Here is a 66,876-nt window from a genome sequence, read left to right on the forward strand (position 1 = left end):
TCTTTCTTTTTTTTTTTTTTAATATGGTTTCCTTTCTATACTCAATAACTCCTTCCTGTTTCAGGTAAGATAAATTGTGACTTCTTATTTATCAAACTTCTGGCGTATTTGCTTTAAAATCTGCTTTTCTTAATGAAAAAGAGTTGCTTCTTGAGAAGCATAAGAAGTGTGTGTATCACTGTTGTGATGGGGTTTTTTTGTTTTTGTTTTTGTTTTTGTTTTTTTTCCTAAATTCAGATGGTTCCAAATAGTTGTAGGATACAAAGTAGTAACAAACACAAACTGTGGATGATATCAAGGTGGTTTCCAGTAGGTTGTCGCACACAACAAAGTGGGGGGGGAAATGGAGCTCTCATTTTTGGAGATTTGTTTCTGAAAATGGGAGCCTTTTTTAGTGGTTAGAACCTGTTTCTGAGAGGTTGGTGAAGTAAAATTAAAGATTCTTTTCGCTTGATGTCACTTGAGTTCATGCACAAAAAATACATGATGAAGGAAATCATCTGTTCTGTGTGGTATTTGCTACCTAAATGAATAACATGTCATATGATCTTTCCCAAAGGGAAGCTGAAGAATCCAAAGCAGGTCATAAAATAAAATGAGAAATTACCATTACTGGTGTTCAGCTGACTTGTTCAGATCAAAGGCATTCCTTGTTATGAGATACATTTCACTCATTTATGACTGCTTTTTCTTTCTTCATCACCTCTGCAACAACTCTTACAACATATATCATACTATTTTATTCATGTGAGTTCAGTGTCAATAGCCCCAAACTGAAGGATTTTACAGTTTTGCTTTTTTTTTTGGTTGAAGTAGTACAAAATGTCAAAAATTAGAAGGAAGGTCACAGTGGAAAATACCAAGACCATATCCGATAGCACATCCCGAAGACCCAGTGTGTTTGAAAGGCTTGGACCCAGCACTGGAAGTACTGCAGAGGTGAGTTGTAAAAGTGTTCTTCTTTTCCTCCCCACCCCAGCATCTTCTTTTCCAGGATTTAGGTGGTGGGAAAGAGTAGCTCACAAGTACCAAATACTCAGATGTCACTGATGTTAGTAAAGGTGAAAAGAACTCCTTACCGCATGGATATTCAACATACTAATACTAGAATTTTCAAATAAAGTGTGTTGTCCCAGCTTCTGGAGAGGAGCAGTAGTACTGTACATATTAATAGTATTTCCACCACCCTAATTTTTTCTCTGCTAGGCCTGATGCTCATTGTTGATTATTTTTTTTTAAATTAGTTATATTACTGGTGGACAGAAATTACAGATAAATGGGAGTTAATGTGGAGTCATTTGTTTGTTCTGCCACACTCACGCCAATGGTATTTCCAGAAATGAGTGTGAAATTCACCCAGTGATGTCTGTCTCTTAGACACAGTGCCGTAACTGGCTGAAGACTGGCAACTGCCTCTATGGGAACACATGTAGATTCGTACATGGCCCTTCACCACGAGGTAAAGGCTATAGCAGCAGTTATAGAAGGTAAATCAAGAACTCACTTTGAATTCTTCACATGCTGTAGGAAAATAGCTTTTGCAACTATGTCTTCTGTTTTTCGTTTTGTGGGGTTTTTTTTGGTTTTAAAAAGTGAAATGCTGTGGTATGCCTAATGGTATGTTTTATCAATAACCAATTGCATTGTGAAGCTGCTCAAAACAATTAATTTGGCAACTTGCAGTGGGTTTTCCCAGGATTTTTGTGTGTATGTAGCTTTAAAAAACGAACGGAGTCCACTGGATGCAGATTAATTTCTTATATTACTTGGGAAGTTCAAGCACCTTAATACATTTTTTTTTGTGTGTAATGTCACTGCAGCTTCTGAGATGCCTTTCTGTCCTTTACTAAAATGCTGGTTTGCAACTACTTACAGCAGTACTCACATACTTGCAGCCCTTCTGCCTTCGCTATGTTGTTTGATGAGTAAGGTGTCTATCCTTCCTCTCCTGTTGTGAGAAAACACTTCTCTTCAGAACATAGTTTTGTGACTTTATGTGTCAGAAATATCCTATATCATAGGAGGAGATCCAAAAAGTTACTTCATTTTTCAGAAGACAGTTATGTGTCAGAAATATCCTATATCATAGGAGGAGATCCAAAAAGTTACTTCATTTTTCAGAAGACAGTATTTTTTATTATCTGCCTCTTCATATGTTACTATAATTTAAAAATGTTTTTTTTTCCAACTGTCCTTTGTGCGGCATAACGCCTTACTTAACTGAAACTGAATGTGGCAGTAAGTTTGTAATACTGTTGCTATAAAGGACAAAAAGTATAGTTTTAGTAGTACCTCTTTGTATGAAGGCTTCACATTTTACAAACAACTGTGCTTCAGTAATGTCAGTGTTACCTCTAGATTATGGATGGGCACACTGAAACATCAAAGCAACAACAGGAAGGTTGGCATGAGGTTAGGGTTCCGTTTCTGGTTCTTTTCCTATTCCTGCGGCATACTTTCTCAGGATGATCTTGACTTTGCTTATTTAATCATCCATTGCTTCTAAGGTGGTAGCAGCTGGGATACAAAGTGTATCACTGAGTTTAATGTTTCTTTTGGTATATAAAAGATTTTACTCTGTTCTGTACTGAATGTTCCAAATGGGGGAAAAGGAATGATTTACTGGTGGAGATTAAATTTTAAGATTATTAGAATGTCACTTTCTCCTTGCTTTCAATGTTTGGAACACTCAATGCTTAGTTCTGCTTGGTCATTTGAAGAAAAGTGACATTTCTTTTAATGATTAAAGCTCTGTTTCCGCTTCACTGTCACCACTGACATTTAAGAATAATGTTGATTTACATCTTTTTATTGCTAACTTTTGTTTACTAGGACTGTATGAAAAAGTCAAAGGACAAATCTTGCTGCATATTTTCCTGATATATTCAACATTTAATAAAGGTGTTCTTAAAAATAAAAAGGGGGAGGAAGCCCCTACCTACCCACTGCTCACCCTCCACCCCCCCAAACCAGACAAATGAAGTTTCTACTGATAGCTCTTGGCCAGGCACAGAAAAAGCTGGTTTATGTACATAACAAAATGTTGGCATTTTCACGCCATTTTTACGTTACAAAGGTTTTTATAAACGTTATCCAGGTGTTTTGAATGCAGTTTTACTGGCTTCTTGCAAGCCAAGCCAACGCTGCTTCCACATCAGTTCAGTTCAAGCAGTAATCTTGTTAAAGTGTCTGGGACAACATAATGGCAGCATGTCTACATGTGTTCAGCCAGGCTGGTGGTGAAGGCTTTTCGTCTGCTTTGCAAGCAGTGTGGTAGGGCCAAGCTCGTCTTGCTGCCTTTCTGTCTTGCCCCTTTAATTTCATACCTGTCTGAAATAAATCTCATTGTTAATGGTTTAACCTGACTGTAATGCCTCCCATAGTTCAGAACGTCACCAGACAGGAGGAAAACTTGGCTCTAAAGTGTGAAAAAGTCTCTTAAATCTAGTTTAATTATAACTCCCTTTCAGCATTAATACTGCTTCTCACAGCACAAATTTTGATCTTGCCTTTATAAAAATAAAGCCTAGCATATTTTTACATGTAAAGCTTTCCTGATGAGGGTATTAAGATCAGTGATAGGCCTGCCGGTCTTCCAGGCATCTAAGTAAGAAGCTAACAAGGAAAGAGCTGTGTGTAAATACGCTGTCCCACAAGGAATTTTGCTGTTTGACTCTGTTTGTAGGTTGTTGGTTAGGTGCTTGGCAGCTTCCTGCTGGTTCTCTTATACTATTGTCAGGATCTGTGCCATCGTAGCGTCCCTTTCTTAGCCTATCTGATCCTCTTCATTCTGGATCATTACACTGATTTAAAAACCAAACCATCAGTAATGTTAGGTAAGAACGTATGAATATTGCAAAGTTCAAATATTATTGTATGGGAAACTGAAAAATGGGACAATGTTTCATGAGCATTCAATTATAATGTGTACATTATACGCTGGTAGTTGTCACGGGCCTGTACATGCGTGTGTGCGCACAGATGCGCATACACACAGGTGTTCTCAGGCAGGTGTGTTGTAACGTGTGCCTGTTGCGAGGTGGTTGTTTCTGACACTGTAAGAGGTACAGAAGCAAATGAAGGCGCTGTTATGAATGTGCATTTCCTAACAGACGCTGGATAGGGAGAACTGAACTGTTGCAGGAAGTAATGCTGTTTAAAATCGCTTAACTGCACTGCTTAAAATTTGAAATGGTGAAATTCTGCATTTTACGCATTATTTAAAAGATGGGCCCAGCACAAAATACTGAGTCACTAAAGGGAAATTTTTCATTGAGTGGTTTTCTTCTTTCAGCATACAGGACTAATGCTGTGGAGCCTTTTGTGTGAAAGGCTCTACCAGTCTAGCCACATCATCTTTAACTGTAGAGGTAAAATTGTAGTTATGTGTTGAAATTCAGCAGTGTGCATTACTTGGAATAATTGAAGATTCCATTTGGAGGGGGAGCAGGGGGAAAGTTATGTAGAAAAGAAGCCATTGTGTAAAAATTAAAATTGTGGTACACTTGAAAGAAAAATCAGCTAGTCGACCAGCTTGTTTTTCTGTGCATTAAGCCAAAGTATCTGGAAACAGTCACAGATTCCTGAGTAATTATTTCTTAAAATTTGTCAAATTTTCAGTCTTACTTTATTAGATTTTTCGGAAGGTTATGATGGTTTTTGGGAAGGAGGGGTAGGATGGTCACCATGATTGCGCTCCAGTGTTCTCCTAAAGCTGAAGAATCCACCCCAAAACCAGCAAAACCACACAAAAAACCACCAACAAACCCCAACTCTGAAGCTATAGCTTTTTTCATTTCTGTGATTTCTTGATCACTTTTGTAATCTTTGTGAAAATATTATTCAAATTTACTTAGAATAAGTTTTTTCTTCCTTTCCATCCTGGAAAAGTTATTAATTGAGGGTTAAATAATTTGAATGCTTTTTCACTCCAGCATATAACTTTAAAATAAATAAATAAATAAATAAAAATAGCAGATGTCTTGGATGTCTGTCAAGAAAGTACATGAGCTGCATTCAGTAAGTTCTCCTGCTTTCTCCTTCAGCTACTGAGTTTTTTCCTGAAATTTCTCCTCTTGAGGAACAATGTTACTAGTATGTTATCTATAATCTTTTTGCCTTTTAAATTAATTTTCAGTTTCACGAATCCAAATCCTTTGTGACATAGCTGAAATATTATTAAAAATTAAGGCATTGAATTGCCACTTTTGTGTTGAAAGACAGTTTATTTGTTGAGGTAGCTGATGGTTGGAATGCTTCAGAGAGTTTTGGTAATGCAAAGGAGTTATCTTTCTAAGGTGGGGGAAGGGAAAAAACAGATACTGAGAATCATAACCTTTGCTAAAGCCAGACACTTTAAAGATGATATAATCATGCATGCAAAGGAGATAACTTGTTTATATTTGTATGCTGGATATTATTTGATCCTTCTTAGTGCTGAAAGAAGCAGTATGATACTGTTTTGTACCTTTTCTCTGAACTAGATTGACCTGTATTTACAACTTCATGAAGAATTAAATGCATTTAAAAATGAGAGCAGTCACTGGTCTTTTTTCTTCTTGGATCCTAAGACACTTAACCTTATGATGCAGTTTAAAGAATTAAATATAGATAACATTGCAAAAGAGGAAGTGGAAACCAATTACTGTTTTTCAAATATGCACAGGCTGGAAATGAAATCATATTAATTTAGATTTTTGTATGCATAAACTGTGAAAGCCAGTTTACCCTTTGTGTATTACGTGACAGAGGAAGGATGGGAGAAACAACACTTTCTAAATGGAAACCCTAATTCAGTCTGAAAACAAAACAAATGCAAATTTCATTATTCAAATATTATATATAACTCTTCTAATCACCTATGTCAGCATCAGTATCTCTTTATGATTCTTTAGCGTAAACTGATAGATCCAGTACTTTCATACAACCATTTCACAGAAGAATCTATAATTACAGCTAACAGCCACCACACAAGTTCCAAACTCAATATCAAACCAGATTTATATTAAAAGAAAATTTGTTTTCTTGAACTGAAAGATCATTTGAAGCAGCTTCTGTATCCTCTTTGCTTAGGAACTTATTTGAATTCAAGAGTTATTCTCTTTTAACCCATAAGGGATAAATGAACTTGAGAATCCATACTAAGAAGTGACAAAATTATACAGATGTCTTTGTGGTAGTGTAGGCTGTTCCCCCTCCCTTCCCACATCACAGTAATGCCTTTTACAGAAAATCTACCTTAAAGTTGCATGACTAGTAGACTTCACCTAATATTTTGTAATTAAATAATGAAATAATTATGTTACTGCAAGATGGAAAATGGAGGAGGCCTTTGAGAGTGAATTTCTGGTGCATGGTCTTGCAACAGTGTTTTTTTTGTGTGGCAGTCTCACTAGGGTCATGGGAGGATGATACCTAGGTCACGTTATCTCCACTTGCAGACTTCATCTGTATTCAGAGTTGCGCTTCTGTGTGACTATCATTGCTAGTCTACAGTAGTTTGACTCTGCATTTACTGTATTTTTTTAATATATATATAAAAAAATATATATTAAAATTGGTGCAGCTTAGAATATGTAGAAAGCTCAAGATATCTTGAAAGACTTGGTGGGAGTGATTGTGAAACACATTTGCATGATGGTCAGAAAAAGATGATTTGTTCTGGATAGGGTCACCTGAAGCTGATCTAGAGTAGTAACTGAGTCATGCCATGTGTACCTATATACATTTCTTCTTAGAGTCAAGTCTTCCTTAATGTTCTGAAAGAGTTGGGTTTTTAGAATGCTTAAGCTTATTAGAATGAAATATTTTTTTATTCATCCACTTTGCTTCTGGGCGGGAGGTTTAGATCTTTCTATATACACTAATAAAATAATTAAAAGACAGATTGTGTTCCTTTAAAAATAGTCCCATAGAACTGGTTATATTATGTTTCTGTATTATGCAGGTCGCCAGAAAGACCCACTGGAGATCTTCGGGAAAGAATGAAGAACAAACGTCAAGACGTTGAGGCAGAGCCACAGAAACGAAGTACAGAGGAATCGTCCTCTCCTGTTAGGGTAAGAATGGAGTTTGCAGAACTCCAGAATCCCTCAGTAGCGATTGGGCAGCGTGTCCTAGAAACCCGATCATGGCGACTTGCAATACTTAAAATATTTTTTAATGAACTGATCATTTTTGTACTTAGCATGTGGCATATTTTATTATAAAGTTTCTTAACAATTGTATTATTTTGCAATTTTATAGCACTTTCTGGTCTTTTGGCTCCCGAAGATTTTATAAATCTCGCAGACTAAAATATGTTCTAAATGCTGATAAACAGGTATTTAATAACAGTGCAGCCTCTTCGATTATTGCCAAGAAGGTGTATCAACTGTTGTTCCAAACATCCACTATTTTTCCCCCAACACTTACTCATATCCATTGTTTACATGCATCCTGACTCCAGTTGTTCATCCCAAATTTGCTTTTTATGAGACCATGCAGTTACTGTTGTGCTGGTTCACTTCGCCGCCTTCTTCACATACTCATCAGCCATCCCAACTGCTCACTTGGATTTTGCAAAAAATTCATTATCGTTCTCATTTTCTAGTCATGTTTCTGCAACCTATACCCCTCAAATATCAGAAGTTACTTATTTTTAAATTGTGTTACCTGTTCCTGATGTTACAGACAAACAGGGGCAGAGTTGGTAGTGTGACCGTGCACCAGTGTATTCTTGTGTCATGTTTTTTAAGACCATCTTCATATGAATAATGATTAAAAGTTATTATTTGTGAAAAATCAGTTTTGCTTCTGCAGATATTAACAGCATTCTTTTTTTATTTTTCCTCTTGGTCTGTTCCTACTTGCTGTGTAAAATGAATTTTTACGTCAGGTGTAAAGAAATCAACAGCAGCTGCTATCATTAAATTAACAGAAATGGCTTACCTTCCAATCATGTTTTCAGTTGCTGTTAATTTGTGTAAACTTTCAATCTTTTTACTCTTTTACTTGAATGTGTTTCTTTTATTTTCTAATAGTTTGAATAAACTGTTGAGTTATTGAGTACGTGGTTGGTGGGAAACGTTTTTTTTCCAACCGTTATTAAAAATTTACTGTAACTTCTTCTCTCCTGGTACAACTCTACTTTTGATGTGATTCTTACTTCTGGTTAGTTAAACCTGTTTTTATAGTGTTCTATTAATGTAATAATAAAATAACTTTAAACAACTAAACCCCAAGTGAAGTTGAACTGGAAGCAGGAATCAAAAGGAGTCGGAGAATTAGTGGGTCTGTTAAAGTACCAAAGAATTATTTACAGAATAAACACACTGCAGAGAAAAAAATGCTCTACTTCAATCTCATAAAACAGAAGGCTGAGGAAACCACTGAGCTTTTGTATTAGTTGCATTGAGGCAACTCTCAAAATATGGGATATCCAAAGAAAATATTCTGGAACAAATAGATGAAGAGGGACAGTCGTCAAGAGTTGTATTGCAAAGAACCAGGATATCTAAAAGATCAGAAGACTGAAGTGACTGAACTGCTGGCAAAAATCTTGCTCCATCATTAGAGCTACTGTTATGGTGGAGATCTAATATCTGACATTTCCATCTCTTATTAAAGCTTTTGAGATAACAGAGGAACTGAATAAGAAATTTTAACTTTGCTTTGAAATAACAAAAAATAGCTTGTTCCACAGAAAGTTTCATAATTGTGGGGTGTGGTGTGTGGTTTGGTTGTTTTTTTTTTTTTTAAAGAAAGAAGAAAAAAAAAAAAAAGGCAGCACTGTTCCTGCAGACAAAATTTGTACCTCACCAGTCTACTAGCCTGAAACTTTAATGGAGAGGAGTGGCTAAGAGAGAACTGTCTGATACAGGTGAAACCTTAAATAGATTCTTTTGAAACAAGGCTTTTGAGGCATATAGATAATCAAAGAATAGCAGGTATAATATTGTCAGGTTTAGAGGCCAGTTAAGGGGAACACTTTCATTTCGAATGATGAAGTTAAGATGATGCTATGGTGCTTCATCTAAAGAGCTATAACTTTTTAAGAATGTGGAAAAAATGTTGGACATCCCAAATATCAAACTGCAGAAGCTTGAAAAATTTCTTTAAAAACAGTAGTTGAGTTTATTAAAGTCTGAGGAATGCCATAGGCGTTGGGGAAAGATAGTTTTTGGCAGTACAATGGCAGATGAAACTTTGTGTTGGCAAGTGCAAGGTAATGCAAAATGAAGAAAGTATTTAAAACAAAAAATCATGAATGAATATTTTAAAAGTAACTGAATCCATTGAGTAGAAAAAGAAGTTATTGTGGACAGCTCAATGAAACCATCTGTTCAAAGTGCAGTCACAGTTGCAGAAGCAAACACTCAGATGTATAAAAATGGAACAGAAAATGATCAATATTATGCTGTAGAAATTCATGGACCAGTTTTGTTTGAAATGCTGTTTGGTGATCACCCTGTATGCAAGAAAATACAGTCAAAGGTCTTTCTGAAGTGGGCAAGGAGATGACAAAAAGACTGGGGAGAAGAAAGGACCTGTGGCAAATGCATGTAATGTATGGTTGAGAGAATGTAAATTAGATGCGTCATATTCATACTTTATCCTAGTAGAAAGAGTGGCAAATTTGAAAATGATGAGGGGAAATGCTATTTATGTTATATATGATAAGTCTACTTGATTGCCAGAAGATACAGTCAAAAACCTGAATAGGTTCTGCAAAAAATTGAGACAGTATAACTAGTATAAAGTCTTTTTAGAAGAAATGTCTTGTTCTTTAGAGGCACAAGATAACTAGTATAATCTGTGTGTATTTAGGAAGACACTTCCTATATGGGCAGCTTATAGGATATATCCCTTATTTATTTCTTCATATCTTGAACTGTTACTTTCGGAGACAATATGCTGCGTTATGTGGACAACTATATTGAACTCAGTTGTTTCTGTGTTTCTCAGATTTGTGTTCAGAATTATTTCAGCACTGTGTGTTAGCCTATCAGTTGTTATACAAATAATTAGATAAGGTTCCTGCTGTTACTGTATTTAGTTGGAAATTTTTATGTTGAATTTTTCTCCGTATTGTGAGAAGACAGTTACCTTGGAATATGTGAAGTATTACCTAAAGTATTACCTGGGAGGTGTGTGTGATTTGGGAGAAACAGTGGGAAGAACTTAATATACGTTTAGGAAAGGTTTTTGTAAGGCGTGTGTATCGCTTGTTTCATATCTGTGGTTTTTGTCTCTGTGGCTTTGGAATATCTCCACTGGAAATGGAAGTCACCATTGTCTTCCATTTCTGAAATGGAAACGATACCTGTTAATTTTAGGGAAACTTCAGATTCATTTTCTTCTATGTTTGTGTAGTGTCATAGTAGCTTACACTATAAAGGTGTTACACCTAGAGCAAAATACTACTATGCTTGCCCAAAAGATTCTAGCTGTAATACATGATAGCTTATTCTAGATTTAAAGGAATCTGTGCTTTTGAATTAGTTTATATTGCTGCTGCATGTTCTGGTGCTCATAAGGCTGAAAATGAAGCTTCTGCCTTGTAAGAATTGTAGGTTGTAAGAGTCTTATGAATATTCTCTCCACCAGTGTTGGCAAAATAACGCTTCTTGGCTAGAGGCATGTTTTGTAGACTGGGAGAGTCCTTTTGTGCTTGGCCAAACTCTTCTGCCTGTAGTGGGAAATTCATTCAAGTAGACATCAAGTCTTGTGCTGTAGAGTGCTGATCTTATCTTATGGGGTGTAGAACTTAAGTAGATGTTAAATTAAATAAAGTCTCACAGGATTCAGCCATAATGTTGTATTTTTTTTTTCATTTCTTAAGTAGTATTTCTCCTGAATGTCAACGTTAAACTGTAATAATCTATCCAACACATGTAAATAGTTTAACTGTGAGCACATTCCTGAAAATAGCATGGACAAAGTCTACTAAGTTGATTACTGTTAGGACAATCTACAATTTTTTTAATATTTTTTTTAGTAAATAAGTATATTATTATGGAAGTTTATTGTTTCTTGTCTAGTAAATGGCATTTTTCCATAGTCTGCAGAGAAATTGTTTACAAGTGTGACTGAAATGGATATAGCATCTTCAAGTACAAGTGAAAGACATGCTTTTGGCCTTTAGGAGCTTGACTTATTTTATTCTTGGCTTATAAAGGGAGAGATGAAAGAAACCTGTGTAAAGTGTAAGAACTATACTCCCCATAGTATGAGGGAATTAAATGTGTTGGAAGTGGAACAAGGACAATAAAAGGAATATGTTGAAGACTTTTCGATGAGAAAATTCAAATATGTGTTCTAAAGCATTACATGTGACATTCTGGATTTGTGTGCCCCAGAAAAATATATTAAATTTCTAAACTGGGATTTGTTTTTCAAGATGCAGTGTTACCAGAGTCTTTTTTCCCAGCAGCTAAACTGAGGTCATGTAGTGTACGAACGGGCTTGGATCAAGCTATCCTGACTTGTAAAATAGCATGCTTGCAAAAAATTATCTGTTCCCTTCCCCTATATTCAGTAATTCAATAAAATTCCTTTCATAGATGTTTTTGTTCTCAGTTCTTCTGTATGAAGTTTTTCTGTAGAAGTATGATTGTGCCATTACTGAATCTCTCTACGCAAAGGAGAAAATTCAGGCTGTTTCAAGATACTTGTGTTTGGTTGTAAGTTTGGGGATGTAGGCGAGGTACATACAGGTTGTGAGTATTTTTAACATGGGTTATTAAATTGATCTTGAAGCATTCTGACTTACCTGCTGACAAGTTATTTGAGGAGTTGGCTTTGAGAAGTTTTTTTAAAATCAGTATATAGAGGATGTCTTAACATGCCTATTTCAGTTTGCTAGTAACAAATAGTGTTGAATTAATAGAAACTAGTAGTTGTATTTAAGAAATTATGTTTATTGTTTGTTTATGTTGTAGGAATTAGTTGGAGTGTATAGCAGAAGTACACAGTTTAATAGAACAGATACAGCCTTCAAGGAGGGCAGTCTAGAAAAATTATGATACTTTAAGGAAAAAAAAGAGTGGTTGCAGGAGAGGCTTATTGACAAAGTTACAGATTTTGAGATCTCATCAGAGTAGCTTTCTTTATAGTAACTCGCTTTGGAGGATAGTACGATTCTTGCTGTTAGGCTGAAATGCCTTTAGTACATGTTGTGATGATGGCTTAGTTGATGTGGACTTGTCTGCACTTGATGTCAGCAACTAACATGACTTGAAAGGTTAGGATTCTGTGCATTGTTTTAGAGATCCTGTCATGAAATGGAAAAAACCCCCAAACTTTCTACAAGCTGCTTTGAATTAAACATGGCACAAATTAGTTCTTTAATGTGAAATTCCTTTGTGTTATATAGTGAAATTCCTTTGTGTTATGTAGTGACCGGTCAGTTTTTTCCAAACCTTCTAAGGCTTTGAATATGATATGCTGAATGCATCAGGATGAGAGGCTTGGTGATAACTGTGCATTGAAGCATCTGGTTTAGTTTGCTAGGTAAAATAAATGCAGTACTTGTTCTGTCATCACTTACATCATTAAACTAGAGATAAGAATTTAACATTGCTAGTGAATTAAAAGAAATAGTTGAATTTTACTCTCTTGGGAGCGACAGTGCACACTTGGGAGTGACTATCCACAATGGAGTGACTATCCACAATGTTATGTATTTCCTTGCTGTGTTTCTAAGGTGATGTTAAGGATCAAATTAAGTCAAGATCTAAGTCCCAATAAGTAATAGCTAGTGAAATGCTTGGGCATCTCCTTTTCTTAGCGTAAAACCAAAGATTCCTACATATCAACACTGAAGAATCCCCAAAAGACAAAAGAAGGCACTATGGGAGGTGAGAACAAAAGGGATATGGGACAGACTTTAATTATTTGCTCTTTCTGGTTTCCTATTTAATAAGTCAATCTGAGGTACTTCTAAGCTTGAATGTTCTTTTCTTGCAAATAGTGAAAAAACTTAGTCCTGTACTCCACTTGATCCCAGGTAGTTTATTTAGAGAATGTCAATTCAGCAGAGGCATTGATGCAACTATGCAGCTTTACTGCTGGAATTTAGCAGGGGGAGAAGAGCAGCAGAGGTTCAGTTGCCTTTTGAAATTATCTTCTTTCCTGTAAGAATGGTCTCTGGCTTCCTTAGGTGTCCACAGGACCATCTGCCACATGCAAAATGGGTGCTACTGCCATAGTTAGACTTGTCTAACAATTTGGGGCCAGTGAAAGTTCAAATATAAAGCTGTCAGCAAAACTTGATTCCGGTGTGTTGCTTCAGGTGTTTTTTCTCCTTCCTTCTGCCAGCTAAGGTCTCTGTTTTTTTTTATTCTATTACACTCGCCCCCCTTCTTCATCCTCTGGAGAGTTAAATGGTTCAGCTTCTGAGGCTCATCTGCCTTGGATATAAATATTCTTATTTACAGTTGAGAACTCTTACTCAAGCTGTTAAAATTACGCTTTTTAAATGTTCATAAACTTCTGGTCTTAAGAACCTGATCTGTTCTTTTGGTTCCTGTTTTAAACTTTGTTCTCTGGTATGTGTTTGATTCTTGCCCTGCTTTTAAACCTTCTAATTTTATGAATCCGTTCTTCTCTTTTACCCATCTGCTATTTGCATACTGATTATATGAAATTGCATTAGAACATGTTGCCTGTGGAGTCTCTGTTTATTTAAGAAGGTATTTGTTCAACAGGCTAGAGGGGAAAATGCTTTTTGTTCTATAAAAAAGAAACAGCCAAAATACCATGTAAAATATACCTGCTTCTTCAGGCGTCTTTTAAAATAAAATTGTTTACTCTAATGCAGTGTTTTTCCCTTTATAGAAAGAGTCTTCACGAGGAAGACATAGAGAAAAGGAAGATATCAAAATTACAAAGGAGAGAACACCAGAAAGTGAAGAGGAAAATGGGGATTGGGAAACAAACAGAGAAGGTAAGTGTAATTAAACCGATGGTCCCCCGACAGCTCAAAGAATTGCAACGTTACTGGGCTGTATGTGAAAAAGAATGCTTAAAGATTTGGTCTCTAAGCGGAATACTTCTGTGCGGTAGCCATTTATGTTTATTTTTGGAGGAGAGCAAAGCAGCAATCTGAATTGGACTGCTACGTCAGTAAACCCAACTTATTTTAAGAAAATGTGCTGCTTTTTTTTTTTTTCCTTGACTCCTCAGACAACAAGAAACTTAGCCATAGGCTGCTCTGTGGCTGAACCATTCATATTTAGGTCACTAGTTGAGTCCAAGTTAGATCCAAAGTAATTTTGAAACTGGTCAGCCTGAGGAGAGAGCATAACTCCTTCAGATTCAAAAGTCAGCAGGTTTTTGTTGCGTGATTTGTAATGGTGTGAACTGGCTCCATTAACAAGGCTCCATTAGCATGAGTGTAACAACAGCTGAAGATAGCAATTGATGAACTACTTATATTCCAGAAACACTTGGGAGAGTGGTAAGAGTCCTGCATTACCTTCTGTAGTCATTTTGTTTGGGTGGGATTTTTTGCTTAAAAGGTGATTTTGTGGTCCTTGTTAATAATACTAATCTGTTTAATATGCAGACAGTTGAGGAAAAGACTGTCTTTGTTTTCTCTCTTCTGAGTTTCACTTTTGTTGAGACCAAGTTTACCTGACATTGAAGTTATGGTAGCTTCTAATGAACCTGTGATGTTTGTGTAGTTTTGCAAGTGTCAGCGTTTCAGAAGTAGTTACAATATTGCAAGAGAAGATGTGAATCCTGATCCATTCTGTGTGAATTCAGATATAATGAATGTATTTGCAATACAGTATACTACAAGTTGTTTGTGGAATGGAGCTCTTCTGTAAATTTCAGTAACTAGGTCACTTTTCTATAGTTTGTGCTAGAAGTGTTGCAAATATTGTTTTGCTGTGTCTTATGCACAATACATGAATAGAAAAGTAGCCATAATATATTTTCACTCCTTTCTGAATTCTGTTTTCGATGTGATTTAAGAAACCTTGACCTATGACTGGTATGCATGGAAGTAGAATCTAAGTCAAAATGTTTGGAACATAAAACCCTGAAGTTCTATATAAATATGTAGTATGAATGTCTTAAGTCTTAGACACTGAGGCTTTGAGCTTAAGAATGATTGGTTTTATTTTTGCGGTTTTTTTTTTTTTTCAAAGTCTTGTTGATCATAGTTACATGAATGAAGTAGAATTACTGTCTGTTAAGTTCTAGGGAGTGCTATATAAGCAGACAGATGGACTGGGAAAGAGCCTGTGCTGTTAGGAACTGCACCCCTTTATGAGCTGTTCCCATGCATTCATGACGCATGAAGGGAATTTGTAGACTGAGTTTAGTTATTGCAAAACCTTTTATGTAGTTCCTGTGTGTAGGGAGGGGAGTGAAACCTAATGACTTTCTAATGAGGTAATCTTTTCTCTACCTAATGACTTTCTAATGAAGTAATCTTTTTCTCTGACAGTTATATTCCTAAAGTGCTTTTTGAGCATTAGACTTAAATAGCCATAAACAAAGTAAGAACTGTAAACAGAGTGAGTAAAACTGCTTTGATTTTCAGTAAGATTTCAGTTGCAAGGCTTAAAGTGTATGATATTGACTAGCCATGATGTAATGAAACAGTGAGAGGAACAGCACCTTTTCTGATGTGAAAACCAAACAGCAATGTTTTACAAACAGAAATAAACTCTTGAAGTGTGCATTTGTCCAGTGAAAGAGATCGTACAAACTTCTTATTTTATTTTAAAATCAATTTATAGATGTAATTAAGTAAGTCTGTCAATTGATTTGTGGGATACTGTATTAAATAAAATCCTCTAGTATCATGCATCACTATTTAAATCCATTGTATGTGAGATTTTTGCAATTAAGTAGTGCTCTACATATTTTTGGACTTTGTGAAGACACACTCTTTTAATTTTTTGGTATTTAAATATAAAAACTTGGTTTACTGGGTTTCCTTTGCTACCATAGCTCAATAATTGATGCTAGTCTCTGAAAGAAGTTAAGGTGTATTTTTAATGAAGTTTAAGAATTTAACCGCAGGTTATGTGGAACTAGTGAGTTATTTCAGGTTTATACACGTAATTGGGGAAGAGATTTGTCTTAGCTTCATTCATCCATTCATGTAGTGCTTAAAAGTCATGGAAATATTTATGCTTGGCATCCAGTATGCTGAATATTGTTATTTATTTCATATGTAATTGTTTACTAATTTTTTTTTTTTTTTAAATAAAGACTCTGATAATGGAGATGTTAATTATGATTATGATCATGAGCTGTCTTTGGAAATGAAGCGCCAAAAGATTCAGAGAGAACTCATGAAGTTGGAACAGGAAAACATGGAGAAACGAGAGGAAATAGTCATCAAAAAAGAGGTTTGTATTACATAAATTTGAAATTAAAAAAAAAAAGTCATCAGCCACCTCATAGGCTTCTAATTGTTTCCTGGAAGACTTGAGCTTCCTGGGCTACAAATGCACAGTCGTGTTACATAGTAGTAAATAACTGGCATGTGTATAACTTAGTATGTGACTTGGATATTAGTTATGAGTATCTGGTCAATCATCCAGCACCGTAACCAAGTATTCTGCTTTATGAAGTCAGCTGTTGAATGAGTAGGTTTTAATGCATTTGAACCATATAAGACTAATAAGGTCTCTATTAGAGAAGACATGTAGAAGAAAACACAAGGCATTTGCCAGGCTCCTTTTCCAACATGTCTTGTAGTAACAAAGTAGAATGACAGAGGCAAAGCTGTTAAGTGTTAGAAACCTTAAAATTTTGTGGAAGATTAAAAAAAGAGAAAAAGCCTGAAAGGAGATCTTTGTTTTTCAGACAAACTTGAGTGCTCTCTGGGGACATACTGATTTTAAACTTCTAGTTACAGTTTTTGTAATGTGTTACAGAGCGCATCATCTTCTTTTCCCCCACTGTTTTCCTGTCATCTTCCTTTTATGGTGTTCTTTGAAAACAATGTGCTTAGTTTATTTGAGGTAGATGCGTACGTGGTTAAGATCTCAGATTTAGACTGAATTTACATACCTCACACCTATGTCGGCATACAGGTAAGCTTTTGAGCATCAATATCTTATTGTTTAATATATTCCTTTCCTCAAGATTTCTCCAGAGGTGGTTAGATCTAAATTATCACCGTCACCAAGAAAGTCTAGCAAATCTCCAAAACGAAGATCCAGTCCCAAATCATCATCTTCAGCTAGTAAGAAAGAGAAGAAAGCATCTACTGTATCTTCCCCACTTTTGGATCAGCAGAGGTCAGTATGTGAGTGTATCTTGTGAGAAAGTGAGAACAGAGAATGATGCTGATTTTTATTACTGGGGTTTTCATAATTAATATTATTCTTGGAACAGGTTGCCTAAGGAAGTTGTGGATGCTCCATCTCTGGAAGTGTTCAAGAACAGGTTGGATGGAGCCTTGAGCAACCTGGTCTAGTGGGTGGTGTCCCTGCCATGGCAGGGGGGTTGGAACTGGATGATCTTTGAGGTCCCTGCCAACCCAAACCGTTCTATGATTCTATGATAATACGGCTTTTCATTTTCGTTGCTTTCAAGACTTTTGATTATATAACTTTAGGGGAAGGTCACTAAATTGTGCACTGTGAATCATCTTTTGCAGAAAATTGTTACATGCATATAGTTGTCAGTTGATTCACTTCATGATTTACAAGCAGGTCTTTCCTCTTTGAATGTCCAGAATTTCTGGGTGGTGAAGAGGAAATACGAGCCATTAAAGAGTGGGAAGCAGTTTTATTTGAGGAGACACAGCCTGTGAAGTAGCTCCTCTAGACTGAAGTGAAATGTTTAGAATTTGACCAACTGCACATTCTGTTGGTATTGCATGTTGCTGTTCAGGAAATAATGTTGGATTTTCAAGGCAGGAGATTTCTCAGGAGGGGAAAAGAAGTGGCGGTTGTTGGGGGGAGGGGAAAAAAATTAAGGCAAGGTATGTGAAGAATCACAGGAAGTTCAAACTGGGTGCCTTGCCACAAAAAGTCAAATCTCTAAACCTGTTTCTAAGTTCTTGCTGGATCACTGTTTGAATCCCTGTTTGCGACTTTTAGATAGGAAAGAAATTACAGCAGTGTAAACAAACACATCTGTATTTGCTAAGCAAAACTCCCCTTTAAAATAGGGACAAAAGAATGTTATTTCTGCTACAAGAACGTACAGCACGGGCTAATATGCTACTGACATTCAGTGTGAAGTGATCTCTGGTTTATAGGGTTTATCTCAGTGGTAGTTTGTGTGGAAGAATATATACTCTTTCGTATTGTGAGATGCATATTCAAAAATACTTGGGTGCTTTACCCTGCATCAGGTAGTTAACATTAAATCAAAGACGTGAGTTGTTCAGATTACTTTGTGAATGTGACTGGTATTGCATTGCAGAAATGGGAGTCTAAACAGACAAGATAGAGTTCTGTTTCTCTGATGTGTGCAGTTCATACAAGGGCATTTTAGCTTTGAAAACTGGTTTTGTCTGAGTGGGAGCAATTCGTATTTTTGTTCACTTGCTTCAGAAATAAAGGTTATAAATGGAAGAGCTCAATGTGAATTTTTACCATCTGCATTCACCCTTCAGTCAAGTACAGTTATTGAAAGCTGCTTGCTAATGGAGTGGTGAATCCTACCCTAAAAGCTTCAAGGCCCTTTACGTTATAACTTTCTTGCCAACATCTGAGAAATCCTTCATTTTTCTGCCCCTCCCCTGTTAATTTATGTCTAGGAGTTCTAAAAGTAACCAGAGTAAAAAGAAAGGTCCTCGTACCCCTAGTCCTCCTCCTCCAGTACAAGAGGAAACTCCCCTGGGAAAGAAACACAAAGAAAAACATAAAGCAAAAGAGCGTTCAGAAGAAAAGGCAAGGGAGGTGAAAGAGAGAGGGCGTGACTTTGAAAGGCACAAGGAGAAAAAAGAGAAGCAGAGGTAAGTTATGTTGCATTATTAGCTTTTAACATTAATGTAACCTTGCTTTTAAAGTTATGTTTTATAGAACACTGAATAATAAGGGATTTAGTCCTGCTTTGCCAGCAGCCTTTTCAGTACTTATTAAATATTTTAAGAGCGTTATATAGATGGATTGATAGACTATAACTAACAGATTGGTAGTTTTAATTACATAACTTTGTAAGTTTGTAAAATGCCCTTTTGAAAGAGTCATTACTTTTCAGGAAGTTGGACCTTCACCAATGGAGCAATTCATTTGCCAAAAGCTTTGTCAAAGTCATGCACTTGTCCCCTTGCCTGCTCTGAAATCTTAGAGGACTAATACCTTTCTAAATTGTCAGTGACACGTTTAAACTCTCCCTAATCTTCAGTAGGTTAAAAGTATTTCTGAAGTAGAGGCAGACTACTGCGATTTTAAAATTACTTCACTTTTGCATATATCTATAGCTGTATCTATCAAATAGTGGACTAATATGACTATTCCCAATATTTTCTGAAGCGTGGGTGTCCATTTAAGTTGAAAAATACAACGTCTGCATTTTTAAGTTCTGTATTCCCTTATGAAAATAGGGTACATGTTTGTAAGTGTTTACTTTGTAACCAGCATGGGGAAGTCTAAGGAGTGGAAGATGAGTGAACTGTGTATTTTTAATTGATTAAATAAATTACACTGTTCTTACTTTCAAATATATTATTTCCCTCATGCTTGCACACTCCATTACTGGAAGGAGGTCATAGGCAGTAGAAAACATTCTAGGTAGTGCTGTAAGGATCAAGAGAGTAGTTGGCTTGTCGTTGTACTGTATTCAGGTATTGCTGTGAGGACTACACCCTTTTATTTCAATGTTAGATTTTTGTCTTTTTTTTTCCTAAATAATAAAAATTAAGAAATAGTATCAGATCTTCATGATGTACCCTGATTGAAATAGTTGAAGGTTCTGACATATCTCGTTCATTCACTTGAAACTGTGATTAGTGTTTGAATATATCTGAGCTTGAGGCTTCTCAAATAAAGTTCTGACATTACAGAAATTTTTAAATAAGGTAGCAAGATAATTCTCCACTGATAGAAATTCTGTTTCACCGCCGCATGAAATATTAGGTAGAACTACAAGAATACATTTTTGGTTTTACCATATTCATTGTATTTTACTGTCCAGTGATTGGCAGGAAATTTAGTGCATATCTTGCATTTTTGAGTTTTGCTAGCTTAATTCATATCTGAAATTATAGACGGAACAAATGATTCTATAAGATAGTTCTTGATCTTGTAAGCACAGTTTCTGTCTTGGGAGTTGTTTATAATTTCTTAGAAATTTACTAATGTTGTATTGTGCCTATTAAACAAGCTGCTGTCGTTTCCCAGGGATCCCTCTGAAAGCTCCCATAGACAGAAGCGTTCTCCTAGTCCTGCAGATCATTCTGGCAGTAATTCTTCCCCTTCCAGGGAGTACTCACCACCTGCTGCAAGGCGAAGACAAACCTCCCGAGCTCCAGCCAAGTCAACCACCCACAAACATAACTTCTCGCCCTCTCGCAGGTGGGAGGTCAATTGCATGGATTTTATTTCCGTGAATAGTTCTAGTTTAGAAACTTCCTCTGGTTTGATTATTTGTTTCTGTGTGTCTGTTGTGGGTATGTGTGTGTCTCAAACATTTGAGCTCTGAGACTTTTTTTTTTTTCCAAGTTACTACATTGAGAGCACCTGTCATGTCAAGAACACCAGTGATGGTGTGGGCTTCCATTATCAGTTCCTCTCAAATGTTTTGGCTTTAGGTGGAACTTCAAAAGTCTGATATGAGACATAGTCAGTCTGTGGTCCTTTGGGAACTTTTTTTTCCTTCCTCACCTTCCCTCTTCTGAAAAAAAGTAGAAAATGTGAGAAGTCTTCTGTCTTGGAGATGGGGAAGGAACAGAGTTTCTTTGTTCTAGAACGGATAGGGTGCTACACAGATCCTGTCTCTACATGTCTCTCCTGGAAACCAAGCACTGGCTAAACAGTGCAATATGAGGGCAATTTCGAAGACCCTTCTTGCAGGAAACTTCAGGGAAGAGATCATCCTGCTAGTTCTAGGGGCCTTAGAAAAAGTCTTTTACCACCCGTTAAAAATAAGGGAGGAGGCTTCTTATTTGGGTCTGAAGGAGTCTGTAAGCTTAGGTTTAGAGTGGCAGTGCTAAATACTACTGCAGTGCTACGTTTATGTAATGGAGAGGGAGGCATACTCGTTTTCTGCACTTCTGTTGAAGGGTGGGGGGAAGACAGCAGATGTCAAATATATCTGCATGCTGATAAAACATGCAAAATAAAACCCGTCGATTCAGCAATTGTAGGAGTCATAAGCAAGCTCTTTTCCTGCTGTGGTGAGTGTCTCAGTTCAGCAGGAACAACACTATATTGTTTTAAGCTAGAAGTCACTGATGGACATTTTCTTTAAATTGAATTGTTTATAGGGAAGGCAGTAGAGCAGCCCATTCTCCCTGCAGCTGGCAGTAGTAAGGAGACTGAAAAATGCCTTTACAGTCCTCTTTTTCCCTGTTTTTTCTAACCTACTGCAGTATTTCGTTTGTCACTGCCTGCTTGGGGGTCCTGTGCAGATGTATCAGGTGTTGTGCAAGGCAATGTTAAGCAGGGAAGATAAATGGGCCTCTGCTAGAAGGAGTGAAGGATATTTGAAATGTCTTGTTTGTCTCCAAACTGTTGATAGCTTTCCATGAAAGCCAATTTTGGTAACCCCATGTTTTGTAATAATGGTTTAATGGTGAAAAGTAAATGTAGTCTTATTTTAAAGAATTAAGTCATGAAATTATATGGGATTCTGTCAGTCATTTCTGACCCTGACAGAATTTTACTTTGAGTGCCTTGGAAATTCTACTAGTAATTCCAGGCCATCTGTTTCATTTGAATGTGACAATGTGTACAAATTGTCATCTTAAAGGCATGCAGGTTACTTCTTTCCTCAGGATTAGCCATTGATCAGACCTTCCTTCTTGTGATGCAAAGCTGCAGCCAACATAAGTATATATCTATGGAGACAGAGAAACAGTTTCTTCTTTCCAGTCGTCCATGCGGAATGTTTACCTGTAGCATGCACAAGGGGACCTTGAGGCTTTTTAATTTGCCAGACAAAAAAGCCTAGACCTAAGTATGCTGGAAGTCAGACTGTATGTAGAAGTTACAGGCATCCCTAAGTCACATCAGGAGCACATCAGCTGGATCCTATGCACTTTTAGGTCTTCAGACAAGGAGATACAGAATGTTAGTGTATTGTTGAGGTGTCCAAATATTCTGTGGCATTGACCATCATAAACACATCTCAGTGGGATGGTCTCTAGGTCTGGCAATATCTGAGCGTACCAGCTTACAGACACAGTATGAATTGAATGAAAAAAGCAGATGCAGACTGTTCTTCAGTGTCCTAGTTAAGCGTGTTCCAAAGGCTGATTTCATTTATTTTGCTGTCTCGCCTCTTTCGTTCTGCCACTTTTCTGGTGGAGATGAAGTGGCTCAGTTCAAGTATTGTTTCTGCCTGTCCTGCAAAAATTTTGTTTGTTTGCTCTCAATTGACAAGTCTGAAGTGCCTCAACAATCAAGTCAGGATGCTTCCGTTAGTGAATGTATCTGGTTCTGTAGTGAAATCTGGCTGTAAAACCACCATCTTTGTGATATTGGTCCTATGGTAATTGGCATATTACTCCATGGGGCTCTGAAGGAGGTTTTCTTGAGTCGCTGACATTGACTAGAAGGAAGGATGAAATGCTGATATTAATAGAAGATTCCGACCATGCTGTCTTTTATCCAAAAAGGACTTCCTTACAGACTTCAGTTCCTACCTCAGGTTGCCAGTGATTTCACTTTGCGTTCTGTTCCCAAAGCTTTGCTCCTTGGAAGCCAAATCATTGCTCTGTGTTCTTGACATGAGGAGAATCTTTTTACCTGTGGAGTCTGGGTCTTTAAGAAGCCTTAGTATCACGGTTTGAGGCTGGGCCGGCCACTAACGAATGACAGACGCTCTCTACTAACCCCTCTCCCCTCCCAAAAGGGAAAAGGAAAGAGAACAAGGGAGAGAGACTTTACGGTTTGGAAAAGAAAACTAAAACAGCTTTAATGGAACAATAACAATAAAAGAAAAGATAATAATAAGAATAAGGAAAAAATGAAATATATACAATATGTACAAATATACACAAAACCAATACCGAACCCAGCTCCCCCCACCCTGATGACAATATGTCACCACTACACTGCAGGGCTGGCACTGGGGCAGTCCCAGGCTGGACTCGGCAGCAGACAGGGATGGGATACAGGAGCTGGACTCAGGCACTGGATTCAGGGATGCACGGATTGGGATCGACGATAGAAGAGCAGACAGAGTCCTCCTCAGATGTCGGCCATCGAAGAAGAGAGGAAGAGACCAAGAGAGCAAGACCCTCGTGATCTCTCAGCTTTATACTGAATATGACGTATATGGGATGGAATACTCTGTTGGTCAGGTTTAGGTCACCTGTCCAGTTCTCTCCTCCCTGCAGGTGCGACCTTTTACACGCTTGTGACCCTTTTCACTTGCAGCACCCCAACAAGATTTAGCAGTGACCTTGGTCGCTATAAGAACAAGTATAAGCAAGGGCCTCTCTGCATACCATTCCTTGGTACGAACTATAAACACCAGGCCTTATCACTGCTAGGAGCAGTCACTGTCTGGAAAAACATGCTGCTGTTTCAGAAAGTGCCGTTAGTTAGAGGGGACTTAACTGAAAAGTTAAAGCACTAAAACAGAATTAGTTCTGATTTAGCCCAAACCGGGACACTTAGCCTGGAGATCTGCTGCTGAGTAGCGTTGGCTGGGCAACTGTCGTTTCAGCTCTTGGATAGTCATGACAGGCTGTAAGCCTGCTAACCTGAATTATTCCAGAGCTCATTCTCTTCAGAGCCCAACTGACATTAGCTGTCTCACTGAAAAGAATTTCTTGTGACATTTGCAAGACATTCAGCAAAAACTGTGTTACCTATATGTCTTTTCCAACTGCTGGGCCATTGCAGAAGATTACAGGGAGGCACTGCTGTCTTTGGTAAAGTAGTCCCTCGTTTGTGAGTCACCTGAAACTGAGAGCTTCATCTGTACAATCTGGATGTTTTTTTGAAGTCACCAACACTGTATATGGACAATTAAAAGTGGACACTAAATTACTGAAATTAAGTAGGATTTTTCAAAGATGTCTTCTGACTCCTGCTCTTCTCTTTAGAGCTTCTGGAATTTTGCAAAGTGTAAGAGAGTTGGGAATAAAGGGCAATGCACATTTCATGAGAAAAGGTACTCGCAAGTTGCTTTGATGCTGATAAGGGAAAAAAACCACTACGTAGCTCAAAGGTTTGAAGTGTGTATTTGTCCACATTAGACAGTGCATGGGATAATGTATTATGAGGAAATTTGTGTAAATGATCTTTAGTTAAGTGATGGGATTTCGAAGATGAGACACTTTGTATACTTTTATCTTATTCTGTTAGATATGAGTTTTCCCTGTTTGTGTAAACATTGGTGTTTGCTAAAATTTTAAGTAGCTAGGCATATGTCTTTTTAGGGTCCAGGCCTAAATCGTTTAAAGATCAATGCTTACAATAAAAGAAACAAGTCAAAAGTTCACAAGAAGGAGACACTGTTGCTTTCTAAAAAAACTGAATGCAGTTGGAAACAAAAGAAGAAAAATTCCCTTAGGTAACAGTGTGTGAAAGTTATCTGCCTAATTTTACCATGAACTGCAAAAAGCATTTTATGTTGAAGAAAACAATTGTTCTTGGTTTGGAGGTGGTGGGGAAGTTCCTGACTACTCTCTCCCTTCCACCAAAAAAGCATTCCGGTAGCTGTGTAATATAATTTTGATTGTGCAACTTGTTCTTTGATATTAAATAAACTAACCATTTAAAGATAAGCCTACTTTGAAAGGATTTCCTTGGTACCCTTGAGGGAAGACCTAGTTTGGTGTTTTGTAGAAACAGCACTTATTTTCAGCAGACAGAAGGTAGAGAGAATGCAAAAATTATTTTAATCGCTTTCTTTTATTTTTCTTTGTAGGGTATGGTAAGAACCTTTCAAATCAAGTTATTAGATGTGTGCCTATTCTAACTTTTCCTTGCAGGTCTGCTTCCCCATCAGGTCAGCGTCATTCTCCCATGTCCTCCAGACATCACTCCTCTTCATCACAGTCAGGCTCCTCTGTTCAAAGACATTCTCCTTCCCCACACCGCAAAAGAACTCCTTCTCCATCTTATCAAAGGACAGCTTCCCCACCTGCAAGGCGATCGTCTTCTCCCTATCCACCCCACTCTTCCTCGTCTCCTCAGAGGAAGCGAAGCCCTTCGAGACACCGATCTCCTGGAAGAGAAAAGGGAAGACATGATCGTGATCGGACTTCACAGTCTCATGATAGACGCCACGAAAGGCGAGATGGTATGAATAAAAAAATAACACTTAAGAATAATTTTTATTTGCTTGCAAATTGCATTTTGGAACTTGATTTTCAAGTTGTAACGCTGTCTGCACCTATCCCAATGGCTAAGGGGTGAAAAAAATACTGGCTGTATTATCATTCCTGTGCTGGTGGTGCTGCTGCTTTCAGGGACTGTGTGATGGAGTATTCCTGATAGGATTGCTTATATAGGCTCAGCTGATTTTAAAGATCCTGTAGGCATCTGTCTAGGTGTTTCTTCTATAATGGAGTGATGGTGTCAGTAGGCAAGTGATCTCTTGGTATCAGGCATATACTAGTGGATCAGCTGAGTGACAGCAGGATACTTGTAACTATTACTTCTTTCTTTGAGGTGCCCACATCCTAATCCAGTCATCGCTGATTGCTCTGTCTATTGTCTTTTTAATTGACATTGTGAGGTGTGTGCAAAGAAACAGTCGTTCCCTCTGGAAATCTGGAAAGCTGGTTGAGCAGTTTGTGATGGGCAAACATGCTGTTTCTCTCAAGAGACAGATTACAAAGAGTACATATGTCAGCTTTTTTTTTAGGCTGGCTGTAAACTTAGCTTCCTGTAGCAGTAACATTATAAATATGTAATCTAAAAAGAAAAAGACTTTAGCAGGGCATTGAGATCTTAAAATGAAGTGGTCTAAATATAGGACAAATTTCCTGAAAATATGTGTGTGTGGAGAGAAAAAAAAAAAGGAATCTATGATTGGAGGAGAAATGATCCTACCTTAAAATTACTTAAGTGTGCTCGCTCTCTAGTATGGTTGAAATTTATTATACTTACTGTCTTTTGAACAGGTAAATATTTGTAAAGTACAGGTTCAACTTCACAAAAAGATCTTTAAAGCTTACTGAATATATAGGTAGATACCTAACATGATCTTCTCCTACTCAGATATTAATTTTGATTTTCTGTGAGTGTTTCAGAAGTATATTTTGATTGTGTTATTTTAGCGTTACTCGTGTGCTAAATTTTTGCTTGCTCTGATTTAGCTAGGTATTGAACATTCTTTTAAACATTTTACAGAAACTAGAGGGAAACGGGAAAAAGAAAGAGAAACAAGAGATGATCGTGATTATGACCAGGAGCAGAGTACCTCCAGAGATCATAGAGATGACAGAGAGTCTCGTGATGGAAGAGATCGGAGGGAGACAAGAGACAACAGAGATCGGAGGGAGACAAGGGAATCCAGAGACACTCGAGACTCCAGAGATACGAGGGATTATAGCAGAGATACAAAAGATAGTCGTGATCAAAGAGACTCGCGCTCCACACGGGATTCCCATGACTACAGAGACAGAGAGAGTCGTGATGCCCATAAAAAGGATGACCAGTATCAGGAGGACTCGCGCAGCTATGGAAGGTCGCATGGCAGAGAGGAGAGCTCTCGTGCTGAAACAAGGAATGACTCCAGAAGTGACTCCAGAAATGAGAGCAGAAGCGATAGAACTGGCAGAAGCCGAGGCAGAGGTCCAGAACTATCTGACAAGGGTATTGCATGATTTAAAAAATTAATAAGGGTCCCTATTGTTGGAGATTGAATATTGACATTCATACTATCTTGTTTGATATTTGATATGGAAATGCTGCCAAATAGTTCATGCTTTTAAAGCTATGCTGAATTCTGTTGTAGTTAAATTAGAGCAGTTGCTTAAATTTACAACACTTCTGTGTTCTCCGTTCGTTAAAGTGCCAAAACATTGGGATTCTACCATCCTGTTTTAAAACAAACCCTAACCCTTACACCACTCTATTTAATGTTTCTGCAACCCTAGGTTTTCCCATAGGCTACAAACACAAGAGGCTGATGCATAGTGGAAGATTTGTAGGGGGCAGTGTGTCTCATACTGGGCAGCACGTTTTTTCTGTTCTCTCAAAAGCAATTGCATATGTTAAGTACTTGAAAACCATCTTTCACACACACCCACCTCTCCCCGCCCCCCACCCCTTCTTGATTGATTAAAAAAAAAAAAAAAAAAAGTGGGATTTTAATCTTTGGCGGTATATTGGAAGCCTGATGCACTTTGTAGAACACTTATTGCCTTTTAACCATCTATAGTAAATATATTTTGGCTTTCTCAGGCTTATTATGATGTTTTCATTAGGGAAATGCCACACAGTTTTTACAGGAAAAATGATCTCTACTTTCTCTGCTTATTCCTGCTGCACTGTCTATTAAGATTGCATCCTACTCAGAACAAATGTGAACTGGCATTTGGACTGTTACATTTCTGGTGAGGAGACCTCATGAACCAGGGGATGGTGATTTAGAAAGGCTTGAATTTGTAGTTTGAAAATAACTTTACAATTAAAACATGTGAAATTTGAGTTGTTGGTTAAGTAGAGTTTGACAATACAGTTTCTGTTTCCATGGACAGTTGATTCAGGTTTATTAAAAGTTACTGCTTTAGTTGGTATAAAATATCAGTGGATTTCCTTACATGGGGAAACTCATCTTTTATATTGATACATTTCTATTAGGAAGTCGGGGGACTAGAGGATCTCAGGTTGATGGTCACAGCAGTAGTGGAAACTACCATGACAGCTGGGAATCAAGGAGTAGCTACCCTGATCGGGATCGCTATGACAGTCGAGAACAAGCAAGGGATTCCTCTTTTGAAAGAAGACACGGTGAACGGGACAGGCGTGACAACAGAGAAAGAGGTATTTAATGTGTATTTTTACACATACATTTGTAGTCAAATGTATGTATGAATGTGTGTGTTTCTCTCTCCCTCCTTTTCTTCCTTGTTCCAACCCCACACCATTAATTAGTAACTCACTTGACACCACATATTGATACTAGTCCTATCCTTGATATGTTAACTTGTGTAGTAAGGTCTCTCATTGGCAGTGTATGCCTGAATGCTGTGGCCTTTCTCTCTCCCTATGGCTAGATTTTGGCACCTTCTGTTTTTATTCATCCAAGTAGTCTTCGAACAACCTAAACTTCTTCAAGAGATTTTATTGTACAACTTGAATGTAAAATGTCTTTTTCTTCCCGTTTGCCTCCTCCTCCACTTCATGTGCATCCATGTGTAAGCTTAGAGTCATGATTGCATTTCATTACTAGTTCTGCTTGTCTGTACAGAAACGTTGTACTTTTGCACTGTAAACTATTTGAGTGTGTTTTGGGGAAGGCATGACTGCTAGAGTGACTTAGTTGTGGACTACTGACTGCTAAAGTAAGTGACAGTTTAAATTTATGATTAATTCAAAAATCTATTGCCTGGGAAATTTAATACTGATGAATGTTTTGCTGTGGCCAATAACAATTGGCTGGTAAGTGTTGGTACAGGTACCAATGATCATGGAAAAAGTATGCAAGACTGTTCTTTTAGACATAGCATGCAAGATGTCACACTTCTGAACCTGAAAGAGTACTATGTTGTCTCTAAGGAACCTAGTACGAGTATTTTCACTCTGGAAAATATTTGTGTTGCTTGTCAATTAAGAGAACAGGAGGAGTTAGGGAGTTAAAACAGCATGGAAATGAAAGGAGCAGCTACAAAGAATAAGTGTAAAATTACAGGGGGTTTTCTTTCTATCTTGAGTTTTGATTTGGAGGTGACAGGTATGTTCTAGCTGTTGTTTAACTTCAGGTTTTCAAATCCTTTGTTTTGTTTTGTATCCTACTTTGAGAATTGTTTTTAGCCCACTGAAATGTATCTGTTGCTTGTTCTACTCTGCTTTATATTCTCTCTCGACTTCAAGGCAGGATTTCAACAAACCTAATCTCTGTGCTTCCTTTTTCTTGTCAGCTGAAATTGCAGTCTGAATGGGTCCTGGGGCTGGCTTTTGCATTCTAGCTTACATCGCTTCCACCTCCCCACCCTCAATAAATCCTAGATATATTATTATGTAATTTGTGCTCTTCATATCATACTGAGTTCTTAATTTATTAAGAATTCAAAACAAAACAAACCAAACAAAAACAGAAGAAAAAAAACTTGGAAGTAAAAACATATCATCACAACAAAATAAATTTCTAGAAGGGAAGTTGCTTTGAATGGCTTGTGTTTCCCTTTGGGACGAAAAAGACCTTGAATGGAGATAAGGTTTGTTGTTTTCCTCCTTAAAAAATTTATATCGCTTTTTGTAGTAGTAAATCGTCCTCAGAGTTACAATTCAATACATAATTTCCATAAGTAGACCTTAACATTTCTCATTCAGAGAAGAATCAAGATGGATTTTGGTTGGTACTTAGTTCTGTGATATGTAAGGAATTAATTTAGTGTGATTTTAAAATGAGAGCTTGCAATTTGGGCTGCCCTTATTTGACTAAGGCAAATACGTAGGCATTCCAACCAACCACTGGAACAGCATTTCAAAAAATGAAGTCACGTGAGAAGTGCTGACTATCCATGTTTAATTGTCTAATGCACTTCCAGCATCTTGATTCACATAAGACTTCATTGTGGGTGTTTTGTCACCAAAACTGATGTAACAAATATGAGCTACAGAACTTCTGTATAAACTTTAATACTTAGCATGTGCAGTAAATCATAATGTAACGTTATAGACACCATGAAAAAAGTGTCAAACCTGTTCATGGAAGCAATTGCATGGATTGATGATTTACCTTTTAAAAAGAATAATTGTTACATCCATGGCAGAAATGTCACTCAAGTTTGCTTTTGATTTTACCTGGTAACAGGGGAGCATTAAGTCATTGTTAATTCACTTGGAGATGAAAATTGATTAAACTGATGGAAATGCACGTTTTATTGATTTAGTCCTGTTCAAACTCTGCCTGTTTGCCCCTGGTGGACATTGTCTCAATTTACAGCGAAGCGCACTTTCAGCCTCAGAGTAATGGACTGTAAAATGCCAACCTCTGTTCATGCCATTTTTTGCTCTTTTGTGTAGTGATATTAACATATATTGTGGAAAACTAGTGTTATTGATTTGTTGTGGTTCAAATACTACTAACATCAACATAGAAATTGTTATGAAGTGGTCAACATTTACAAAATATTCAAAAAATATCCAGAATATGATTAACAAAATCCAGCTAAGTCTGTGGAGAGGAAATACTATTAAATCAGTCAGGTTTCACTGTCCTTCTGGATCAGTCATTTTCTACATTAGTTTAGTTTTCTCCCTGGCTCTAATGCACTGTCTGAACAATGAAGAACTCAGCTGCTAAAACTGTAAGACTCTGCAGTGAGTACATATGAAAACTTCTAGCAGTTCTGCTTCCCGTATCTCATCCTTGCCTCTCTCTTTCTTGTGGATTTGGTTGTGTATTTCTGTGCTGGGATCTCTTCTTCTGTGATGAGGCAGGCCGGTATTTCTTTTTTTGCAGTAACTTCTAGTATGTATTATAAATATCATGAGTGCTTGTAAAGCCCATGACTCTTAACAACAGGTTTAGAAAGTGAATTTTTTTTACAGAAGTCTTAACATTTCATATGTGTGTCATTCAGAGCTTTTCAAGATCTTATACCAGATTTTGAATTATTGAGTAATGTGATAGTAATAGTTAGGCTGTGAGGTGTATAATTATCTTTTGAAGCCATTCAGAAAAATCTGGTAGAAAATAAAGTTTTTGTAGTAACTTCTGGTTGGAATAAGGAAGGCCCGCTCCCTAAATATTTTTAAAAATCTTTCAAAATTATTGTTGCTTTTTGCCTTCTTCCTCCCCGAAGAGAATTTCCAAGTTTCTGCAGGGAGTTGCTTTCCATTTAATGCAAACTAATATCTAGATTGTCAAAACAAAAGCTCTTGGGTTTTTATTAGTATAGTGGAAGCGGTGTTATGTCTCTTTAGCACTTGGTAATCAAACCTGCTTCTCTTCACAGATCAGAGAGCAAGCTCACCGGTGCGACATCAAGGACGAAGTGATGACCTCGAGCGGGATGAAAGAAGAGAAGAGCGAAGGGTAGATCGGTCTGATGATAGGAGAGATGAAAGGGCCCGGGAGAGAGAGCGAGAAAGGGAGAGGGACCGAGAGAGGGAAAGAGAAAGGGACCGGGAAAGAGAAAGGGAAAAGGAAAGAGAGTTGGAACGAGATCGTGCTCGGGAACGGGAGAGAGAGAGAGAGAGGGACAAAGACAGGGACCGTGAGCGGGACCGCGACAGGGACCACGACAGGGAAAGGGAACGAGAACGGGAGAGGGAGAAGGAGAGAGAGCGAGAGCGGGAGGAACGGGAAAGGGAGCGAGAGCGAGAAAGAGATCGAGAGCGGGAACGAGAAAGGGAGAGAGGTCGAGACAGGGATAAAGAGAGAGACCGCCAGAGAGACTGGGATGACAAAGAAAAGGGAAGGGAAGACCGTAGGGATAAGAGAGAAGATATCCGAGAAGAAAGAAGTTCAAGAGATGTCCATGAGGAAAGAAAATCCAAGTAAGTGGATATGAATGTTACTTCAGTTAAAGAAAAAAAGAAAAAGGCAGTCCTTTGCTGTGCTCAGTAAATTAGTGAGCAGGGCAGTATCATAAGGAAGAAGATGTCCTGTTCATGCAGAGGCCCGGTCCGAAGCCATGTCTCCCCTGCATATGTATGGCACATGGTGGTGGCCCCAGATCAGTACTGTGCTGGTGAAGTTAATCCAATGCTTTGTTAGTGCAGAATCATGGAACTACTCAGGAGCTAGCAGTTGAGTCAGACGATGTCATTTTCCCTTCTAAGTATACTTGCGTGGCCTTGCCTTTAATAATGCAGGCATTCTTGGAAACACAATAGCAGACTGTGGTACCTTTTGAAGCCTGGAAAGTCAGATAGCAGCTAACTAGGTCAGGGTTCATGACTTTATTCGTTAAATTTCTGTGGAACATGCATTACCCTTTGCACTACTAAATATTCAGTACTGGAAGGCTACCAGAGAAGGTGTGAACAATATTCTGAGTAAATGTGTCGTGCTTTCCTTTAAGTGTGTAGCACTGATTTGCCTTTTCTCTTTTTCTTCATTTGGTACAATAAAATTGTAATTGTTTCATCAATAATAAGCAAACCAGTCTTGCCCTGAATGGCTGCTTTGCTTGGAAATAATTAGTAGCTTTTGTGTGAGGGAATTGTGGGTTCCTATAAATCATCTAGTACAGGCTCTCCCCTATCCCACTGTGGTGAGGAGCAAGCAAGCAAGCCTCTAGGTGGGGGTTTAGCTGCCAGCTGGGGTTAACTCACTGCAAGGGTCATTGCCACAGGGAAAAATTGATCTTAATAGTTTTTCATAAGCTTTTGTTAAGAAGGTAGTTGTCTTAAGTGTTTGAGTTTTGGTTTAAGGTACCTTACAGTATGGTCAGAAAACTGGTTATACTTGCAGTTTTGGAATAACAGCATAGAAAATGACAAAACTTCCTGGCAGCCTTAGGTGCATTGTCTTCTCTGTGAGGTGCTTAGACTTCAGGGATTGTATTGATGATAAACTCAATTAATGAATGTTTTCTTTAAAGAATCCTGAAGAAATCAGACTGTACGTGTTTCTTCTGCAGGAAGCGTCACAGAAATGAAAGCAGTCCAAGTCCTCGTCAGTCACCCAAACGTCGCCGTGAGCACTCTCCTGATAGTGATGCTTACAACAGTGGAGATGATAAAAGTAAGTAGGCGTGGGCTGTCTCTTCAGCTGGATCCAGCTTACCCTCTGCCTGTGGAAAATATCTCGCAAACTTAAATACAAAAAATGTGGGGAAAGGTTTTGTAAGTGTCCTCCTGCCCTTATTTTTATGAACAACGCCATTTTTCTTAATATATATATATGTCTTCTATCTTCATTTTGTCACTGTGTTATTTCTGCCAGATGATAGTGACTTCCAGATGTTAACAGAATGGAAATAGTCTGTTGCTGCTGCAGCAGCAGTAGAGAACTTAAGAAATGTAACTGAAATAATTGATTATGTGTTTTAATTGAAATTTTTTGGCACGTATGAGGTAGTAAATGCTCACATGTCCTCCCTCCTAAACAATACAAGTACATCCTTTTTCCCATTTTGTAGATGAAAAGCACAGACTTCTGAGCCAGGTTGTGCGGCCACAAGAATCCCGGTCACTGAGTCCCTCTCATGTTACAGAAGAGCGGCAGTGTCGCTGGAAAGACGAAGAGCGAAAATCGGACAGAAAGGAAAGTTCCCGGCGTTATGAAGAACCAGAGTTTAAAGAGAGGGTTTCTTCAGCAGATAAGCAAAGAGAGCAACCAGACGCTTCGGAAGGCTCCCGGTCCAGGGTTCAGGAAAGTCTTGGACACCGTCCCTCTGAAGAAAGAGATGCTTCTGATAGAATGCATGATGACAGCAAGAAGAAGTCCAAGGTGCAGAAAAAGGCCACAAAAAAGAAGAAAGATGATGACAGTGGGGTGGAAAGGTATGCTAACGAATCAACAACTGAGGAAAGCCAGGTCTTTTCACCCAAAAAAGGTCAAAAAAAGAAAAATGTAGAGAAAAAGCGGAAGAGATCCAAGGGTGATTCTGAAGTTTCTGATGAAGAAATTGTTCCACATCATAAAAAGAAGAAAGGCCCAAGAACTCCCCCTGTAACAAAAGAAGAATTAGTTGAAGCACCACCTGAGAAATCAGTGGCAGAAGTCCCCCCAAAAAGAGAAGATACAACATTTAGTGACTGGTCAGATGAAGATGTTCCTGAACGCGGTGACATTGTTGTTCCAGAAAGAAGCACTGAAGATTCCCATAGAAGAAGCCACAGGACAAGGGGAGAAAAGGTGGAAGCCCCTCATGTTACTATAGAGGATGGACCACACCGTAAACCTGTGGATCAGAAGCGCAGCAGCAGCCTTGGTAGCAATCGGAGCCATGCCTCAAGCAGACTTAGATCCCCTTCCAATGAGTCGGCTCATCGCAGTGGAGATGACCAGACCGGACGGAAGAGAATCCTGCACAGTAGCTCTAGAGACAGGGATAGAGACAGGGACAGGGAGAGGGAGAAGAAAAGCTTAGAAATCACTGGGGAACGGAAGTCCAGAATTGATCAGCTGAAACGAGGGGAACCCAGTCGCAGCACATCCTCAGGTAATAAGATACGCTTTAGTGAGACTGACAAAGTGCAAAGGTACAAATCCCAAATCATTCCTGCATGGCTGTGTACTCTTTTTCATTTGTAATTAGCGTGAAGGGAGAGGGAGGTGCTCTCTGCCATTCATTGTAAAACTAGAGTGAATTAAGATTACTGCAAATGTTGCCATATTTGAAAAGCTGATCCTCAGCAGGCAGGATTACCACTTCATTTACACCAAAACATTCAGTCAGATTCAGTTCGTGCTGTCTGGGGAATAAAGTAATTTGCAGGACAAAAAAAAAAAAACTCATAGAAAGAGAAAATGCTTGTGCTAACAGAACACTGAGGTAGTTTTATTATTTAAATAATGTTCTTTATGAAAGTTCATTATTAACATTCATTTTGATATGGAAATTCTGAAATCTGTGCAAAATGAAATTGTCTCTTCTCTCTGGGAGGGAGATCCATTATTATCTCAGGAGCTTTTTTGACTGAGGTGTATTTGTCATGATTCCTGTTAGGCATATTTTCAGTGCATATGGGGATCATCTTTGTAGCAAATCAAAATAATCACAATTGACTTGTTTTATTTGTGTAGATGCTGTAAAAAAAAAAAAAGGGGGGGGTTTAAAATGTTTTAGAATTTGAACAGCATCAGTAGGAAAATACCTTCCTCCTAAAGCACTTTGACTGTCTGTTCTCCTCATGATTACATGCCTGAAATGCTAGCCAAGGCATTCTAGTTTAGAAGATGTGTTTTGAAAATTCTGAATTTTGAGATGATCTTGCCCCCCACATCGCCCCCCCCCCCCTTGCCTAAATTCCTGAGTTAAAATTATGCACCTTCATTTTGGCTTCTGTTGTAGTAGAAAGCAGCTCCTAAAAGTCTTTTTTGGGAGTGGGAGAAATGCCTTATGTTTTTAAGTAAAGTTAAATCTATAGGCAATCTGAAGGCATTATTAATTTGAAGGTGATGCTTTTGAGAAGCACGTTTTCATACCTGAATCTTTAAAATGCTTTGATCTAGTAAAATTGTATTACATTTACATGCTGTACACGCATATATTTAAAATATTTTATTCAGATCGTCAGGATTCAAGAAGCCACAGTTCAAGAAGAAGTTCTCCTGAATCAGATCGTCAGGTCCATTCCAGATCTGGGTCCTTCGATAGCAGGGAAAGGCTTCAGGAGCGAGATCGACATGAACATGATCGAGAACGAGAGAGAGACCGGAGAGAGGGAAGACAGAGAGACTGGGACCGAGATGTTGACAAAGACTGGCCGAGAAGCAGGGAGCGAGAGAGACTCAGAGAACGAGAGAGGGAGAGGGAGAAAAGACGGGAGCTGGACCGAGAGAGAGACAGACAACTGCCTGATACTGTTGAAAGAGAGAGAGACAGAACTCTTGACATCTCCTCTCAAAAAGAATCAACAAAACACAGTGAAACAAAACTGGACAGAGATCACGAAAAGGAATTTGACGGTGCTTGTCGGGATTCAGTGGCTTCAGAGAAGGAACGAACTGACAAAGATTTAGGACCTTTACAAGGTTTTGAAGATGGAAATGAGGCCGAAAAGGTAGAGAGTTTAGAAGGTGAGATATTCTGGGTAAGAACCTGGACTGACATGTATTTTATTTGTTCCCTTTGAGCATGGTGCTGAACAGAGCTATATTAGAATAATTTCTTACTGAAAGGCTTATTTGCTCCAGCTTCTCTGCTGTGGAAGCAGACACAATAAGAGAGAAATCTGATGAGCATCTTCCCTAGTGTTAAGTGTGTTAGTGTTATTTGTTCATTTCTAAAGAAGTCTTCAGGCAAAGAAACATAAATGATCTGAGGTATGATTTCGCCAAGGTGTAATATTTCTGAATAGGCAGTTTACTAAAGCATAACGCCGACATTTGATTGCCTTATTATGTCATTATGAGATTTTAGTTTGGAAGTGACAGGTAATGAGTGGAAAAAAAAAAATAAAAAAAGGTTTTGACTTGGAGCTGTTCTTTGGGGTGTCTTTCTGCAAAGCCCAATTATCATAGAAATGATTGTCTGATTAGTAGGTGAAACATACGTATGGCTTGGCACAACAGTCCAAAAATTGCTTTCCTGAGGTAGTCTTATTAAATGCAACTTGAATTTGTTGGCCTTAATGGTACTGGGGAAAAATGTGCTTAGGGTTAATAAATAAAGTGAGTAAGGGGCAAACGCTGACAAACTCTTAAAAAGAGTGTGTCACGTGGATTAGGCAGCTTGAGCTTTGCGTGGATAAGGGAGTAGTGATGAGAAGCACTTATTGAGTGGTTTTTGAGAAGTACTTTTAGAGAAGTACTTTTAACCTATATCAGCAACCTAAAAGAAACAGAGTCTAAATTCAGAGTAACTGGTGTACATTACGGTTATGTTCGGTAAGTTGGGGGTTTTTTGGTGATTACAGGACTTTTCTTCTCTAAAATCTGTTGAAAGGAAAAAAGGCATTGTAGGATTTGGAATTTTTGGGATGCTAAGGCCTGAAGTCCATAGTCTTCAGGAGCAGACACGTCTTATCGTATTCAGATTATTAGTAAGAATTATCTGTAGTGTTCATTGTTAATTTGGGCAGTTAAGTCAAATGTTGTCTGGAGAGGATGATGAGGAATATTTATTACTTATTATATCTCCTAACTGATTATGCGCAAAGTGGTCCTTAGGGTGGACTAGTACAATTGAGAAAATTCCGTTTAAGGAGATTATCTGTGGAGTGGAAGCACTTGTCAAAGATAGTATTTCGAGTAAGCACGGGAAAGTCTGCTCTGTCTTGCTGTAATGGACAGAATTCAGCAGTATTTTTTTTTTTTTTTTTTAAGATAGAGGGAAGAATGGTCCAGTAAATCTGAGAGTACAATGTGGTAACTTCAGAAAAGAGTAGGTGAAAAGCTGTTCCTAGATACGTTATCTGTTTCCAAGAGGGCATCTATAACTAAACAGACTGTGGTTGTTAAATGTGTTCTTAGGTCTAGCCTTTCAGCACACTTCTTGTAAGTGTATTCCTTTGCGTATTTTTCAAAGATTATGTTCTAATTTCTCTGAAAATGATCATCTGTAGGAAGTCACAGTATATTTGGGATTATTTTTTTAGAAGAATAAATAAATGTCTTTTGTAAAATATTAGATGGCATTCCATTTTATTAAAGCATAGTATATATAGCATATTTATGATTTTCTAAGGTTTAGTGTACTTCATTGTCTTTCATTACTTTATTACTCCTGTTTACGTTGCTCCTTTTAGCTGATGTGTTTAGTGTGTGATGTTTTTAATGCAGAATTAATATAAAAGTACATTTCTGCAAAAAAGCAGTAAAGGTAGTGCGACAGGATTAAAAACTATACATTCTCTAACTTTGATTTGAAATTAAAAATTGAGAAAGTAATTTTTTTTTGTGTTGAGAACTATGGATTATTATTTTTGCTTCATATAGTAATTTTTTTTAATGGTTCATCTGTGCTGTCCAAGCATGGTTATGGTGAGCTAGTGTATCTGGTAGATCAGTGTGGAGGCAGAAGGTGGATCACACACACAGTGAATATTTAAAATCGTAAGACACAAAATGAAATCTAGGACAGGTCACTTTATTTTCCTTTTAAAAAGGAAAAACTTTTTAGAAAACTAAATACAATTTCCAAATCTGATGATGTTAAGGAGTTACCTGGTATTTACTTGGACAAATTGGTATAGTATGTTGTTGTAACAAAATGTGTGAGGATATGATTACTAAATTTATTTTCATGTCTTGAACCTTAATGTGTTTGCTGTAGGAGTGGGCTTAAATAATGCCCAAGATGCTATATGCTTCCTCCAAAGCACTGCCAGGTGGTCTGAAAAGTTAGCTGACGCTCTGCTAGTGTGTCTTTTACTTGCTTTTTACATGCTGACTTTTAGGTTAGTTGAAGTGACTTTTTTTTTTTCTTCCCCCTCTGTAGCAAAGCCAAGCAGAAAAAAAAAATTGGGGGCAACTCAAAACTGAGGCAGTTTTCCTTCTGGCTAAGGGAGGTGGAAGATATTGGCAGAGTCATGCACAGGGGAGGACCCCTGTAAATTCTGTCTAGTTTGTATGGCACATCTCATTGCAAGTACTGTGGTGGAGAACCCTAAGAAAGCCCGAGTTGTGAGTGACAGGGTTTTTGAATACTTGAATCAGATCTTTCAGTCTTGGAGGTGAGCAAATACCTTCAGGTGTTGTTTTCATAAACTGCAGAATGCAGTGTTTGAGTGTCGTGTGTTTACAGGTTTTAAGGAACATGTTTACACCTACAGCACAGATATTTGTATGTGCACGTAGCAGGTGGATGGGTAGGAGTGTAACAACAACTGAAGAAGTTTGGCATGGCTTTCCAAAAGCTCCTCTTGTGACTTCCACAAAGAATCTAAAACTCATGAATAATTGCTTCAGTCAGGGTATCTTGCAGCTTCTTGTATTTTGGGGATCTCTTTCTCTTGTAGAGAGAGCCTTTGGAGTGAATCCTGAGTTTAGATTCATGTGCAAAAGCATCTGGAAGACTTTGTGGCATTAACTTAGATTTGTATTATTAACTACATATCAGATATCAATCAGTATGTGTCTTCTGAATATGACCTTCTGTGTGCAATTTGACTGATACTGCACCAAAAAAAAGAGACTGAGATACGTAAAATTCAAACTGCTGCATTATGTATGGGAGAAGTAACTTTTGTCTTTCAATGAGTTAATACCCCTTTTCATGTTGAATGTACTTGCCCCCCAAAACTGTTTAGTTTGGTGAGCCTCTTTGTTTTCAGGCTGGTTAAAGCGTGTTTAGAAAACAAGAATAATTGCTTTAAAGCTACAGTATGTATCTGTCTGTGTAGGAGGAGAGGATGAAGCAAAGATTGATGATGTACAGTCACTGGGATCTGGTGCTGGAGAATACGAGCCAATCAGTGATGACGAACTGGATGAAATTCTGGCAGGTGATGCTGAGAAGCGGGAGGATCAACAGGAGGATGAGAAGATGCCTGGTAAAAGTATAGCAAAACCCCTTTATGATTATTTGAATATAAAGATTAGATCAGTTTGCATTTAATGCTATTGTGATGCTGACAGCATTTCTGAATTAGGAATGCAGTTTGTATGCTCGTCAGTATTTCTCATTTATTCTGTAATAGGCAGGTGAGCCTGAGAAGTCTAGAGGTAAGTGAAGTGTACCAGGAGCTGCATTGTGAGGTAATATTTATCTTGTTTTATATAGCTAGAACGGTAAGCTTTTTGGTGTTATAAACATGTTTTCATTTATCCCATTTGCCTTTGATAATTTTTTGGATCTGATATTTTTATGAACAGATTTTTATCCATGCTTGAATGCTTCCCAAATGCACTAGGAAGCATGGAACCGTGTACTTGTTATAAGTTCAGTTGGGTCATCTGGGCTGTATGATCAGTGTTTGTATTTTCTGTGACAAATGTACTAGGCAAACACAGCTGTGTGTTTTTTCAATAAATAGTATAGCTCCCCTTTGAAAAAAACATCCAGCATCCAGATTTGAAATACTAGCTTCTTAAACATTTAATTTCGATCTGTCATGGCGCATTTAGTTGTACTGTGACTTTTGTGAATGCGTAAGTGATATGTCCAAATCTGCTGGCTAAACAGGGTCCGAGCAGCCTTCCACAAAGGGGTTGCAATAAAAATGAAACAGAATATTAGGAGAGGGTTTTTTTAATCCAAGAAGCTTTGTGTTTGTATTCCCCTTTTTTCCACCAATCTAAGTGAGTTTTGACATTCTTACCTGAAGTCTCCAAGGATCTGAAACCTGCAGAACAATGTTCATCTGGTATATATTGCTTTTAGGAGACGGGGATGTACACAGCATGTGAAGTTAATCAGCTGTGGTAAGGGATGGTGATGAGATAACTCATTCTCTGTCAATGTTTTTGCAGATCCTGTGGATGTTATAGATGTAGATTGGTCCAGTCTTATGCCAAAGCAGCCAAAAGAACCACGTGAGCCTGGGGCTGCGCTCTTAAAATTCACACCCGGTGCCGTTATGTTGAGAGTTGGCATTTCCAAGCGATTGGCAGGACCAGAACTCTTCACCAAAATTAAAGAGACTTGCCAGAAAGTGTTAGAAAAACCTAAAGGTAATTGTTTCTGTAGGGATTAAACTGTCTTTTGTACTTTTATGCTCCTTGTGCGATGTACATTAGTTCATTATTATGGGTTTCAACACCATAGAAAGTGTATAATGGGTGTTGTGTGAAAATTACAGGAATGTAATACAACTGCATATCAATCAAATCTGTGTTGTAATTCCAGCAGTGGTGAGGAGGTCTTGAATAATAGCCTAAACAAAATTTTTCATCCTAGTGGAATGTTCTTTTTGTGAGACCATTCATGCTTTCCTAGCCTAAAGTGTGTCAGCAGTTTTTTGGAGAGCTGAATATCTTCTGCAGTGAATTAGCAGTAATGTTGCAAGAAAGAAATAAGATTTCTTCTTTTCTCTGAAGCATCGCTTCATGTCCTCTGTATTTTCCTTGTGAGGATCCTCTTCAGAATGCATAGATAGGACTTTTTGGATCAGAATGAAGGAGCTAAGTGAAATTTGTGTATTATGTCTTTTCTAGAAGTGGGAAATTAAATAATACACAGGTCTGGCACGTATGTGGCATAAGACATGCCTGATAGATGGGATGGGCCTGACCTGTACCCATGCTGTTTACTACACATCTGTAGGTGTAAGCAAGGCTTTTGCATGAGAGAGGATACTGGTTTTTCTCTTTGGCATCCCAGGAACCAGTTGAGCTGCTTGCAACAGCTTCCATGGTAGAATTGGGGTTTTTTGACTATGAAACATTTGCTTTCTATAAGTTCTCTGTGCAAATTATTCCAGGATCTAAATGTGAGAACATTATGGCTTATAAGTAATATTATCTGCAGAGCCCTTGTTTTTAGGGATTAGCAGATATTTCTGAATTTTTTTTTTTTTTTTTTTACTCTGTAAATTCTGGTTCTTAATTTGAAACAATACTTTTTAGTTCTTTGCAACATTATTCTTTATGCAGTTGTCTTGTTAACCTCACAGTCTCAGATAAGTGGAGAGGAAGAAAAAAAACCTGACTTGCTTCTCCCAGCCCTATTAATCTCCATGAATGTCACTGTCTGCTCGAGCCTTTTAAATTGTATAACTGTTAATCATGGGCTGTTGCTACTGCTTCTACTATTTTCTTTTTTTTAAAGTCAAATTAAATGCAAACATTTTAAATGCATCATAGTATAATTTGAGGTGTGTACTTGTTAATAGTAAGTACTCTAAATGTCCCACTGCAATATTTGCAGCTCTTTCTATGCAGTATTAGCTTTCTCCTAGCTTAAAAAAAATCAGCTCTTATGCTTAAGAATTCGCATAACTGATGTAATTGATACTATATTGAGTCTTCCTGAGTTTGCAAACTCTGATATAGTAAAGGTATGAACTATGTCTCTCTCCCTGCAGCTTTAATTTCACTGTATACTTCCAGGTTTCTTACCAGCAATTCCTTGCAACAGGAAATGCAGTGCAGAGTCACTCCGCCTGGCTATTTAAAACGGTACCCGAAATAACCTCAGCAGTCCTTGTGTGCTTCTCTAGAAATAAACAGAAAGTCCATAGTGATAATAGGAGGCTCTCCAGAACTGCCTCTGGGCTCTCTTAAGTGTACTCAGATTTAGCAGAACTTTGCTCTGGAGAGGAAGGGGGCTTGGAGTGCCTCTGTGATTTCCCGTTGCTGTGCGCAGACTCTCACACATCAAAGTTGCTACATGTGGAACTGCCCATAGGCTTTCAAGTGTCTGCATTTCCTCTGTCATCTGCTAGGTGAAGGTTCCTCGCATAGCGATTACTCAGCCACAGCACGTGTATTCTAAACAAAGGCATATGCAACTGTTTCCTCTAAGGATATGCACGTGCTTACTTGCCAGATATGCTCAGCATCTGGCACCTAGGCAGACTCTGCAAGCTGTCAGTGTAACCTTTGAAGTGGCCTTTTTGTGTCTTGTCACTTAATTGTGGGGTTGATTGTCCATTGAGATTGTCTTGATAACTTCAGCGCAGTTCTCTGTAAGCTGCCCTTGTTTTCATGTAATTTTTTTGTTTCTTTTCACCTTGTTTAAAAACAGTCTTATTCAGCTTCATCCAAATTCTCTGAGTGGTTTAAAAATGCATCTTTGTTCTCTTCTGTGTGAGTACTGCCAAACTGCTGTAGCAGTCTTTGCTTTTAGCTGCTATATTTTCCCCAGATTTGCTGGTGTCTCGAATGAGGTGTTAGATTCTCTGCTAAACACCTAGTATTTTAGTATGTAGAGGTGACTGGACTGGACTTGGCTACATACCTGGCCATTTTTTCCCCCCCAATAATATCATAATCTTTCTATTTATTGTAAAAGGATTATAAATCAGTGAGCTGCAGTCCAGCCATGTGCACTTTTTTTGTCTTTGTCTGCATTTCGTAGAAACAGACTTGTCGCAGAACAAGACTCACCTCAGGATACGTCTTTTCTTAAAGCGGTTAAAGTGTTGTAGCTGTACCCTGTTTCTTCTGATAAATGCATTAAAGGACTAGTCCTGCTGCTTTGAGTACTATTAACATTGCTTTAGATGCACTGGGAGGAGAGGGGATGGTTTGTTAGCATCTCTTAACTTGTTCTCCAGGTTCACCCACCATGGATAAAAGAATCATTGTACGTGGTCATATTTCACTTCTGCGTAGCCATGCAAACCTGTGTTGGCACTGAGTTACCTGATGTCTTGCAGAGAAGAGAAATTTAGACCACTTTCTGATTAGTGCTAGTAGTAAACACCTTTCGTCACACATGTCTGACCATAAATGATACTCCCTCTTATGTCCCAGAGCTGTCACTTCGTTTTTAGGCCTCTCAGTGATTGCTGTCTCAATATTGCTTTCCAGAGCTGAAGCTACAAGGGTACTCGTCCTTCTCTTCAAATGGTGAACGATTTATTCGGGTTTTTTTTTTTTGATATAAACTGCAATATCCTTTTTTTTTCCAAACCTCGATATTGTTTAGAAGGCAGAAATACAAATAGTAAAACTTTAAGGAATTTCACATTACTGCATATTGCCGTTCAAAAATACCCTGTATATCTTGATCTCTGCAAATATCAATTCTTTCTAGATGCAGAAAACCTTTTTGAACATGAACTGGGGGCCTTGAACATGGCTGCACTTCTACGAAAAGAAGAGCGAGCCGGTCTTCTCAGTAATCTGGGTCCTTGCTGTAAAGCGCTGTGCTTTCGAAGGGATTCTGCAATTCGTAAGCAGTTAATGAAGAATGAAAAGGCAAGTGGTTCGTTTACAGCGCTTGGTCAAAATGTGGAAACACAGATTCCACTATGCAAAGCATTCCTGTAGAGAGATAATTTTTCTGTTGTTTGTTCTGAAGTACACCTAGTCCTTTAAATAATGGAGAACAGACTTTGTTTAAAAAAGGTTATAGGGTGTTTATTTTTTACTTAGGGTGAGAGCTTAATTTAAGATTGAGACTAGAGGTAGGTGCTGTTTCTCATTTGGGGGTTTAAATTCTGGAGATGAATTTTCTATATTTAGAGAATACATACTAAAAATAATTGGTTAAAATACAATTTCAAAGGCAGTTGTTGAATAATTCTCCTGCTTGAGACTCCATGTACTTTTATTAGAATTACAACATTCTGTTCTTCCAAGTTAAAATGGAAAGAAAAAATCCTTTAGCCATATTTTGCTCTACAGTAGTTTTTATGATCTTGCATGCCAATAGAAAAATCATTAATTCTCAGTCTTTTCTAGTGAATATGTGTGATTAAACCTCTAATTACTGAGAGTACTTGAGGTTAATTTCTCAGCTTGCACGTTAAAAGCCACTGTTTTCAGTTATTTCTTTTATTATTTTTCACTCTTAATTTCAACAGGGTGCAACAAAACAAACTTACACGAATTCTGCAGCAATGGACAGCGACTTGTTACGGTTGAGTCTACGGTTATTCAAACGAAAGACTGTGTGCCAAGTTCCTGGGCAGGAAAAGACCGAGGACAGTAAAATTCCACAACCGGCTATACAGCCAGAAGTGTGTGTGTCTTGAGCGAATGACCGCGGTGGCACTTTTTAGTTGATTTCCCACTACCGATGTTGGTATTGTTGTTTAGGACTGGTTGGTTGGAAAGCAGCTGTAGAAGATGAAAGAAAATACTCCATTTGTACACAGATAAGAATTATTGGGTTTGGATGTGAATAAAAGGGGTAAAAACATGAAGACTTCTGTGTGAAGTTCTCTGTAAGTTTTGCAACATTGAATCTTACGCTGTAACATAAACCTATTTTATGGTGCATCAAGTGTGATAATGTGAAGATGTCTGGTTTTAGCAGTTTATAACACCACCTGATATTAAATGGAAAAAAAACTGTCTGCGTATCTTTTTCCTCATTATGAGTGGTTTTATCCACCACCACCCTGGTCCCTCAGTACATGTCTGGAGTTTCTTAAATGGCTTGCTTCCTGGGAGTCTCTCTACCTCTACTTTCCAAATCCCTTTCTGATCACAGCCAGATCCTCTGGATCTGGATTTGGACAAAACTCTAGCTCTTTCTCATCTTTAGCGTGGGTTTCCTCTGTTAATTTCTGGACACAAGAATCTAGTCACTTAAAGCTGCCCCTCTTGTTGATGAAAAGAAGTAAGAAAGGAAGTGATTTATGACCAGTTTCGGGTGCCTATGTTTATGAGACTGACAGCATGTTGGAAGTGCCTGCTGCTTACAGAGGAGGAGCAGTGCTTGTGTTTTACATACTGTTAAGGACCAGGGCAAATCAATCCTGTGCAGGAGCCGGAGGGTATTTCACACTTGATAAGTTTCAGGAGTTTTCATATGTTAGCAGTAAAGGCAGTGAGCAATGATGTTTTGCTGGGTTGAACAGATTTCAGGGGCCTGATTAGGGACTTGTCAAGCCTGGGCTCAATTTTGTAAGAGTTGTTTTCAGTTTGAGAACTTACTATCTTGTGTGGGATCTTTGGATTATACCAGTCAGGTATGTTTAGGTAGTCTGTGGAGGCCTCCATGTGAGACTGGGACTTCTAAAACCAGACTACGTCTCTGGATATACCTCACTGCTTTTACTGGGTTTAGACCTTGTCTGTTGCTTTGAATTCTGCTCATAGAGGGTGGGAGAGAAATCCAGAGTTTAACCTTGATACTGGCCTCCCGCAAAGCAATTTGCTTTCATTGTTCTCATTCAGGTTGAAAATGAGTTATGAACCACTAAATTTTTTGACAGTTAGTTTATGTTAGTTTTCTTACCCTTTTCGCCCGCTGGCAGCCAGCACACTGAGGTGGGATGTTGACTGTGCAGTTTGACAGCAGGCCTGTCTCGCGTCTCTTGTGATTACCAGCAGTTGTATTGGCTTAAAGCAAAGGCCTGAGCATGAGTAGCAGTTCGGTTCAAATACAAAGATTTCTTACTGTGGTGCTTCCCTGTAATGCCTAGTGCATAGGCGTTCAGGAAAATGCTCTTACACTACATTTAAAGAATTGTTGTTAAAGAAAATGTGACGGGGTTTTATTTATATTTTTGTAAGTGCCCTCACAGTAGTGTATATGTACTTGTGTCAAATATAAATGACGTGAGAAATTTCTGCCATTCATTTGATTCTTGCTAAACTATGTGCTCCAGGCAAAACTTTATCTGCCTATTTTTAGGAATATTTTTAGATATTCCTGCATTTTTAAGATGATTATTATTTTTAATGTCATTGGTGATCTCATATACACTTACAAAAAAACAGTCTCTTTTAAACACACTATTACTTTAACCTGAGCCAGAGTTAACAAACCTGTTCTATTCAGCACTTCAATGCATTCTCACCTATTTTATAGCTACAATAATGCTGCCTTTAAGCTGAAAGTATTAGATCATTGCTTCCAGTTATGTTAAAACCTATTTTAATGTCCGTCTCTAAAAGACATAAAAATGTTTGATAGCTAGAAACAGCCTTGTCTAAGACTGCAGTACACAAAATAGATTCATTGTGGGGCGTTTAATTACACTGTGCTTACTTTAAACACTCTTCCTGTAAAACAGTCAAGGTGTATATATGCACTTAGTTTGCAGAAGAGTATTTCACATTACCCTGGAAAACGCAAAATAAAGTAGGCTTGATGGGCTACCAGGAGTACCTCCTGAAGTGATAATGTCCCATTTAAGGTCGAAGTCAGTGCTGACCTGTAGCATCGTTTGTTGGAATTACACAAAAAAGCTGCTGAGATTGCCTCCTACACATCTTTCTTTTGATTTGATTTGCCGCACACCTGAGTGCAGAAGTAGATTATGGTGGTGGCAGAAAACATGCCTGTTCCTGTCAGAAGCACTGCGAGGTTTTTTCCAAGCAATTCCCTCTCACCGGACACGATTTACTGCGCAGGTAGAGCCCAGCAAGTGTGAAGTTGCTGCGTATTGAGTATTTTGGTCTCCATAATTTTAACAAAAACATAGTGTTTAGTTTGAAAAGGAACCGAAGTTACAAAACTGTCATCAGGTAATTCTACAGTAACTTTAACAACAGGAGATGTGCCCACATCCCAGTTTCAGAAAAAGGTGTGAAATTCGTCTGAATTTGTGAGCTTGCTTTAGGAGCTTGCATCCTCTTCCGTGTATTGCTCATCACTTTTCTGATGGGGTCTGCCCGTCCTTTTAGCCTCTTCCATCTTTTCTGTTCTCCCGATTTCTCTTCTGGCTTGCTATTGTGTGGAAAAAGAGGAGATGGAAGAATTTTAATCCAGTTCTTACTCTGCAAGTCTTCAGCAGGATATGCAGGAGCCGGTAATGTTTCAGGCTGTGGTGTGCAGACAGGGCTGAAGGTGTGTCTGCGATGCCCTTGTGTCCTCCAGCTCCAAGTCTGAAAATGCAGAGAAGCATCTCTCCCTACTCGGTTTCTGCTTTTAAGCTGTGGCAGCAACTTTAAAGCGGTCCCTGTACCAAAGTAGAGATGTCAGCCCTTTCTGCTGCTACGCCCATGCTGTGCCTAGTTGGATGATAAATTAGTTTTAAGCATCCCCGAGGTCCGGTCTGGAACGTGGAGCTGCAGAAGAACAAGCTGCCACGTGTGCTGGTAAGAGGAGGCAGGCTTTCACTCGGGTGAAACGCTGTGCCCAGCTCTTGCAGCCGTAACAGATTCACAGAGCAGATTTTTAGAGCCTCGAGACACAAGTGGGACAATGACCTGTATCTTGGGATATTGTCGTGTTCATTATCTCAAATAGTACTTCCAGGCTATTACCGTGTCAGCCAGCAGAGTGAGAAACAGATTTTGACACTGGGCCATCTGCACAGTGTGCTCAAAAGAGAGAGTTTAGACAATTTGTCGTGGTTTAACCTCAGCCAGCAACTACACCGCACAGCCACTCTCTCGCTCCCTCCATCCAGTAGGATAGAGGAGAGAATCGAAAAATAGAAGTAAGATTCATGGGCTGAGGTAAGAACAATTTAATAACTAAAATAAAATATAAAAATAACAATAATAATAGTAATAAAAATTAATATAACAAAACCAGAGAAATAAAACCCAAGAGAAGACAAGTGATGCACAATGCAATTGCTCACCATCTGCTGGCCAAGCAACAATCCTCCCCTCCCAGACAACTCCGCCAGTTTATATACTGGGCATGATATTCTAGGATATGGAATATCCCCTTTGGCTAGTTCTGGTCAGCTGTCCTGGCTGTGCTCCTTCCCAGCTCCTTGTGTACCTGCTCACTGGCAGAGCATGGGAAACTGAAACACCCTTAATTTAGGGTAGGTGTTACTTAGCAACAACTAAGACATCAGTGTGTTATCAGCATTATTCTCCCGCTAAGTCCAAAACACAGCACCTTACCAGCTACTAGGAAGAAAATTAGCTCTATCCCAGCTGAAACCAGGACACAGTTTTACTGAATTAAGACTTTTGTTTGGATGGCCTTGATCCAGTTACATTCTCCCTTTTCCACCGTAGGGCTGCCCTGCAGCAGAGAGCAGGCTGGCTGGAGCTGCTCTGCCTGTACCAGGCAGGGCACGGGATGTCTGTTCAATTCAAACAGTTGCCACCAGCTTAAAGAGTTCAGGAAGCTGCTTTGTTTTGTAATAACAGTCAAAGTCTGCTTTTCAAAAAGGTCTTTGTGCAAAACAGTTATTTCTGCTGTACAGGTCTTCACCTTAATGCGAAGCCTAAGGAGATGGTACCAATTGCTTGGTCTTAGTTCACGCATTGTCTAGTACGTAAGGTTTTGTGGGCAGTCATCTAAGGTTTTTTGGATGCGGCATACAGCTTGAGAACGGCAAATGTACTGTTAAAATGATAATAAAAAGCTCTAAATGAAGCACTAAACTCAGAAGTATATCGATGTGACCAAGCATCAAGATGCAAGGGGTTTCTTAAACCAAACTGACCTCCTAAGATTTTGGAAATCTGTCCCATTAAAATTAGTAAACGAGTCCAAACATGCGGGAGAGGTAATTGCTAGAACAGCAGTGAAAAACCACGTAGCTAAAGTTTTTTGGAAGAAGGCAGTGTTTTTATAATGAACAGCCAGCATCATTGCTTCTGCCCTCTCAGTAGGAATCAATAGATGAAAGAGGGGAGATAAGTGTATTCTGGGGAAGTTTAATTTCTTGATATCAGCTTTCACTGCCAGGGATACACCTACCACAGGCTTGCTTTTTTTCCTTAGTAATGAAGTCAAGGTATTATCGTTAAAGACTGAAGTGTCAGAAGACGAGACATGGTAGAACAAACTCCTGTGGCACAAAGCAGTGTGCTGCCAGATTGTCAGTGTATGTTCACGTGTGAAAGGGTTGTGTTGGTTGCTAGCGTGCAGTTTGTAAACAAGAGGGATGACTGAAATAACAGGTATTGGATGGTGGTTTTAAGAAAGCTTGCAGCTTTGGGGGGAATGGAAAATACTCTTTCTCATCTACTTCATGATTAAATCTGTTCTTTGAACATATTATGTGTATAAGGGGTGCTTGGGGCACTGTGTGGAAAGTACTTGAGGAAGGGAGTAGTAGAAAAGGGACAGAATTTAGTAGCATAGGTTGTAATTCTCAGCCTGGGAGTGTGACTTCACACTTCTGCAAGCCAGGAGCTTGCTCATCGGAATGATGGAGACAGAAGGATGTGGGTGAGCTAACCGAGCACATGGTGCACTGGTGAAAGAGCTCTGGAAACAGGCAGTGCAGCCCTAACATGGCTCCAGATGGGTGTTTCCAGCTGGGAGAGGAGTGGTTTTACTCCTCTCTGTAGTACCTGTGAATTCTCGTCTTGTCTGCTCCCCTATGCTTGCAGAAGGTAGATTCAACCTACAGACAGTGAGTTGAAGCACAGAGTATGACTGCTGCCTCCTGAAAAACTGGGAAAGTGATAAACGAGGAGAAAAAACTGAAGGTCAGCAAAACAACAGGTGAGCCTAAGCTGCCCATATGTACCTTTAAGATAAATACTGGAAGCCTCCTAAGGACCTGAATAGGTGCACACAAGCGTTACCTTCTCTCCGAGTTGCAAAGGTGCTTTGTGTCAGCATGAAACCTGCAGTTGCCTCTTAGACATCATTCCTGTATCTGTGTCTTTCACACTCACAGAAAATGTGTTAGCAAGAGTTTGCACAGGACTTTTGAAATGTCTTGCATGAGGTTATTAGAGAAAATTAAGCTGTAGCAAGTGAAGGATAAAGAAATGACATGAATTAAAAATTAGCTGGGAAACAGAAGGTGAAACAGAGGATTAAATGATCATGTCTCATCACAAACAGCTCACAGTGGGTGACCTCCCTGTACATTTGTGATTTGGGAAGGAATTGACTGAGAAAGAAGATTAGAAAATTTGCAAATCACAGTTAAACTGGGGAAAAACACACGGAGATGAATTTGCTGCCATGTGGCCCATTGATTTAGCTTGTTTCAAGTCCTTCTGCGAGTCAGCATCAAGATGTGCAAATTGACGCATCACTGAAGGGGAAAATTTAATCAACTTCTATACCTTACAGTGTCATAAGTTAGCAATATCAGTGCCAGAAGTTCGTGGAAAACTTCAATCTTACGTAGAGAGACATGTGTAAAGCCAAAACCAGAAGAATACCGAGAAAAGACGATGTATGCAAAGGTAGAAACTGCACTATGAGTAGGCTCCTCATGCAAGGAAGCTTATTGCAAAACAGCTGAGAACTCAGCGAAGGCACGGAAGATCTTGTATCAAAGTTGTTAAAATTCATGCAGCAGTGTCCTTAGAAAGGAAAGGAGTATAAAATGTATGAAACAGTGGCTCAGAAAAAGAACAGAAGACGCTTTTTTCCTACTTCTTATGACAGAGCTCGGGCATAATTCAGTAAAACTGAAGAGTGTCAGAATTGAATAATAAAATGGAACTTCTTGTTTTCCTCACAGTGCCTAAATAGGCTTGGAGTTCAAGCTGTAGGATGTTGCAGAAGCTAAAACTTAGCAAGATTTCCAGAGGGACTGAGCATGCTACAAGTATATACATTTGTTCCTGGGAGGTAAACCGAGACTGCATCTATAAAACAGCTGATGTTGGATGAATTTATACACAACAGGGAAGGCTCTCAGGCACTGCGAGCACCTTGTACCCAGCAGCCTGTTTCCATGTAAGCAAGCTGTCCTAGCTCCTGAAAGGCGATGTCTGCCTATTGGGAAAAGCCCCTGGCCCAGCTGCCATATCATACAGGGGATTTGCATGGGGAGAATCCAGGTTGGGATGGGCCAGGTTCAATCACACAATCATTCAGACTCAGACAGTCATGTTCTGGTGCTTGGGAACCATCTTAGGCATGTTTGAATCTTGCAGGGTGTCATATGTGTGGGATTAAACTTCTCACCTCTTGGAGACTGTAAGACCAGCTGAGAAGGCTACGTCAGCCTGTGCCTAACTCTGGGAAAAATTAGGAGACCCTATCTGATGGTTTTTGAATTTTCTTTTGAGGTGTCTTGTTAAAACCACTGTAAGAGAGAGATAATTTGACAGATAACGTGCCTCACTGTGGCATTTTTCCTCCACAATCTGATATTTTTTTCTTTATGCAAAAGGCTTCTTGCTAGCTTGTCCAAAAGCAAGTTGCCCCAATAATAAATGCACTGTTACATTCACACTTAGCAGCAACTATTCTGTTCTCCACTTTCCCTAAGCAGTGGTACCCCTCTTTGCAACTCTCATCTGATGCATGAACTGTCAAAACATAAATCGGCAACTGTGGCTTCGTGGTCTGCTCTGGAATGATAGCATAATCTATTTGCTGTATTCATCCCTTTAATTTCCATTTTTATTGCTATAATCTAACGCACTTTTTTTTTTCTAGTGCACAAATTATAAAGGTGGCCTCGCCTATTCATCAGTAGACTCTAAAGCGCGTGCAGCATCTGATGCACGATTCTATCTTGTTGTTTGATCTAGTTAACGCCGCATTCATAACTATACATAAAAAATGTGCACTGCTGCCTGATGACAGCTTAGCATAAATCATGGCATCCTCTGACTCAGGTGGAAGCATGGAAACTTAGCAGATCTGAAGCTTAAAAAAAAAGACTGATAAACACCGCTTTTAAAGCGTTTCTAAACCTGTGAAAAACAGAGCTGTTCTGTTCATTGTATGTGTTTGAATGGGCACGTGAGCCTTTTCCTGGAATGCAAGACCAATGGCACCACCATCTACATGGAAATGTTGTCACATGCGTGCTGTGTAACCACGAGGTTTGTTTATAAGGAAACACTCAAATTAGGGTCCCACTTCAGCGCCGTTTTAGGAAAAGCAATTTAATACTGCTCAAATACCACAGGAGCATAAAACAGCCTGATTTTGCATTAAATTGCTGGAGCCTATAATAAAGTGTACTGGGTAGTTAATAAATAAAGCAACTGGATAGAGAATTTCAGAGTCAGGGTTTTTTTTTCTGGCAACAGGCATATATCAGCTCCAGCCACAGCTCAGCCACGCACATCTGGACAGAAAGGAAAGATCATGTTTATGTCTGGGAGATTCAACTATAATTTTCACCTGTATAAACCAGCATGAACTGTGAAGAGAATGACATGATTAAATTGATATACTACCAAAGTGATAAATCCAATATCTGGAAAGATGTTTTCCTTCCCTGCTTGCTTCTGAACTGTAGAAATTTGTTTTCAGCTCTTCACCCAAGAGCAGCAGAGGAGGATTTATCACGTGGTCTGTTTTTTTTTTCTTTAGAAATATTTTGTGTTGCTCTAAAAGTACCTAATCGCCATTGTATTGATTTGTGTATCAAAAAGGGAATATTAGGTAAAGAGCAGGAGTTTCCTTGTCTTTTGTACCTGATTTTTACTGAAATACATATATATGTTTTTGCTACAGTTTCAACAGGGTAATTTGCCTGGTCTGGCCACAGGACAGAACAGAGTGTGTGTGGGCAGCCATCTGCCTTAGACTTGCATTAACACAGGCAGCAGAGTTTCTGCCATTATGCAGAAGCATGTTGGGTGCCCCTGCAGCCGTCTCGGTGCCATGGAGCAGCCCATGGGCTCAGCGTGCTGCTCCAGCTGTGCGCGGGAGATGGGGCAGCTCTGATGAGGAGCATCAACACATTGGCCACTGCCCCATAGGGCTGATCACACCTCAGGCTGCCCATGGGCAGAGATGTCTTAAATATTTGCAACCTGCATCTTTAGGAGGATTTACATGATGTCACTGTTTTTAAGCAGGGCATAAAAGCACAAGGCCCACAGCTCCAAAAAAATATTTTATCTGGATATATTGTAACTCACTTTAATCTGATAAATGCTGACTCTGTCCCATAAAGGGATGGAGGAGAAATCAATGTAACCTTAAACTAAATTGAATTGTTGGGTTTTTTCTTCTCCCTCCTGTAAGACTCGAGTAGCTTTGCAATTCATCACACACTACTGATCAAAAGCTGGGTAAGTTTCTTTCCAGCCTTATAAAAATTAAATTTTATGCAGCTTTTGACCTGGATTAGTGGTGTGCAGAGCGGTATATAGACCAATTCAAATTATTTCTTAGCTGTCGCCCGTGGCCCGCTCCATGCCTCCACTGCTGCCATGTGCTGCTGTTTGTCAGCTGGCAGCTCCATGCAGGCTTGCTGGAAAAGGAATCATGGAATGGTTATTAGATGGCAATAGAAAGCTGTTGTAAATAAAAACAATCGAAAAGCCAACAGAAATCTTGGACGCATTTAGAAATACATTGTAATGAATATCGCAAAGACCATCATAAAGATATAGTTATCTTCAGTATGGTTTTCTTCCTAATTGAGTCTTAGACTCCTGCTGGTTAAATGGCTGGCTTTCTATCTAGATGGTAAAATTTGCTTTTTTGTGGATAACTCTTTATGAACACTGCTCTGTTGCAAATTGTGAAGTACAATTTATATTGGCAATAAAAACTTTAACAATTGCTAAAACAGTTAACCAGCTCACTAGAACGTTCCCCATTACAGACCTAGCCATAGGAAGTTAACTAACAAACATGTTATTAACCACTGATGAGGAGCTGTTTGGAAGATATTATTGCTTAATTAATCTTTACACTGAGCTAATAAGAATGTTAAATGGGCCTCTCTGTTGAATTGGGTTGTTAATACAGATTGCAAGTTCCCTCCAGGGAACTCTGAGACCAGTATGACATTGAAGTTAGCCATCCAACAAAGAAGATGTTTTAGGCGTTAAAAATAACAAAGCCAAACATCTTCATTAATAAACTCATAAGATTCACTGTCCACGTGTGTATCAGTGAGTGAGCGTGCATGTATGAATTACTGTGCTCTTTCCTCTTCTAGGAAGAAAGCTATATAAAAAATCTTATTTAGATTCAGCGTTTTTCATCACTGTCCTGTTGTGGTATAAATTAAACTTGTCACACTTATCAGTATAAGCAGGTTACACTGATTGGGAAGGCAGAATCTGAAGCAAACTCTAATGTCACCTGCTTATCCTAAAAAGGCAAACAAGATCAAAAATCTCTTTGTATTAATGAGCTGAATAAATCTTCTGCTTGATACAATTTGATGCAACAGTAAAAGGCAGTGACCAGATTGCCCTTGTGCTTCATGGCAATTTTAGTAGTGAATGCTCCAGTCTTAGCCATGAAGCAAGGTGCCCATACTTAATATCGAACCTTCATTTTCAAGGGTGTTATAATTCCCTGCACGAGAAGTTGCCTGCTGTCTTCAACTCCCTTTTAACATACACACTACATCTTTTGGGAGAAGAGAACGATTCCATAAAAAGAAAGTTGGAAAGGAATAATTCGCCCTTGAGTATCTGGTATTAGTAATTCAGAGGGATATTGGTCTGTCACTGCAGTCATTTCCACACCAGTCTCTTTCCCGCATGAGACCAACTTCCATCTGTACACTGGACTTGGAGGTGTTGACTCTGTGTATGCTGTATCCCATGATCTGAATATTATACTCAATGAGTGATTACATTCATTTTGTATGAAACAATCTCAAAAAAACTGGGCAAAGCATTTATGACCTGAAAGTCGCAATATGACAAAAATGCATTCATGCATACCCGTATTTTTGATGTTAGGGTTTTATCCTGTCTGAATTCTTGCTAGCCTCAAGGCTTAATATACTGCACACCACTCCCTCACCAAAAGCCTGGGCGTGTCTGACCGAGGTGAAGTCCTTGTTTGCCTGACTCCTCCGTGACTAGCCTTTGACATCTTACAGGTTTATTTTATGGTCTTTTGCTATGCACACTTGAATATTTATGAGAGTCCTGCACTTAGGGCATGTGGTCATAGTACAGATCATCACTTAGTGGTCTGTTGACTGGTTTCTCTGTGTTGTCCATGTAGTCTCTAATGCACCACATTGAAGCACCAAGGCAAAACCTTCTTGATTATCATACCCTTGGAGACCTCTAAATACTGCTTCACTTCATTACTACCGCAAAATGATCAATATGCCTCACCAAAATTAACTGTACTTTGGACATCTCCCTTGCCTGATTACTGTGCATTTTCTATTCCTCAAGGATAACAGGAGTTTGTTCCCAGCCAAGATGTTATCATCATGGTTGTAGGCACAGCTGTGGAGTCCCTCTGTGCCTGTGGCCTTTTCAGGAACTGGTCTTAGCTGCTAGTCAAAAATAGACTTTGTACATGTGCATGCGATTTGTGTTTGGCAAGTATGAGATGAAATTCATAAATGGGACGTGATTGATTAGAATAACATACTGTTGTGCTTTTATAAACATAGGGATGAGGGCTGGAATACCTCACTCCTGACTGTCTGCAGCATATGTCCGCAAATCAGAGATGTTTTCCCACCCGTCATTTCATGCTGACCTTTTAATGCACTAGCCGAAGCTAATCTTATGTGTACAACAGCATGTTGGCTTGATGTATTTGTTACAGATAATTAATATTGCTTTAGTCAACCATCTTCTCAATTATTATTTCCAGTTGCTTCATAGTTATTAAACTGTCACATTTCAAGTGCAGACAAGTGTCCATGATGATATACCGAGGCCTGTTAAGTGGAAAACTTTTAGACGCCTTTTTATTACTCAGATCCCCAAGGAACATCGCTGTGGTCATGTTGTCTTCAAATACATGTTTGGCCTATGCTTCATATGCACAGTTAAAGGTTAGAATAAATACGCATATTTTCTCTGTTTCTTAAGTGAAACTCTAGACATTAACAGAAAACATGAGAGGAGTTTCCACTGATCTCCCGACTAACACAGCAAATTGCTCATGCTGGATGCATCTGCCTGCCTCAGCTCTGCTCCACTCATCCATGCTGCTGTTTTTCCACACATGCATTCATAGAAATCTATTTGCATGGAAATACAGCTCACTAGTTAAGCCTTTGCATCGTAAATACAGTTTTAATATTATCAGCAGTGCTCCCTGCTATGCATCAAGGTCCAGTAAACCACTCCTCCATGCTGGGTTGGAGCACCCAGTCTACGTCTTGTGTCTTCTAGGGTCTTTCTTTCCATTACATCTTCTTCCATGAGCAATGTCAGGCCCCTTTTGCTGCAGCAAAGGCCAGCTGAGCTGCTGCAGTAAGTGCAGGAACCTCCTAGATACAACACCACTAACTTGTTTGTGTGTTGTCCTCAGTAAAATCTCCTTATGATGCTCTTCCTGCAGGATCCTTTCTGTAGAGGAGTTAGATCCCAAGGGATTGTGAGCTTCTGTGCAGAGGTCTAAGTAACAAGGTCGGAGACTGCAAAACCCCATGCCCCCAAGTTCACCACCGCATCTGTGGTCCTTAGCACTGTCAGCTGGCGCTGAATGGTGACAGTGCTTGGGAAGAGAGGGAAGGAAAGCCGAAATGGAAAAGCCGAGGAAAAGAGTATGAATAAATGTCTGGAAAAAAGAAGCAAATGAGTTAGAAAATGACAAACAGATATTGTCAAATCTCTGTTCATCAGGTAGTAAAAATCTCCCCTCTACGCAAAGAAAAATCATTGGCTTTCCAGGACAGACCTGGCTCCCAACAAAGTCATGTTGAATTCAGGGAATTGTCTTTCACAAGCTTCTTCCCACACAAAAAACCACTGTGACTTTTTCTTGAAAAAAAATCCTGAACACCAAATGTGGTCACAAATCCAGCAAAGGATAATCTTCAAGTCCAGTAGTCCTGTTTGTCCAGGACAGGGCATCCCCTGTCTTTCTCTGCTGTCAGACCCTGACATTCCATTTTCTCACAGTCACTCAGGAGACCCTTTTGTTCCCAACCACATCTCACTGACTGCAACAGCAGGCCCCTGCCCCCCTTCCCCTCTCCTGTTTAGGAACATTTCCACCACCGCCATGACCTTCAGAGCTGATGTATGGAGCATCCCTGCAGGATTGTTCTCTCTGACATTGAGCATGAGGCTGGGCAATAAAATGAGGAATTATCAGGCATTTACATTCTGAAGTTAACAATGAGGAGTGCGAGCCTTCCGAACATCTGTTTCTCCTGTTTTCAAGGGGGCCTTCAATTTACTCCCAGTTCTCATCCACACAGCTATTACCATTAACCATCAGCCAGCAGAGCTCTGGGTCTGGGGAAAAGAGGCTGGGTTGTGGAATAGAAACCTTCTAAATCATGGTGTGTATCCATTTTGGGGGGCCACAATTGTAACAGCCATGGGGTCAGGAAACAGTTGGAGACCCTCTTTGATGAGAGAAACACAGAGAAAGCTGTGCTGGAGCTGGACTCGGGGCTATATAGATGAGGAAATTGTTCTGCAAGTGGCTGTGATCTCTTCCCCAGGGCACCACTGGTCTGTCTCTCCTACCAGCCTGCTAAATCCTAGGCTGGGGACTGTCAGCCAGGGAAAGAACAAAGCCCTGACCACAACGTGAAAGAAGGGCCAGCAAATTCAGAAATTGGCAACTTGCAGGGGAAAAAGAATGAGAGGGGAAAAAACAGTAGAAAAAAACACAACAGGATTGATTGTGAAGAAGTCAGGAGGGACGGGTGAAGGGAAACTGGGTAATGACCACTGTTTCAAGATGGACTTGGCATACATAGGGGCAGAACACTGTTCCCCAGTAAAACACAGGCAGGGGTGAAGCTACCAAAGATCAACCATCTCGGAATGAAGGGGGTAAACTGGGCACACCGGCACTTGGTCGGGGTGTCAGAGAAAAATGTAGAAGGGACCCCTTATGGAAGAAAATGCCCGAGTGGATTATAAAGATCAACATAACAATAAATCTTCCTGCCTTTGACTTTCAAAGCCTTGTAAGAGAGCACGTCATTCAGCTGTTACACCCCTCCCTGATTTAGTGACACTAGAAGTAGCCTTCACCTCCTGGAGTCCCTCACTTCATTGCCTTTAATAACCTCGTGAAGGGTAATGAAGCATTTTAGGTTCTGTGTCAAGCTGGCTGGTGTGGTGAAGGTGGGACATGAGGGCTTTGGGATACCTGGTCAAGGTTTCAAGATGCCTTTGAGAAGGGGCCTGGGGTGGGGATGAGGCATCCCAAGGCTCAACCCTGGGGACAGGGTTCTGTTGCTGCAGCAGTTTCACCTGAGAGCCTGGGGAGCTGCCCCCACGTTTGGTGCCAGCTCTGCATCCTTTCCCAAATTCTCCCTAGTCCCTCTATGACTCTCACATGGAAATTTGGGGCTGAGGTAGTATGAGGACGTAGGATGAAAGGGGGTCATCTGGGCCTTGCTCTGCTGCCCACCCATAGGCAGAGCTGGAGGTGGGTTTTAGCATTCCTCCTTGTCAAAATCTAAGTGCAATAATAGCTGGGGGGGGGGCTTTAAAAGCCTGATGCCAAAAGTGACTTTCATTATGCATCACGCCGCTCACAGCCGTCCAAACGCTACGATGCCGTGCACACCGTAAATTACGGATCTGTGACAGCTGGATTCAGCACAGAGGTGTGGGAAGCCTCTGTGATTTACTGAATAACAGGGAGAGACAGGAAAATCAACATGTCACACTAGTGTCTGCTGGCAGTCTGACTGATTTAACTGGCTCCACGCTTTTTAGGTTTGTGTTGGATTTGCTTGGCTTTTAAAAAAAGACAAGCTTTCAGGCTTGCAGCCATTTTCAGATCAAACACCTCACACCACTCCTGTCCCCATCCTCTTCTGAGATGCTTTTCAGCTGGCACAGATTGTCTGACGAGGATTTGATTCCAAAATGGTGCATCCAATGTTGTAATAAAGTCTTTTCTTTTTGGCTGTTTCCCTTTTAAGCAAGGTAACCAAGAAACCCCAAATTGCACCCGGGAATGCTGATTGCACTAAGTAGTTAAGTCCATCAAATTCCTAGTGACACTTTCTGTCTGTGAGTTTCAGATAAAGACGGGGAGCTAAAGTAGCTTAATGGATTAAAGCAATTGCCTTCACTACCTAGGCACCTCGGCTGGAATCTGATTTTGGCACTTAAGTGAAATTGTTCATTTGCTTTAGGGGAGGGAGATGGGGACAGTCACCTGAATTACCCTGGTGGCCAAAAGCACACATCTGGCAGCTGAGGGGTGGCCGTCACCAGGACTGGGGCCATCAGCACTGGTCGATGGGGTGGCCTACGAATGCACGTGTCCCTGCAAGTCCTTCCCCTGCTAGATGCTCTCCCCATATGAGATTTGTCCGCTGCTAACAATTTAGCCCCCTTTGGCATAGAGTAACTACCCCTCACAGCAAATGTGGAGAAGCTTGTCCCACTGTCATATACACTGTGATGAGCTCTGCAAAATTCTCATTCACTTGGAAAACAGTGTTCAGACTGAGGCGGTGCTAAATGGTTAACCTTTCCATCAGACCAGAGAGGGGCTCTGGCTGTGAAAGCACCAGTAATTTACTTTCCATTAAGATACTGCAGCTTACATCTATTTGAAGGCTGATAGAAATTGTTTTCTAAATAATAAGGCTTTCCCTGTAAAAAATACCATAGGTAATGGAAAGATTAAAACAGAAGTTGAGGCATCACCAATCTATATATTCAATCAATGCCAAGCGCTGAATGCAGTCATTCTCCGCTTCCCGATACATGTTACTAGGACCATACCAGAAAGCTCAGGAGAATTTCCAGGAATTGCTGCTATTTTAACTTTTTTTTTTTTTTTTAGTTCAGCTTTGAGGTCGAGAAGAAAATAAATGAAAGTTGTCCAAATGACCTGAGAGACAGGAGGAAAATCTTGTAGAGAACCTATAACTTCTCATTTACAGGCCTAGAGACACTTCCACAGGAGCAACACAGCTCTCAGGTCTGTTCCTTCCACTCTTCAGTGTGGCTGTAATAAAAGCGGACTTTCTTAAACAATCTGTTTATTTCTGTGTGTAGCTGAGGCCCATCTTCCCCCAGACATCCCAGAGCAGCTGAGAAAATGTGTCCTGGAGGGTCACCTCTTCATTACTCTCTTCTGCAAGGTGAAACATCACGATTCTGTCTGGTGATAGTACTCTGCAATTTTCACAAGGAGAAAATTTCTCCAAGATAGCCAGATTTTGATTAGGAAGAACAGAACCAGCCAAGTTGAACCTGAACAGTCAGCGCCCCAGTTTTGCAAACTTATTTTTTCCCGTATGATATCTAGAAAAACCATCTGTGAGAACAGTAGGGAAGAGGAACCCATTTTCAGCCTCTGCAAAGAAAGGGTGATCCCACACTGATGGCTGAAGATCATGTGAAACGTATCATGGCCAGTGCTTCGCAGGAATGATGCATCTGTGTGACAGAGGAGAGAGACAGAAATACCACTTAATGCCAGATTAATCCAACACGATTTAATAATAAGGCGCAAAGGAACATAGTTGTCATTTACCATTGGCTTTAAAATGCTTTGTGTTAACCACATTTACTCCTCCATCCGATGTAAGCTGTTCATTTAAAACCTCTTGACACGCTCTCTCTGTTACCATTTCCTACAGATCCCTATTTTACTGTCCCGCTTTTCTACGCCAGCTTTCATCAAAGTGGAGGAGAAAAACGCTACAATGGGAATCTATTTGTCTCCTCTCACACTATTTTAAGAGTCTAGAAGAAGACATAGGACACCAAGTCATCACCTATGCCCCGTGCTATGTGGTGTAATTGTTAGTCCCTCTCATGAGGATGTAGGAGGAAGTTTGCTCTGCAGCCCTAACCATGGGAAAAGTTTTCCTTGCTAGTGAAGCAAGCAAACAGGATGGAAAACTGTTCCTGGGTCCTATTTGCAGGATTATTTCTAGACTGCAATCAGACCTGATGGGCATTATTTTCTCCATTGAATTAGGGACTCTGTTGTGCGTGATGAGGTTTTTTCAAGTTTTTCCATGAGAAGCCCAGAGTGTGAAAAATGGAAACATTTGGGAGTTTCTTGGCAATGAAAATTTTTCAGATCATGAAAAATCATTGGAAGTAGCATGTTCTTGAAAATGTTTATTGAGTAGAAATCTTTTTTTCATTGGAAAACATCAGGAACAATTTTCTTCTCCACTCTAGCAGATCGAGTCACACCTAAGCCTGAGCTCCTTTTTTACACTGTTTCATTTACATTTATTTTGCCTCCTTTTCCCCAAATGCCCTTCTCCCTCTCTGCTACTGACAGGAATGGTGCTGTGGTTGAAAGGTCAGCGGCCTCCAGCTCAGCCCCTACAGAAGGCTCACAGCATCCTTTGAATGTTCCAGAGACCAGCAGGATTTCGTGGTGCTCTGGTGCTGGGGTGAAACTACCTAACTGATTCCCCATTTCCTTCTGATGCTAGGAAGCAGGAGAAGGCCGGAGCCAGAAAGGGGAGCAGAGCTCTGAAATTCAGGACACATGGGCTTTCTTCCAAGCTCTCTTTCAGGCACTGCCCAGGCTTTTTGTGCAGGCAGCCATGCGTCAATCAACCCCCAGGTCCATCTGCAGCAGGAGGCTCTCATACTCACTACGGACCCACTCGCATGTCCTTTCCGTTCCTTGCACTGTCAGACAAAGATCCCATGGATTCTCAGTTGAAATATCATGGTGCAATGACAGTATTACTAGGCTATGAGTGTCTGCCTTGCTCCTATTTTGTTAGTTAGGATCCACTAGCTAAAGAAGTTGCTATTTGCCCCAGTCAGCCACAAAATACTGTTTATTTAACTTACGAAATGCAAATACACTGGCAGTCAGAGGGTTAAGAGAAAGCAGCAACTAAGTACTTGTAAATTGATGTAGTGCCCTGAGGGTACCTCTGCTGGTAATAAAGTGCATCTCATAAACAGATCTGACTCCATGCTACAGTCCAGCAAAGCAAAGTGGAGTGGATCCATCCCAAATTAACCTTAAATGAGACTGACACTCTAACACAAATGGAACACCCCTCAGGGCTCTGCTTACATTAATTACAAAGCCTTGGAAACCGATCTAGAAGGGCTTTCTCTTCTCCAGGAGAAATTAATTGAATTGATCTGCAAACGGTGGAAAAGTCAGATACACAAGAAGCAAAAGCCGTTTAAACCCTTTTCTTTGCTCACCTTTCTCATGATGAAAACCAGTAATATTAGCAATAACCGCTAAAATGTGAATTCATCTGGGTGCTGTTTTCCTCCTCCACCACTCTCCTTGCCCTGACCTTTGAAATGGAGAAGTCCATCTCGTCCACGGATGTGGCCACTTAGAGACATGACACGGGAGGCAAGAAATCACCACTCTAAGGCTGGTGGCAGGAGGCGCTGTGAGAGCAAAAACCAAGTCAGGAAAACGCATGAGCTGGGAAAGGCTGAACTGCCCAAGGGGATTGAGGACACCCGTGTGGACTGTGAGTGCCCCTACAGCTGAGATCGGGGTCCCCAGCCCTGACTCACCCTGGAGCACCCAGGCCCTCTCTGTGCCCAGTCTTGCTGCAGGGACGTGCCCTGTGGCCTGACTGCTGCCATCCTGAAGCCCACAACCCTGCCCTCCTGCTGAGGGGCTCCAGCCCCATGCTGGCTTAGCCAGGGATCAGAGGGCCAAAAGACACAGGGTGGCCAAGCCTCCTCCGGCGGTGTTTTGGAGGAACAAAAATGGGCTTTTTTTCTTTGCTAGAGGGAAATGGATTCAGCACCCAGGATCACTAGAAGGGTCACATCCTCCACCATGGCTGTCCCACCTGCATTGAAGCATCCCACCCTCAGCAGGCTCTTCAGAAGTGTAGATGAATTTGCCACCAATCCCTGGGCTTCACGCTGTTATCAGGGACTGAATGAGGTTCAGATCAAACAAAAAGCAAAATATTCCTGATCTGAACTTTGGGGACTGCAATTTGTCACAGCTCCTCCTTCCTCGTGACAGGCTGTGGGGCCAGGGTGGGTGGTAGGTGTTCTCCAAGGCAGGATGGCTCCTCTTGAGCTTTGATTCAAAGCCACCATGCCGGCAGGAGGAGGGGTGAAGGTGCTGCTTTGTGCTTTATCCTCCAGTTCTACTGTTTTGCATTTCAGATGCAGGGGCATGGTTTATAATCTAATTCCAAAACAAAGGCTGGCATCTATTTTTTATGCTTTATTAAGTATCCTGTTTGGATTTTTATGATTCAACTAATATTTGTGGGGGTTTTTATTGTGAGCAGCCATCCAATAGCAACATTAAATAAAAAGTGGAGTCTCTTTATTGATTTGCTTTTAGTTAAAAACAAACATGCCATATATAATCGAGATGTACACTTCTTGTAGATCGTAGAGAGCACATTTATAAAACCACTGAAAGAAATAATTAAATAGAATATATCACAGCCACCTTTCCAAATCATGCAAACAGGGATGTTATACACATAAAATGCTGGGAGTCCTTCTGCCAAACTTTTAATACAATCATTTGGTTTGCACTTTAAATGCCTAGCGTATTTTAAACCTGGAGATAAATGAATCTCAGTGGGATTGCTGAGTAATTAAGAAAAGTGTCTCTGATGGTCTTGCTTCATACAGAGAGGTGAAATAACACTGAGGGAATCAGCTGATCAATTGATATCTTTACATTAAAAAAAAAAAAAGGCAAACCCTGAGGCATGCCATTGTCATGCTGCGCGACAGGGATTGCTTTCAAACAAGTTGGGTTTTCGGTGTTAGCTCTATCGTGGTTTCGTAAAGTGCCATTTAAAATATAAACCGGTGTGCATTCTGGAAGGAAGACTCTTGAGACCCCCTGAGCCAGGGCATGATGGTCTCGAGGCCGCAGGTCAGGGCTCCTCTGCTCCGTGGGGCTTTCCCTGAATGAGTGCGATAGCTCAGTGTGTTGCTGGCTGTGGCAGAAGGGCTTGGGGAGGAGCGGTTTGCTGCCCGCTAGCTCATTGCTGCCTAGAGATCCGCAGGAGTTATTTGTTATCTACTAAAGGGTCAAGATATAATCAGGATGGTCTTGATACCCTGCTTTTAGGTTCTGTGTTGAGCTATCTGGATGTTCAGTTTTACTGAAGGCTCAGATTTTTTTTAGTTAGAAATGCCAAACAGAATTTGAAACATTGAGCCCCTGAAAAAAGAAACGAAGCTTTGAATTACTGCCTGACTCTTTGATGTGCCATGATTAGCAACGCATGCAGTTTTAGTCCCAGTGCCATTACACACAAATCACACTGGGAACTCTCCCTCAGCTATTACTGCCAGCAGAGGGATGTTTTCACATCGAGACTTTTAACTCAAAATAGTCTCTTTGCTGGAAAAATCTTTTTGGAGAGCAAGCTCTGGGACTTTTCCCTTTAGTGTAAAGTAGCAGAGATAAATCCCAGGCTGGGAGCGTGCAGCCTTCATCTCTGCTGGCTGCACTGGGGTCAGGCTCTCCTCACCTCTCGGGAGTTAGCTGTATCAGAGTCAGGAACACGTAGTGTCAACTGGGATTTTTGCTAACAATATTGCTCTCATTTTCCACGTGTGTCCTCTGGCATGAAATGCATTCCAGGAAGAAGGTGGTCGTATCCCCAGAGATGACAACCGATCTCGTTATGAAAAACATTAGTTATTCTCTGGAAAACAGACCCAGAATTAAGACATCAGGCAATTAGGACGGTTGCCCCTTTAAATGATTATTTTAAACTAGAAGACATTGTTATTATTGGCGGAGAGGTGGCTGCAGGAACAGTTCATTTGACGACTGTATCTGAGAAGAGGGGACAGAAGCGCCTATTTATTGGCTGTATAAATCAAATTAATTTAGTTAAATTTACAAAGGCAGGAAGAAAAGCAATAAGGTCTATCCTGTGGCTGTGCCCCTAAACAGAGGCAACACTGCCAGTATTAAAACTGCTCTCTCCAGGGAAACTGAGAGTGCGATGAGGCTGCAAGCATTTATTTGGTCGTTGTCATTTCCAGGGCTACATATTTTAAATTTATTTGAAGCACTGCTGAAAACCTACACCAGTGAAAAAACACCTTCCCAGTGAGACTCAGTGGGGTGACATGCCCACCAGCGTGAAGGGTGGTTGTGTTGTCTTGCTCCAAGGAAATAGCAAATTGAGGGTTTATAACCAAGGTTAACAATGCCAGATGGATCTCATTCTACAACAAGGAAGGTGAATTGTTTATAGGTAAATGTTCTGGCCCCCTAAATCTCACCTCCTCTTCCTCTCCCCCTGCCCCTCTCCAGCACTCTGCCAACATCCTCTGCCCTCTCCGTGACTCCAGCCGTGTTTGAAGCATGGCACAGTATCACTTTTCCACCTTTGATGCAAAGAGGAGGTAAAAAGAGGTCGTACTTTGACAACTCACCCCAGTGTTTCTCACATTGGTATTTGCTGTATTAGTCAAGGCAAGACAGATGTGATGTGGATCCTGGACGTCACAACCTGGGTCTCGTTTACGAGACACTAGTCCAGAAACAGAGAAAGAAACGGTCACTGCAGGACATAGCCTGGAGGGAGTTGGATGGCTTTCACTGTGCTGGCCAGCTGGTGGTGGCAGGCATCGGTCTGCTTTTTCTCTGCTTACATCAGCATAATCGCAAGTGTATATTAAGCTGAAGGACAGCCCAGAAATTCATTCCAGGGAGGACTAGCTGCCTCTTTTCCTCCTGAGAAGATTCTGAAGGTGAAACATATGGTCTAAAATTGAAAATCTGCTCTCAGATACCTTTCTACAAATGTGTCCTGTTTTGAGTTAAACCAGAACTAATTCTGTTTTAGTCATTTTACTTTTCAGTTAAGTCTCTTCTAAGCAAATGCACTTTCTGAAACCAACAGCATGACAGTGACTGCTTCTAGCAGTAGTAAGGCTTGACGTTTGTAGTTAGTACCAAGGAATGGTATGCAGAGAGGCCCTTGATTATACTTGTTCTTATAGTGACCAAGGTCACTGCTAAATCTTGCTGGGGTGCTGCAAGTGAAAAGGGTCACAAGCGTGTAAAAGGTCACACCTGCAGGGAGGAGTGAACTGGACAGGTGACCCAAACCTGACCAACAGAATATTCCATCCCATGTATGTCATATTCAGTATAAAGCTGAGAGATCACAAGGGTCAATCTCTCTTCTTCAATGGCCGACATCTGATGAGGACTCTGTTCCTCTGTCTTCGATCCCGATTCGTGCATCCCTAAATCCAGTGCCTGAGTCCAGCTCCTGCATCCGGTTCCCATCTGCTGCTGAGTCCAGCCTGGGACTGCCCTAGTGCCAGCCCTGCAGTGCCAGTGGTGACATCGTCATGAGGGTGGGGTGAGCTGGATTTGGTATTGGTTTTCCATTGGTTTTGTATATATTTGTATATATTTAATTATTTTCTTATTTTTATTATTATCTTTTCTTTTATTGTTATTTTTTCATTAAAGCTGTTTTAGTTTTCTTTTCAGAACCATAAAGTCTCTTTCCCTTGTTTTCTGTCCCTTCCCCTTCTGGGAGGGGAGAGGGTTAATAGAGAGTGTCTGTCATTCGTTAGTGGCCAGCCCAGCCTCAACCCTTGACAAAATGCCGCCGGTGTCATGGGAGCACCACGTGTGAACATGGGAAACGGATTTGGTGCTCCAGGTGAGGCCCTTCTTTGTGAGCATCTCTTTTTGTGCACTCTTTCTGGGCAGGTGAGTCCCTGCACCGTCTCTGACCTAGGTGGGCTCAACTTCAGCTATCTCTGGCCTGAAAAAATGCCACCAGG

The 66,876-nt window shown here is 39.8% G+C and overlaps 1 protein-coding gene across 3 annotated transcripts; it reads left to right on the forward strand.

Moving 5' to 3' along the window:
• The first annotated feature begins 822 nt into the window (after window positions 1-822).
• Window positions 823-44,633, forward strand: ZC3H13 (zinc finger CCCH-type containing 13). 3 transcript variants are annotated; one of them, XM_086476551.1, is made up of 19 exons: window positions 823-939; window positions 1,378-1,487; window positions 6,947-7,058; window positions 13,819-13,927; window positions 16,213-16,352; window positions 17,095-17,249; window positions 18,722-18,919; window positions 20,307-20,480; window positions 25,073-25,383; window positions 26,439-26,903; window positions 27,894-28,076; window positions 31,217-31,760; window positions 32,849-32,952; window positions 33,350-34,375; window positions 35,446-35,955; window positions 39,222-39,377; window positions 40,291-40,491; window positions 43,520-43,683; window positions 44,292-44,633. In XM_086476551.1, the coding sequence occupies exons 1-19, from the start codon at window positions 823-825 to the stop codon at window positions 44,460-44,462; spliced, it is 4,950 nt and encodes a 1,649-aa protein (XP_086332677.1). In that variant the 3' UTR covers window positions 44,463-44,633. The 3 variants fall into 3 exon arrangements, with proteins under 3 accessions (XP_086332677.1, XP_086332683.1, XP_086332692.1); XM_086476557.1 differs by lacking the exon at window positions 20,307-20,480 and having other exon boundaries at window positions 39,222-39,371; XM_086476566.1 differs by lacking the exon at window positions 20,307-20,480 and having other exon boundaries at window positions 39,225-39,371.
• The last annotated feature ends 22,243 nt before the right edge of the window (window positions 44,634-66,876 follow it).

Source organism: Leptosomus discolor, chromosome 1 (genome assembly GCF_034619465.1).
Source record: "Leptosomus discolor isolate bLepDis1 chromosome 1, bLepDis1.hap2, whole genome shotgun sequence".
Taxonomy (NCBI): Eukaryota; Metazoa; Chordata; class Aves; order Leptosomiformes; family Leptosomidae; genus Leptosomus; species Leptosomus discolor.

Excerpts from the sequence above, each read along its gene's own strand:
- ZC3H13 (XM_086476551.1), top strand. The coding sequence starts at position 823 with ATGTCAAAAATTAGAAGGAAGGTCACAGTGGAAAATACCAAGACCATA. Across the intron at positions 28,077-31,216 it reads GCGTGACAACAGAGAAAGAG|ATCAGAGAGCAAGCTCACCG; the intron begins GTATTTAATGTG and ends TTCTCTTCACAG. Across the intron at positions 34,376-35,445 it reads CAGTCGCAGCACATCCTCAG|ATCGTCAGGATTCAAGAAGC; the intron begins GTAATAAGATAC and ends TATTTTATTCAG.